The sequence below is a fragment of the Oncorhynchus clarkii genome, chromosome 25 (assembly GCF_045791955.1).
Source record: "Oncorhynchus clarkii lewisi isolate Uvic-CL-2024 chromosome 25, UVic_Ocla_1.0, whole genome shotgun sequence".
NCBI classification, from domain to species: domain Eukaryota; kingdom Metazoa; phylum Chordata; class Actinopteri; order Salmoniformes; family Salmonidae; genus Oncorhynchus; species Oncorhynchus clarkii.
The window spans coordinates 40,230,475-40,292,090 of record NC_092171.1 but is presented as its reverse complement, the minus strand read 5'-3'; the positions used below and the strand labels follow the sequence as shown (position 1 = coordinate 40,292,090).

Genomic DNA, 61,616 nt, shown 5'->3' with positions numbered 1-61,616 from the left:
CTTGAATCCTGGCTATGCTGTGGGGGGGGGGGTGACTTGAATCCTGACTATGCTGTGGGGGGTGACTTGAATCCTGGCTATGCTGTGGGGGGTGACTTGAATCCTGGCTATGCTGTGGGGGGGGGGGGGACTTGAATCCTGGCTATGCTGTGGGGGGGGGGGACTTGAATCCTGGCTATGCTGTGGGGGGGGGGGTGACTTGAATCCTGGCTATGCTGTGGGGGGGGGGGACTTGAATCCTGGCTATGCTGTGGGGGGGGCTTGAATCCTGGCTATGCTGTGGGTGGTGACTTGAATCCTGGCTATGCTGTGGAGGGGGGGACTTGAATCCTGGCTATGCTGTGGGGGCGGGGGGGTGACTTGAATCCTGGCTATGCTGTGGAGGGTGACATGAATCCTGGCTATGCTGTGGGGGGGACTTGAATCATGGCTATGCTGTGGGGATGGGACTTGAATCCTGGCTATGCTGTGGGGGGGGGGGGGGGTGACTTGAATCCTGGCTATGCTGTGGGGGGGGGACTTGAATCCTGGCTATGCTTTGGGGGGGGGTGACTTGAATCCTGGCTATGCTGTGGAGGGGGCACTTGAATCCTGGCTATGCTGTGGGGGGTGACTTGAATATTGGCTATGCTGTGGGGGGGGGGGGGACTTGAATCCTGGCTATGCTGTGGGGGGGGGACTTGAATCCTGGCTATGCTGTGGGGGGGGGGGGGGGTGACTTGAATCCTGGCTATGCTGTGGGGGGGGGGGTGACTTGAATCCTGACTATGCTGTGGGGGGTGACTTGAATCCTGGCTATGCTGTGGGGGGTGACTTGAATCCTGGCTATGCTGTGGGGGGGGGGGGGGACTTGAATCCTGGCTATGCTGTGGGGGGGGGGGACTTGAATCCTGGCTATGCTGTGGGGGGGGGGGGTGACTTGAATCCTGGCTATGCTGTGGGGGGGGGGACTTGAATCCTGGCTATGCTGTGGGGGGGGCTTGAATCCTGGCTATGCTGTGGGTGGTGACTTGAATCCTGGCTATGCTGTGGAGGGGGGGACTTGAATCCTGGCTATGCTGTGGGGGCGGGGGGGTGACTTGAATCCTGGCTATGCTGTGGAGGGTGACATGAATCCTGGCTATGCTGTGGGGGGGACTTGAATCATGGCTATGCTGTGGGGATGGGACTTGAATCCTGGCTATGCTGTGGGGGGGGGGGGTGACTTGAATCCTGGCTATGCTGTGGGGGGGGGGGGGGGTGACTTGAATCCTGGCTATGCTGTGGGGGGGGGGTGACTTGAATCCTGGCTATGCTGTGGGGGGGTCCTTGAATCCTGGCTATGCTGTGGGGGGTGACTTGAATCCTGGCTATGCTGTGGGGGGGGGGGGGGGGGTGACTTGAATCCTGGCTATGCTGTGGGGGGGGACTTGAATCCTGGCTATGCTGTGGGGGGGGACTTGAATCCTGGCTATGCTGTGGGGGGGGGGGGACTTGAATCCTGGCTATGCTGTGGAGGGTGACATGAAGCCTGGCTATGCTGTGGGGGGGGGGGGTGACTTGAATCCTGGCTATGCTGTGGGGGGGGACTTGAATCCTGGCTATGCTGTGGGGGGGGCTTGAATCCTGGCTATGCTGTGGGTGGTGACTTGAATCCTGGCTATGCTGTGGAGGGGGGACTTGAATCCTGGCTATGCTGTGGGGGCGGGGGGGTGACTTGAATCCTGGCTATGCTGTGGGGGGGGGGGGGTGACTTGAATCCTTGCTATGCTGTGGAGGGTGACATGAATCCTGGCTATGCTGTGGGGGGGACTTGAATCCTGGCTATGCTGTGGGGATGGGACTTGAATCCTGGCTATGCTGTGGGGGGGGGGGGTGACTTGAATCCTGGCTATGCTGTGGGGGGGGGGGGGGTGACTTGAATCCTGGCTATGCTGTGGGGGGGTCCTTGAATCCTGGCTATGATGTGGGGTGTGACTTGAATCCTGGCTATGCTGTGTGGGGGGGGGGGGGTGGTGACTTGAATCCTGGCTATGCTGTGGGGGGGGACTTGAATCCTGGCTATGCTGTGGGGGGGACTTGAATCCTGGCTATGCTGTGGGGGGGGGGACTTGAATCCTGGCTATGCTGTGGAGGGTGACATGAATCCTGGCTATGCTGTGGGGGGGGGGTGACTTGAATCCTGGCTATGCTGTGGGGGGGGACTTGAATCCTGGCTATGCTGTGGGGGGGGCTTGAATCCTGGCTATGCTGTGGGTGGTGACTTTAATCCTGGCTATGCTGTGGGGCCGGGGGGGTGACTTGAATCCTGGCTATGCTGTGGGGGGGGGGGGGGGTGACTTGAATCCTTGCTATGCTGTGGAGGGTGACATGAATCCTGGCTATGCTGTGGGGGGGACTTGAATCCTGGCTATGCTGTGGGGATGGGACTTGAATCCTGGCTATGCTGTGGGGGGGGGGGGGGGGTGACTTGAATCCTGGCTATGCTGTGGGGGGGGGGGTGACTTGAATCCTGGCTATGCTGTGGGGGGGTCCTTGAATCCTGGCTATGCTGTGGGGGGTGACTTGAATCCTGGCTATGCTGTGGGGGGGGGGTGACTTGAATCCTGGCTATGCTGTGGGGGGGGGTCTTGAATCCTGGCTATGCTGTGGGGGGGGGCTTGAATACTGGCTATGCTGTGGGGGGGGGGGGCGGACTTGAATCCTGGCTATGCTGTGGGGGGGTCCTTGAATCCTGGCTATGCTGTGGGGGGTGACTTGAATCCTGACTATGCTGTGGGGGGGGGGGTGACTTGAATCCTGGCTATGCTGTGGGGGGGGACTTGAATCCTGGCTATGCTGTGGGGGGGGACTTGAATCCTGGCTATGCTGTGGGGGGAGGGGGGCGGACTTGAATCCTGGCTATGCTGTGGAGGGTGACATGAATCCTGGCTATGCTGTGGGGGGGACTTGAATCCTGGCTATGCTGTGGGGGGGTGACTTGAATCCCGGCTATGCTGTGGGGGGTGAATTGAATCCTGGCTATGCTGTGGAGTGGCGGGGGCTTGAATCCTGGCTATGCTGTGGGGGGGGACTTGAATCCTGGCTATGCTGTGGAGGGGGGGGAGGGACTTGAATCCTGGCTATGCTGTGGGGGGGGGGTGACTTGAATCCTGGCTATGCTTTGGGGGGGGGGTGACTTGAATCCTGGCTATGCTTTGGGGGGGGGGGGGGTGACTTGAATCCTGGCTATGCTGTGGGGGGGGGGGGGGGGACTTGAATCCTGGCTATGCTGTGGGGGGGGTGACTTGAATCCTGGCTATGCTGTGGGGGGGGGGTGACTTGAATCCTGACTATGCTGTGGGGGGTGACTTAAATCCTGGCTATGCTGTGGGGGGTGACTTGAATCCTGGCTATGCTGTGGGGGGGGGACTTGAATCCTGGCTATGCTGTGGGGGGGGACTTGAATCCTGGCTATGCTGTGGGGGGGTGACTTGAATCCTGGCTATGCTGTGGGGGGGGGGACTTGAATCCTGGCTATGCTGTGGGGGGGGCTTGAATCCTGGCTATGCTGTGGGTGGTGACTTGAATCCTGGCTATGCTGTGGAGGGGGGACTTGAATCCTGGCTATGCTGTGGGGGCGGGGGGGTGACTTGAATCCTGGCTATGCTGTGGGGGGGGGGGGTGACTTGAATCCTTGCTATGCTGTGGAGGGTGACATGAATCCTGGCTATGCTGTGGGGGGGACTTGAATCCTGGCTATGCTGTGGGGATGGGACTTGAATCCTGGCTATGCTGTGGAGGGGGGACTTGAATCCTGGCTATGCTGTGGGTTGTGACTTGAATCCTGGCTATGCTGTGGGGGGGGGGGGACTTGAATCCTGGCTATGTTGTGGGGAGGGGGGGGACTTGAATCCTAGCTATGCTGTGGGGGGGAGGGGCTTGAATCCTGGCTATGCTGTGGGGGGGACTTGAATCCTGGCTATGCTGACTTGAATCCTGGCTATGCTGACTTGAATCCTGGCTATGCTGACTTGAATCCTGGCTATGCTGTGGAGAGGGAGGGGACCTGACTCCTGCAAGAAAGCCCTTCAAACATGACACAGTTGAAGCAGTACTGTAAACGAAAGTGGGAAAACATCCCTCCCAGTCGATGTAAGAGACTGATAGAGACTTACAAGAAACGACAACATGAAGTTATTTCAGCCAAACGGGGAAACACCAGCTAACGAAGGGTGTACTATTTTCTGTCTTAAGCTTCATGCTAAAAAAAATGTTCTTTGTAAATATTGTGTCTGATGTACGAGTTGAAAGCAGAAACTGCTCAACTTAAAGCCCACGGCTTTAAAGAAACACAATACATACTGGGAAGTGTTGACCTATTTACCTTCTTAAAAAGCATGAGGGCTAATAACATTGTATGTGTGTATGTATAAACAGTAATGTTTATGTACATTTGTCAGGGTAGGCCTATTGTACAGTATTTGACCAGTTGGTTTTACATTTCTATTCAAATTTACCTTTTAAACTATAAAACGATCAACTTAAACGTTGATTCGACAGACACACACTGCTGCATTGTGTGAGCTCTGATGACCCAGTTCTTACCTGACTTGAAGGCTTAGACACGGCGGTAAAGATATGCGTATGTGAGAGTGTACGCGTGTGTATACAGTTTGTGTTGTTCAGTCCTTAAGCTCTCTTCCCCTGATAACTTTATCTCCTCTGGCTTATCATAAGCCTCTATGTCAATGACATGGCGAGGGAGGGAGGGAGGATATGCACTGAGTATACAAAACATTAGGAACACCTGCTCTTTCCATGACAGACTGATCAGGTTAAAGATATGATCTCTTATTGATGTCACCTTGTTAAATCCACTTCAAATCAGTGTAGATGAAGGGGAGGAGACAGGTTAAATAAGGAGTTTTAAGCCTTGAGACATGAATTGTGTACGTGTGCCATTCAGAGGGTGAATGGGCCAGGCACACCGGTTAGTGTCAAGAACGGCAATGCTGCTGAGTTTTTTTAGTGTGTGTTTTTTTTATACATTTTACCCCTTTTTCTCCCCAATTTCATGGTATCCAATGGTATCTTGTCTCATCGCTACAACTCCCGTACGGGCTCGGGAGAGACGAAGGTCATGCGTCCTCCTATACACAACCTAACCAAGCCGCACTGTTTCTTAATTACACAGCGCCATCCAACCCGGAAGCCAGCCGCACCAATATGTCAGAGGAAACACCGTGCACCTGGCAACCTTGGTTAGCGCGCAATGTGCCCGGCCCACCACAGGAGTTGCTGGTGCGCAATGAGACAAGGATTTCCCTACCGACCAAAATCTCCCTAACCTGGACGACGCTAGGCCAATTGTGCATCGCCCCTCGGACCTCCCGGTCGCGGCCGGTTACGACAGAGCCTGGGCGCGAACCCAGAGTCTCTAGTGGCGCAGCTGGCGCTGCAGTACAGCACCCTTAACCACTGCGCCACCAGGTGCTGAGTTTTTCACGCTCAACAGTTTCCTGTGTATATCAACAATGGTCCACCGCCCAAAGGACATCCAGCCAACTTGACACAACTGTGGGAAGCATAAATACCCATAAAACCTAGCGGTCAAACAGAAAAATGGTTCCAATTGTTTTTCCACCATTCATAGGGGATTTTTAGAAACACCTAAACCAAGGGTTGTGCTTTGTGTAGGCTTACCCTGGCATGACGTTTTGATAGACGTGTACATTTCTTTAGGACAAGTTGGCTTTTATCAATATATTCGCCTGTATTTACCCTGCAGAAAATGTAACGCCAATTAGCTGCTAATGCTAATCATAAAGAACTACAAATACCATGATGATTTGATCATAAAGAACTACAAATACCATGATGATTTGGACGAGACTGCCGAACCGTGGCAAAGGTACGAATATGTGGGTTAACTACTGTATCTAATATTAGCTAAATGTAGTAATGAATAAATTGGCTAAATGTATTTTTAAATGGCCAAATCTGTGAACTGTCTTGTGCAATTGTTAAATTGACACCTGTTAGCAAAGGTGTCAGCTGGAGATGATGTGCAGGAGCTTGCAGGGATTTGTAGTGTTTCATGATGTCTACTTTGATGCTAATTAGCATTTTTGAATCTGAGAGTAAATAGAGCCGAATATATTGATCAGAGAGTCGCCTTGTCCTAAAGAGATTTACACGGTTACCAAAACCTCACGCCAGGGTAAGCCTACACAAAACACAGCCCTTGTTCTAAGTGTTTCTTCCCTATGGGAAAGATGAATGGTGTAAAAACGATTGGAACCATTGCCGTGTCTGACCGCTAGAGTTTATGATTGGAGTCTCTTGGAGTCAACATGGGCCAACATCCCTGTATCTGGTGTGACCACCATTTGCCTCATGCAGCGCGGCACATCTCCTTCGGCATAGAGTTGATCAGGCTGTTTTTATTGTGGCCTGTGGAATGTCCCACTCCTCGTCAATGGCTGTGTGAAGTTGCTAGATAGGGGCAGGAACTCGAACACGCTGTCGAACACATCGATCCAGAGCATCCCAAACATGCTCAAAACATGGTGATGGGGACGGATGAATGGAATGACAATGGGCCTCAGGATCTAGTCACGGTATCTCTTTGCATTCAAATTGCCATCGATAAAAGACAATTGTATTCGTTGTCCGTAGCTTATGCCTGCCCCCATACCATAACACCATTGAGGACTCTGTTCACAATGTTGACATCAGCAAGCTGCTCGCCCATCTTGACAAAGGCGAAATGCTCACTAACAGGGAATGTAAACAATTTTGTGCACAAAATATGATTTTTGTACATATGGAACATTTCTGGTATCTTTCATTTCAGCTCATGAAACATGGGACCAAAAATTCCTGTGTTGAGTTTATAATTTTGCTTCCGTGTACTGTATATACACTACCATACAAAAGTTTGGGTTCACTTAGAAATGTCCTTGTTTTCCATGAGTTGCAAGATGAAAAGGAAATATAGTCAAGACGTTGACAAGGTTATAAATATTGATTTTTTAAATTGAAATAGTAATTGTGTCCTTCAAACTTTACTATTGTCAAAGAATCCTCCATTTGCAGCAATTACAGCCTTGCAGACCCTTGGCCTTCTAGTTGTCAACTTGTTGAGGTAATCTGAAGAGATTTCACCCCATGCTTCCTGAAGCACCTCCCACAAGTTGGATTGGCTTGATGGGCACACCTGTGGAATGTCACAATACGGTCAAGCTGCTCCCACAACAGCTCAATAGGGTTGAGATCTGGTGACTGTGCTGGCCACTCCATTATAGACAGAATACCAGCTGACTGCTTCTTCCCTAAATAGTTATTGCATAGTTTGGAGCTGTGCTTTGGGTCATTGTCATGTTGTAGGAGGAAATTGTCTCCAATTAAGTGCCGTCCACAGGATATGACATGGTGTTGAAAAACAGAATGATAGCCTTCCTTCTTTAAGATACCTTTTACCCTGTACACACAAGTCTTCCACTTTCCCACCACCAAAGCACCCCCAGACCATCACATTGCCTCCACCATGCTTGACAGCTGGCGTCAAGCACTCCTCCAGCATCTTTTCATTTTTTCTGCATCTCCCGAATGTTCTTTTGATCCGAACACCTCAAACTTATATTCGTCTGTCCATAACACTTTTTTCAAATCTTCCTCTGTCCAGTGTCTGTGTTCTTTTGCACATCTTAATCTTTTCTTTTCATTGGCCAGTCTGAGAAATAGCCTTTTCTTTGCAACTCTACCTAGAAGGCCAGCATCCCGGAGTCGCCTCTTCAATGTTAACGTTGAGACTGGACAGAGGAACTCTGCCTAGAAGGCCAGCATCCCGGAGTCGCCTCTTCACTGTTGACGTTGAGACTGGACAGAGGAACTCTGCCTAGAAGGCCAGCATCCCGGAGTCGCCTTTTCACTGTTGACGTTGAGACTGGTGTTTTGCAGGTACTATTTAATGAAGCTGCCAGTTGAGGACTTGTGAGGTATCTGTTTCTCAAACTAGACACTCTAATATACTTGTCGTCTTGCTCAGTTGTGCACCGGGTCCTCCCACTCCTCTTTCTATTCTGGTTAGGGCCAGTTTGCGCTGTTCTGTGAAGGGAATAGTACACAGCGTTGTACGAGATCTTTGGTTTCTTGGCAATTTCTTGCATTCGAATAGCCTTCATTTCTCAGAACAAGAATGGACTGACGAGTTTCAGAAGAAGGTTATTTGTTTCTGGCCATTTTGAGCCTGTAACTGAACCCAGAAATGCTGATGCTCCATATACTCAACTAATCTAAAGAAGGCCAGTTTTATTGCTTCTTTAATCAGAACAACAGTTTTCAGCTGTGCTAACATAATTGCAAAAGGTTTTTTTTTAATTATCAATTAGCCTTTTAAAATTATAAACATGGATTTACTAACACAATGTGCCATTGGAACACAGGAGTGATGGTTGCTGATAATGGTCTGTAAATATTCCATTACAAAATCAGTCATTTCCAGCAACAATAGTCATTTACAACATGTGATCAATTTTACAATAAGGCTGTAGCGTAACAATGTGGAATAAGTCAAGGAGTGAATGAGAGCAAGAGGGAATATAAAAATTAACACTACAGTTAGAAGCATTATACATGTACCGTCTAAAAAGGACTGTGTGTGCGTGTGTGTGTGAAGCTGAATTATGTCTTTTATAAAACCCTGCTCAGTCAGATTTGGAGAAGACCCTCTCTTCACTTCCACTACTTCCTGTTATAAGGTCAGAGTTCACCGGCCAGTTTCCTACCAGGGCTGCACTGTTGACCTTCCCACCACACTGTAGCACAAACACACACACACACACACACATACACATAATAGTACTAACACACACAGAAACATTAAAAAAAAATCTATTTAACATCCATTTCTGAGCCAACCAAGCAGGAAAACTAAATCACTGACACTGCATCCCCCAATCACTAGTAACCCATCATACTGAACATTGAGTGCTGGAGAGTATCAGGGAACATTCTAAATGTGACCGACCGGCTCGATCTTATGTAGCAAAATTTGAAATTGTGTTTTTTTTACATTGAATAAAAGTAGAGACTCAGAGCTAGAACATGGAATGTCATACACTACAGTTGAGGAACAATGGGGAAAGTAATTCTGCTTTGAAAGTTGATAAACTTGTAATTCTACTTTTGAGAAAATGACCCTTGAATGTTTCTGGTACACCTACTGGAGGGCTCTTCTTTGTCTACACCCATTCAGCATCGTTCACACCCTCTTAAGCCTAAGCCCCACCCATCTCTTTAAGGAGTCACATGTGAGGCCATGTGCTAAACAGAGTGAGTACGGTAGTGTAGTAAACAGAGTGAGTATGGTAGTGTATTATTAGACAGAGTGAGTATGGTAGTGTATTATTAGACAGAGTGAGTACGGTAGTGTATTATTAAACAGAGTGAGTACGGTAGTGTATTATTAAACAGAGTGAGTACGGTAGTGTATTATTAAACAGAGTGAGTACGGTAGTGTATTATTAGACAGAGTGAGTACGGTAGTGTATTATTAGACAGAGTGAGTACGATAGTGTATTAAACAGAGTGAGTACGGTAGTGTATTATTAAACAGAGTGAGTACGGTAGTGTATTATTAAACAGAGTGAGTACGGTAGTGTATTAAACAGCCAAATATTTAATGACTAAAGGCTGGTTTATACTACGTCTATAGACATGTCTGTAGAATGTTGTCGCTGTGACATCATAGACATGTCTGTAGAATGTTGTCGCTGTGACATCATAGACATGTCTGTAGAATGTTGTCACTGTGACATCATAGACATGTCTGAGGAATGTTGTCGCTGTGACATCTTAGACATGTCTGAGGAATGTTGTCGCTGTGACATCTTAGACATGTCTGAGGAATGTTGTCGCTGTGACATCATAGACATCAAATCAAATCAAATCAAATTTATTTATATAGCCCTTCGTACATCAGCTGATATCTCAAAGTGCTGTACAGAAACCCAGCCTAAAACCCCAAACAGCAAGCAATGCAGGTGTAGAAGCACATGTCTGTAGACAGTTGTCGCTGTGACATCATAGACATGTCTGTAGACAGTTGTCGCTGTGACATCATAGACATGTCTGTAGACAGTTGTCGCTGTGACATCATAGACATGTCTGTAGACAGTTGTCGCTGTGACATCATAGACATTCTATTGTCGTTCGACAGACCTGTGGGAGTTAAAAAAAGTATAAAACACAAAAACGACTGGTGGTCCGAAATAGCATAACTGGTGTATTTTAAAAGCAATAAACCATTTAAACATGAATTTATTATACAGTGGCTAGTGAAAGTATTCACCCCCCCTTGGCATTTTTCCTATTTTGTTGCCTTACATCCTGGAATTATTATTTTTTTGATCATTTGATTTACACAACATGCCTACAACTTTGAAGATGCAAATATATGTTTTATTGTGAAACAAACAAGAAATAAGAACAAAAACATTAGTTGAGCATGCATAACTATTCACCCCCTCAAAGTCAATACTTTGTAGAGGCATCTTTTGCAGCAATTACAGCTGCAAGTCTCTTGGGGGTATGTCTCTATAATCTTGGCACATCTAGCCACTGGTATTTCTGCCCATTCTTTAAGGCAAAACTGCTCCAGCTCTTTCAAGTTGGATGGTTTCCGCTGGTGTACAGCAATCTTTAAGTCATTCCACAGATTCTCAATTGGATTGAGGTCTGGACTTTGACTAGACATTCCAAGACATTTAAATGTTTCCCCTTAAACCACTCGAGTGTTGCTTTAGCAGTATGCTTAGGGTCATTGTTCTGCTGGAAGGTGAACCTCTGTCCCAGTCTCAAATCTCTGGAAGACTGAAACAGGTTTCCCTCAAGAATTTCCCTGTATTTAGCACCATCCATCATTCCTTCAATTCTGACCAGTTTCCCAGTTCCTGCCGATGAAAAACATCCCCACAGTATGATGCTGCCACCACCATGCCTCACTGTGGGGAGGGTGTTCTCGGTGTGATGAGAGGTGTTGGGTTTGCATCAGACATAGCGTTATCCTTGATGGCCAAAAAGCTCAACTTTAATCCCATCTGACCAGAGTACCTTCTTCCATATGTTTGGGGAGTCTCCCACATGCCTTTTGGCTAACACCAAACGTGTTTGCTTATTTTTTTCTTTAAGCAATGGCTTTTTTTCTGGCCACTCTTCCGTAAAGCCCAGCTCTGTGGATTGTACGACTTAAAGTGGTCCTATGGACAGATACTCCAATCTCCGCCGTGGAGCTTTGCAGCTCCTTCAGGATTATCTTTGGTCTCTTTGTTGCCTCTCTGATTAATGCCCTCCTTGCCTGGTCCATGAGTTTTGGTGGGCGGCTCTCTCTTGGTAGGTTTGTTGTGGTGCCATATTCTTTCCATTTTTGAATAATGGATTTAATAGTGCTCCGTGGGATGTTCAAAGTTTCAGATATTTTTTTATAACCAAACCCTGATCTGTATTTCTCCACAACTTTGTCCCTGACCTGTTTGGAGAGCTCCTTGGTCTTCATGGTGCAACTTGCTTGGTGTTGCCCCTTGCTTAGTGGTGTTGCAGACCATGGGGCCTTTCAGAACAGGAGTATATATACTGAGATCATGTGACAGATCATGCAGCGCGGCACATCTCCTTCGGCATAGAGTTGATCAGGCTGTTTTTATTGTGGCCTGTGGAATGTCCCACTCCTCGTCAATGGCTGTGTGAAGTTGCTAGATAGGGGCAGGAACTCGAACACGCTGTCGAACACATCGATCCAGAGCATCCCAAACATGCTCAAAACATGGTGATGGGGACGGATGAATGGAATGACAATGGGCCTCAGGATCTAGTCACGGTATCTCTTTGCATTCAAATTGCCATCGATAAAAGACAATTGTATTCGTTGTCCGTAGCTTATGCCTGCCCCCATACCATAACACCATTGAGGACTCTGTTCACAATGTTGACATCAGCAAGCTGCTCGCCCATCTTGACAAAGGCGAAATGCTCACTAACAGGGAATGTAAACAATTTTGTGCACAAAATATGATTTTTGTACATATGGAACATTTCTGGTATCTTTCATTTCAGCTCATGAAACATGGGACCAAAAATTCCTGTGTTGAGTTTATAATTTTGCTTCCGTGTACTGTATATACACTACCATACAAAAGTTTGGGTTCACTTAGAAATGTCCTTGTTTTCCATGAGTTGCAAGATGAAAAGGAAATATAGTCAAGACGTTGACAAGGTTATAAATATTGATTTTTTAAATTGAAATAGTAATTGTGTCCTTCAAACTTTACTATTGTCAAAGAATCCTCCATTTGCAGCAATTACAGCCTTGCAGACCTTTGGCCTTCTAGTTGTCAACTTGTTGAGGTAATCTGAAGAGATTTCACCCCATGCTTCCTGAAGCACCTCCCACAAGTTGGATTGGCTTGATGGGCACACCTGTGGAATGTCACAATACGGTCAAGCTGCTCCCACAACAGCTCAATAGGGTTGAGATCTGGTGACTGTGCTGGCCACTCCATTATAGACAGAATACCAGCTGACTGCTTCTTCCCTAAATAGTTATTGCATAGTTTGGAGCTGTGCTTTGGGTCATTGTCATGTTGTAGGAGGAAATTGTCTCCAATTAAGTGCCGTCCACAGGATATGACATGGTGTTGAAAAACAGAATGATAGCCTTCCTTCTTTAAGATACCTTTTACCCTGTACACACAAGTCTTCCACTTTCCCACCACCAAAGCACCCCCAGACCATCACATTGCCTCCACCATGCTTGACAGCTGGCGTCAAGCACTCCTCCAGCATCTTTTCATTTTTTCTGCATCTCCCGAATGTTCTTTTGATCCGAACACCTCAAACTTATATTCGTCTGTCCATAACACTTTTTTCAAATCTTCCTCTGTCCAGTGTCTGTGTTCTTTTGCCCATCTTAATCTTTTCTTTTCATTGGCCAGTCTGAGAAATAGCCTTTTCTTTGCAACTCTACCTAGAAGGCCAGCATCCCGGAGTCGCCTCTTCAATGTTAACGTTGAGACTGGACAGAGGAACTCTGCCTAGAAGGCCAGCATCCCGGAGTCGCCTCTTCACTGTTGACGTTGAGACTGGACAGAGGAACTCTGCCTAGAAGGCCAGCATCCCGGAGTCGCCTTTTCACTGTTGACGTTGAGACTGGTGTTTTGCAGGTACTATTTAATGAAGCTGCCAGTTGAGGACTTGTGAGGTATCTGTTTCTCAAACTAGACACTCTAATATACTTGTCGTCTTGCTCAGTTGTGCACCGGGTCCTCCCACTCCTCTTTCTATTCTGGTTAGGGCCAGTTTGCGCTGTTCTGTGAAGGGAATAGTACACAGCGTTGTACGAGATCTTTGGTTTCTTGGCAATTTCTTGCATTCGAATAGCCTTCATTTCTCAGAACAAGAATGGACTGACGAGTTTCAGAAGAAGGTTATTTGTTTCTGGCCATTTTGAGCCTGTAACTGAACCCAGAAATGCTGATGCTCCATATACTCAACTAATCTAAAGAAGGCCAGTTTTATTGCTTCTTTAATCAGAACAACAGTTTTCAGCTGTGCTAACATAATTGCAAAAGTTTTTTTTTTAATTATCAATTAGCCTTTTAAAATTATAAACATGGATTTACTAACACAATGTGCCATTGGAACACAGGAGTGATGGTTGCTGATAATGGTCTGTAAATATTCCATTACAAAATCAGTCATTTCCAGCAACAATAGTCATTTACAACATGTGATCAATTTTACAATAAGGCTGTAGCGTAACAATGTGGAATAAGTCAAGGAGTGAATGAGAGCAAGAGGGAATATAAAAATTAACACTACAGTTAGACATACATTATACATGTACCGTCTAAAAAGGACTGTGTGTGCGTGTGTGTGTGAAGCTGAATTATGTCTTTTATAAAACCCTGCTCAGTCAGATTTGGAGAAGACCCTCTCTTCACTTCCACTACTTCCTGTTATAAGGTCAGAGTTCACCGGCCAGTTTCCTACCAGGGCTGCACTGTTGACCTTCCCACCACACTGTAGCACAAACACACACACACACACACACATACACATAATAGTACTAACACACACAGAAACATTAAAAAAAAATCTATTTAACATCCATTTCTGAGCCAACCAAGCAGGAAAACTAAATCACTGACACTGCATCCCCCAATCACTAGTAACCCATCATACTGAACATTCCTTCCTGGAACAGCGACAGACGTTTCCTTGAGGTTGCCATAAGGATAGAACCTCTCATTCCTCATTCTATGACAGGAATGTTCCGGATGTGTTCCTGGCAAGTCAACACAGCGGCACCATGTTGAAGCAAAGTAACAACTGCAGAATAGAGGATGTATAAATCAAAATGTAGATGTACAGGCTGAGAACATTACATATTATGAATTTATATTATAACTTTATATGACTTTATGGCAACAAGAGCAGTACGTTATGGGTGACAAGCCCTCGCAACACAGAGTTTTTGGCTTAAATAACCATAACATCTGAAATGGAAAGGGATTTGGAAAACTGCGACTGGCGATTGTATTGCATGCAAATCATCTCCCTGCTGTTTACGGCTAAAGACTTTTAGACTGGGATTCATTTCCCAAAGTGCTTTTTTGGCGATGTAACTATTAATGTTCAACAAGGCGTTGTAATCCAATCAGAGTGCTGGAGAGTATCAGGGAACATTCTAAATGTGACCGACCGGCTCGATCTTATGTAGCAAAATTTGAAATTGTGTTTTTTTTACATTGAATAAAAGTAGAGACTCAGAGCTAGAACATGGAATGTCATACACTACAGTTGAGGAACAATGGGGAAAGTAATTCTGCTTTGAAAGTTGATAAACTTGTAATTCTACTTTTGAGAAAATGACCCTTGAATATTTCTGGTACACCGACTGGAGGGCTCTTCTTTGTCTACACCCATTCAGCATCGTTCACACCCTCTTAAGCCTAAGCCCCACCCATCTCTTTAAGGAGTCACATGTGAGGCCATGTGCTAAACAGAGTGAGTATGGTAGTGTATTATTAGACAGAGTGAGTATGGTAGTGTATTATTAGACAGAGTGAGTACGGTAGTGTATTATTAAACAGAGTGAGTACGGTAGTGTATTATTAAACAGAGTGAGTACGGTAGTGTATTATTAAACAGAGTGAGTACGGTAGTGTATTATTAGACAGAGTGAGTACGGTAGTGTATTATTAGACAGAGTGAGTACGATAGTGTATTAAACAGAGTGAGTACGGTAGTGTATTATTAAACAGAGTGAGTACGGTAGTGTATTATTAAACAGAGTGAGTACGGTAGTGTATTAAACAGCCAAATATTTAATGACTAAAGGCTGGTTTATACTACGTCTATAGACATGTCTGTAGAATGTTGTCGCTGTGACATCATAGACATGTCTGTAGAATGTTGTCGCTGTGACATCATAGACATGTCTGTAGAATGTTGTCACTGTGACATCATAGACATGTCTGAGGAATGTTGTCGCTGTGACATCTTAGACATGTCTGAGGAATGTTGTCGCTGTGACATCTTAGACATGTCTGAGGAATGTTGTCGCTGTGACATCATAGACATCAAATCAAATCAAATTTATTTATATAGCCCTTCGTACATCAGCTGATATCTCAAAGTGCTGTACAGAAACCCAGCCTAAAACCCCAAACAGCAAGCAATGCAGGTGTAGAAGCACATGTCTGTAGACAGTTGTCGCTGTGACATCATAGACATGTCTGTAGACAGTTGTCGCTGTGACATCATAGACATGTCTGTAGACAGTTGTCGCTGTGACATCATAGACATGTCTGTAGACAGTTGTCGCTGTGACATCATAGACATTCTATTGTCGTTCGACAGACCTGTGGGAGTTAAAAAAGTATAAAACACAAAAACGACTGGTGGTCCGAAATAGCATAACTGGTGTATTTTAAAAGCAATAAACCATTTAAACATGAATTTATTATACAGTGGCTAGTGAAAGTATTCACCCCCCCTTGGCATTTTTCCTATTTTGTTGCCTTACATCCTGGAATTATTATTTTTTTGATCATTTGATTTACACAACATGCCTACAACTTTGAAGATGCAAATATATGTTTTATTGTGAAACAAACAAGAAATAAGAACAAAAACATTAGTTGAGCATGCATAACTATTCACCCCCTCAAAGTCAATACTTTGTAGAGGCATCTTTTGCAGCAATTACAGCTGCAAGTCTCTTGGGGGTATGTCTCTATAATCTTGGCACATCTAGCCACTGGTATTTCTGCCCATTCTTTAAGGCAAAACTGCTCCAGCTCCTTCAAGTTGGATGGGTTCCACTGGTGTACAGCAATCTTTAAGTCATTCCACAGATTCTCAATTGGATTGAGGTCTGGACTTTGACTAGACATTCCAAGACATTTAAATGTTTCCCCTTAAACCACTCGAGTGTTGCTTTAGCAGTATGCTTAGGGTCATTGTTCTGCTGGAAGGTGAACCTCTGTCCCAGTCTCAAATCTCTGGAAGACTGAAACAGGTTTCCCTCAAGAATTTCCCTGTATTTAGCACCATCCATCATTCCTTCAATTCTGACCAGTTTCCCAGTTCCTGCCGATGAAAAACATCCCCACAGTATGATGCTGCCACCACCATGCCTCACTGTGGGGAGGGTGTTCTCGGTGTGATGAGAGGTGTTGGGTTTGCATCAGACATAGCGTTATTCTTGATGGCCAAAAAGCTCAACTTTAATCCCATCTGACCAGAGTACCTACTTCCATATGTTTACAGAGTCTCCCACATGCCTTTTGGTGAACACCAAACGTGTTTGCTTATTTTTTTCTTTAAGCAATGGATTTTTTTCTGGCCACTCTTCCGTAAAGCCCAGCTCTGTGGATTGTACGACTTAAAGTGGTCCTATGGACAGATACTCCAATCTCCGCCGTGGAGCTTTGCAGCTCCTTCAGGATTATCTTTGGTCTCTTTGTTGCCTCTCTGATTAATGCCCTCCTTGCCTGGTCCATGAGTTTTGGTGGGCGGCTCTCTCTTGGTAGGTTTGTTGTGGTGCCATATTCTTTCCATTTTTGAATAATGGATTTAATAGTGCTCCGTGGGATGTTCAAAGTTTCAGATATTTTTTTATAACCAAACCCTGATCTGTATTTCTCCACAACTTTGTCCCTGACCTGTTTGGAGAGCTCCTTGGTCTTCATGGTGCAACTTGCTTGGTGTTGCCCCTTGCTTAGTGGTGTTGCAGACCATGGGGCCTTTCAGAACAGGAGTATATATACTGAGATCATGTGACAGATCATGTAACATTTATATTGCACACAGGTGTACTTTATTTAACTAATTATGTGACTTCTGGAGGTAATTGGTTGCACCAGATCTTATTTAGGGGCTTCATAGTGTTGTGGTTCGTTCCTTGTTCCTTGTCAATCATTTGCTTATTGGTGAAATTAGCATTCAGTCAATATCTTTAAGTTAATCTATTAATTTATTAATGCAATCGCAGACAGAAGTTGACAAAGGGAACATAGTATGTTTCATAGTAAGTTCTGCAAAATAGTAAAGGGTCCAAGTTTTATTATGCTTGCAGTCAACCCCTAGTGATGTCACTGCCTACATCATTACCTTCTACTCATGAGACCAAGCCCATACACAGCTATACAAACAATAGTTTCAGTGTTTTCTAAAGGCTCAGCAGTAAATGTCCGCTCCCCAAGTTGATTTATAGTGGTATGTCTGACTAGTCTCTTATCTCTTTCACTCCCCTGCAGGGTTCTGTGTCTATGAATCTCTTTTAGCCTTTAGGAGCTTTCTCACAGACACCCTGTTTTGACTGCAATAACTCACACATCTTTCAGACAGTTTCTTTATACGAGGTAGATACTATAAAAGAAAAGTGGAACAATTTGAATCCTTATAATAAATATATATTGTTAATCTGTAGTCTAGGGCCTTCTAAATGTAGTGAGGGAGGGGTCTTATAACCCCTCCCCTTCTATTACTACAACATACGCATAATCAATTATTATAATACATCAAACATTTGGTGCAGCCCCTATCATGACCCCAAGGCAAACTCCATCAATAGCAAACGGGGTGAATACATACACACCACTTATCCAGTTTTTATTTTTTGCAATTTTTTGAATTTCACTTCATCAATTTTGACTATTTTGTCTATGTCCATTACATGAAATTCAAATAAAAATCAAATTTAAATTACAGGTTGTAATGCAACAAAATAGGAAAATCGCCAAGGGGGATGAATTCTTTTGCAAGGCACTGTGTGTCAATCTAGTAAACTAGGTAACTAAAAGCAACTTTCTAAACAATGTTTTGGTTCGTTTCTAGCTTGTTAACTTAACGTTAGCTAGCTAGCTATCTGGCTAGTCAGTTGATATAATCACCATATTATAGCTGACAATGTCTTCTCTTTAGCAAATTTGTATTCATTATTACAGGAAAATATAAAACTCACAATAAGAGCCTTAGTTGCAAGTTAATAGCGAGCTAATTACAGAAAAAAGCTTACGGTTGTGATTGTGACGAAATAAAACAGTGCATTCTACATGACTATGGGCTTAACGTTAATTTGACTTTGGTGCAGGTCATGCTCACATCGTATATAGACTTGTTTATACTGTATTATTGACTGTATGTTTGTTTTACTCCATGTGTAACTCTGTGTCGTTGTATCTGTTGAACTGCTTTGCTTTATCTTGGCCAGGTCGCAATTGTAAATGAGAACTTGTTCTCAACTTGCCTACCTGGTTAAATAAAGGTGAAATAAAAATAAATAAAAAATGTAATCTTCACATTACCGTCTCTGGTAAACACAACACAACATAAATCAAAGTTTATTTGTCACATGCACAGGATACAGGAGGTATAGTTGGTACAGTGAAATGGTTACTTGCATAATGGAGTCTTTTGTTTAGACATGTAGCTAGCTAGCTAGCTAAACAATGAACCATAATCCCAACTCATTACATTACTACCGTGCATGAATCTGCAGGTAGCTAATCAACCATGTTAAATGTTAGCTAGCTAGCTAAACAATGAACCATACAGTGACCCCCTACCCCGGTCAATCCCTCCACTAACCCGGACGACGCTGCCCTATGTGCGCCGCCCTATGGGACTCCCAATTCACGGCCGGTTGTGATACAGCCCGGGATCGAACTAGGGTCTGTAGTGATACCTCTAGCACTGAGATGCAGTGCCTTTAGACCGTTGCGTCACCCGGGAGTCCCAACAAACTGGCAGCGCTCGAAACCAACTAGTTTCAATGTTAGCTAGCTAGCTAACATTAGGCTATAACTAGCAATGCAAATGGTTTTCTGAGATACTGTACTAATAATATTACTACAGAGATCGTACACTTAACGTTAGCTAGCGAGCAAGCCAGCTGACGTAAGCTAGCTAGCTAACAGCTAACGCTTTTAACTTGCAATGAAAATGACTTTCTTACAAAATTAGAAATGTTTACTATCTTATTAAAATGTAGTTAGCTAGACTCTCTTACACATACATGGACAAACGCTTATCCCTCTCCGCCACGAATGCCATGGTTGCTCTTAGTTTGAAGATGTAATCCGCAGACACGAGTAAACAAAAGCCTTCTGTGTGTTCTCTTTTCGACTCCTTATATATTTGCAATCAAACGCCAGAGTTTTCTCCTACTCCTTAGCTATCATACTGTGCTTCCACCAGGCATTACAATGACGTCAAAACTTGGTCAACTTCTTCCATGACAACTATACTGTTGTTGATTGCCGTTTCAGAAGACTCTATAATGTCTGGTTCAATTAAAATGTTTTTTACCTAAAAAAAGGGGATTTCCTCATTGTCTGGTTAATTTACAGAGTCCGAGAGAGTCAGCATGGCACGATCGTCCTCCAGAAAGAGGAGAGCATTAGCAACACATTGGAAGTTATTTGTGACATCTTTCAAAAAAACTGTGTTAGAAAGGATTTCCTACACATACTGACCAGCTCATGTTAGAGACAGAAGCGTGCTACATGGCAGACCAATCAGAACTCATCTCTTAGCATGTCCAGCCCATCCATTATCTCAGCCAATCATGGCTGGCGGGAAGGTTCCTTGTCTTTCTTCCCTGGCTAAACCAACTAGGCTCCTATTTTTCCCAAATTAACTAGGCTCGTAATTTAAAACATTTTATTTTGTATTTACATATTGGCATAAAAGTTTATTATTAAGACACATGAAAGGTGACATGTTTCAGAAGGCATTTCTATCAGAAAAAATGTATGTTTATGCTCAAATGCCTCTCCTGTGAAGTAGTGACGTGTGACATACACCTAGTGCCCTGAAACGAGTCACAAATATAGATAACATGTTCCCTTCATCAATGTTTATTTTATATTTGGTCCTAAAGTTAAAAGCACTCTCCAAGCACAGAGAGAGAAAACTGAGATTATCTGCCTTTGGCCTAAAGAGCAGGAACCGGAACTTCATCAAAGAAATCAGAAATACAGACACTGCCATCCTACAATAAATATGGTATAGAGGAGATGGATCCACTGGTTGCCCCCTACTGTAGGTTATTAAGAGCTGGTAGTCCCTTCCACCAAACTACCAGGTGTGAAACAGGGAAGGGACTCAGGGGGAATGCTAATTTGGTACAGAGCAGACCTAACTCACTCTTTTAAATTCATCAAAACAGGAACATTTTATAGTTGGCAAGATACTCAAAAGGAAATGATTTCAACAGAGAAAAATGTCCTCCTGTGTGCTACCTACATCCCCCCACTAGAATCCCCATATTTTAATGACGACAACTTCTCCATCCTGGAGGGGGAAATCAATGATTTCCAGGCCCATGGACATGTACTAGTCTATGGCGACCTAAATGCCAGAACCGGACAAGAACCTGACACCCTCAGCACACAGGGGGACAAACACCTGCCTGCAGGTGACAGCATTCCCTCCCCCATATGCCCCCCCTAGGCACAACTACAACAACATAACCAACAAAAACGGGTGTAATTGTAATTGAAGAATCCATAGACTCTAACCACTTCTGGGAAAATTGGAAAACACTAAACAAACAACAACACAAATAATTGGGGCGGCAGGGTAGCCTAGTGGTTAGAGCGTTGGACTAGTAACCGGAAGGTTGCGAGTTCAAACCCCCGAGCTGACAAGGTACAAATCTGTCGTTCTGCCCCTGAACAGGCAGTTAACCCACTGTTCCCAGGCCGTCATTGAAAATAAGAATTTGTTCTTAACTGACTTGCCTGGCTAAATAAAGGTAAAATAAAAAATAAAAATAAATAAAAAAATTATCTATCCAATTTGGAGATGTATGGGTATGGTGGCAGGGTAGCCTAGTGGTTAGAGCGTTGGACTAGTAACCGGAAGGATGCAAGTTCATACCGCAGAGCTGACATCGTTTCAAAATCTGTCATTCTGCCCCTGAACAGGTGGTTAACCCGCTGTTCCTAGGCCGTCATTGAAAATAAGAATTTGTTCTTAACTGACTTGCCTAGTTAAATAAAGGTATACAAAAAAACACTTCTCCAATCTTTTTGGCCTTATACCAAAAAACAGCAAAACAATATACAGGATCAAATACAAATCTTAGAATCAACTATTAAAGACCACCAGAACCCACTGGATTCCAGAACCCACTGGATTCCAGAACACACTGGATTCCAGAACGCACTGGATTCTCCAATTACCTTGAATGAACTACAGGACAAAATAAAAACCCTCCAACCCAAAAAGGCCTGTGGTGTTGATGATATCCTCAATGAAATTATAAAATATACAGACAACAAATTCCAATGGGCTATACTAAAACTCTTTAACATCATCCTTAGCTCTGGCATCTTCCCCAATATTTAGAACCAAGGACTGATCATCCCAATCCACAAAAGTGGAGACAAATTTGACCCCAATAACTATCGTGAGATATGCCTCAACATAAACCTTGGGGAAATCCTCTGCATTATCATTAACAGCAGACTCGTACATTTCCTCAGTGAAAACAGGGTACACTGCACACCCTAATTGACAACCAAACAAACCAAAACAAAGGCAAAGTCTTCTCATGCTTTGTTGATTTCAAAAAAGCCTTTGACTCAATTTGGCATGAGGGTCTGCTATACAAACTGATGGAAAGTGGTGTTGGGGGTAAAACATACGACATTATAAAATCCACGTACACAAACAACAAGTGTGCGGTTAAAATTGGCAAAAAACCCACACATTTCTTCACACAGGGTCGTGGGGTTAGACAGGGATGCAGCTTAAGCCCCACCCTCTTCAACATATATATCAACGAATTGGCGCGGGCACTAGAAAAGTCTGCAGCACCCGGCCTCCCCCTGCTAGAATCCGAAGTCAAATGTCTGCTGTTTGCTGATGATCTGGTGCTTCTGTCACCAACCAATGAGGGCCTACAGCAGCACCTAGATCTTCTGCACAGATTCTATCAGACCTGGGCCCTGACAGTAAATCTCAGTAAGTCCAAAATAATGGTGTTCCAAAAAAGGTCCAGTCACCAGGACCACAAATACAAATTCCATCTAGACACTGTTGCCCTAGAGCACACAAAAAACTATACACACCTTGGCCTAAACATCAGCGCCACAGGTAACTTCCACAAAGCTGTGAACGATCTGAGAGACAAGGCAAGAAGGGCATTTGATGCCATCAAAAGGAACATACATTTCAACAGACCAATTAGGATTTGGCTAAAAATACTTGAAACCTTCCATAACAAAGCCATCACCAACAGAGAGATGAACCTAAGCAAGCTGGTCCTAGGGCTCCGTTCACAAACACACCCTACAGAGTCCCAGGACAGCAGCACAATTAGACTCAACCAAATCACGAGAAAACAAAAAGATAATTACTTGACACATTGGAAAGAATTAACAAAAAAACAGAGCAAACTAGAATGCTATTTGGCCCTACACAGAGAGTACACAGCGGCAGAATACCTGACCACTGTGACTGACCCAAACTTAAGGAAAGCTTTAACTATGTACAGACTCAGTGAGCATAGCATTGTTATTGAGAAAGGCCGCCGTAGGCAGACATGGCTCTCAAGAGAAGACAGACTATGTGCTCACTGCCCACAAAATGAGTTGGAAGCTGAGCTATACTTGTAAAGAACAAACACCATTGTAAATACAACCCATATTTATGTTTATTTATTTTCCCTTTTGTACTTTAACTATTTGCACATCGTTAAAACACTGTATATAGACATATAATATGACATTTGAAATGTCTTTATTCTTTTGGAACTTCTGTGAGTGTAATGTTTACTGTTCATTTATATAGTTTATTTCACTTTTGTTATCTATTTCACTTGCTTTGGTAACATTAAGGTATGTTTCCCATGCTGATAAAGCCCTTAAATTGAATTGAGAGGAAATTCAGATAGACGGATGAGCACTCTTTAGTGTTGCATAGGGAGTGTGTGTGTGTGAGGTGTTCTATACATGAGAGGGCATACTGAGTCAAATGGCTTTGTATGTGTGGAGGGAGGAAGGGAAAACACTGCCAGCAGTGTGTTTGCTTGAGTGGGAGGAGAATGGGGTGGCAGAGTGTGTGAATCACATTAAATTTCTGTCTCTGTCTTTCTCTGTCTCCCCTCTCTTTCTCCCACTCTCTCTTTGTCTTCCCTATTTTCTCTCTCTCTCTCCCCTCTGTCTCTCTCTCTCCCCTCTGTCTCTCTCTCTCTCCCCTCTCTTTCTACCACTCTCTCTTTGTCTTCCCTATTTTCTCTCTCTCTCCTCTGTCTCTCTCCCTCTCCCCTCTGTCTCCCCTCCCTGTCTCTCTCTCCCCTCTGTATCCCATATTCTCTCTCTGTCTCTCTCTCCCCTCTGCTTCCCCTACTCTCTCTGTCTCTGTCTCCCCTCTCTGTCTCTCTCTCCCCTGTCTCCCCTCTCTGTCTCTCTCTCCCCTGTCTCCCCTCTCTGTCTCTCTCTCTCCCCTCTGTATCCCATATTCTCTCTCTGTCTCTCTCTCCCCTCTGTCTCTCTCTCCCCTGTCTCCCCTCTCTGTCTCTCTCTCTCCCCTCTGTCTCTCTCTCCCTTCTGTATCCCCTCTGTCTCTCTCTCCCCTCTGTATCCCCTCTGTCTCTCTCTCTCCCCTCTGTATCCCCTCTGTCTCTCTCTCTCCCCTCTGTCTCTCTCCCCTCTGTCTCTCTCTCCCCTCTGTCTCTCTCTCCCCTCTGTATTCCCTCTGTCTCTCTCTCCCCTCTGTATCCCCTCTGTCTCTCTCTCCCCTCTGTCTCTCTCTCCCCTCTGTATCCCCTCTCGCTCCCCTCTCTCTCTCTCTCCCCCCCCTGTCTGCCCTCTGTCTCTCTCTCCCCCCTCTGTATCCCCTCTCTAAATCACATTATCCAGAATAAGAATAATAAGACAAAGTGAAAACATCCAACCAAAATAAACAGGAAATACAACCATTTCATATATCTATATTATAAATAAAAGAGATATGGCATAATTAGAGGGTTATGAAACAACATTTAACATATTGTTCTGCACTGTGATATTAAAATATAACATCGTTATGTTTAACTCCTTGTGTAGTTAAAAGGCACAGGGTGATACTGTCTTCCAACTACATCATCCAGACACCAGTCCATCCTGTTTAAGATTGTTGGTCCACGAAGCAGAAAGGAGAAGAACAAGGTTTGTGTGTGTTTCCCTTTACAGGGTGGTAAACTGGCCCAGGGTTTGCTTCAGCTTCTCAGCAATCTGACCAATGAGAAGAAAACTACATTAACAATCATGCAACAGGAGACAACAACTACATTAACCAGAGCATGCAATGGCAGATTACAAGTACATTAAACAGCATACAGAGACAACTACACTAACCAGAGCATGCAACAGGAGACGAGAACTACATTAACCATCATGCAACAGGAGACAACACCTACATTAACCAGAGCATGCAATGGCAGATTACAAGTACATTAAACAGCATACAGAGACAACTACACTAACCAGAGCATGCAACAGGAGACGAGAACTACATTAACCATCATGCAACAGGAGACAACACCTACATTAACCAGAGCATGCAATGGCAGATTACAAGTACATTAAACAGCATACATAGACAACTACACTAACCAGAGCATGCAACAGGAGACGAGAACTACATTAACCATCATGCAACAGGAGACAACACCTACATTAACCAGAGCATGCATCTACAGTATTACTCTTTAGACTTGTGTGATATAGAGCACATGGATGTAATACATGTATCACTAGCCACTTTAAACTATGCCACTTTGTTTACATACTCATCTCATTTGTACATACTGTACTCGATACCATCTACTGTATCTTGCCTATGCTGCTCTGTACATCACTCATTCATATATCCTTATGTACATATTCTTTATCCCCTTACACTGTGTACAAGACAGTAGTTTTGGAATTGTTAGTTAGATTACTTGTTATTACTGCATTGTCGGAACTAGAAGCACAAGCATTTCGCTACACTCGCATTAACATCTGCTAACCATGTGTATGTGACAAATAAAATTTGATTTGATTTGGATGCCTTTCAAACCATATTGTCTTATCAAACCATATTGTCTCTATCCAAACATATGATTCTTTCAAAACATCATGAAACACAATAACCCCCTCTCTCTCTTACCGTTTCACAGAACCCTCTCTCTTACTCCCCTTACCGTTTCACAGAACCCTCTCTCGCTCTTACCCCCCCTTACCGTTTCACAGAACCCTCTCTCTTACTCCCCTTACCGTTTCACGGAACCCTCCCTCTCTCTTACCCCCCTTACCGTTTCATAGAACCCTTTCTTACTCTCTCTTACCCCCCCTTACCGTTTCATAGAACCCTTTCTTACTCTCTCTTACCCCCCCTTACCGTTTCATAGAACCCTCTCTCTCTTGCCCCCCCCCCCCTTACCGTTTCATAGAACCCTCCCTCTCTCTTACTCCCCTTACCGATTCATAGAATCCTCTCTCTCTTGCCCCCCCCTTACCGTTTCATAGAACCTTTTCTTACTCTCTCTTGCCCCCCCTTACCGTTTCATAGAACCCTCCCTCTCTCTTGCCCCCCCCTTACCGTTTCATAGAACCCTTTCTTACTCTCTCTTGACCCCCCTTACCGTTTCATAGAACCCTCTCTCTCTCTTGCCCCCCCCCTTACCGTTTCATAGAACCCTCTCTCTCTTGCCACCCCCCTTACCGTTTCATAGAACCCTCTCTCTCTTACCCCCCTTACCATTTCATAGAACCCTCTCTCTCTCTTGCCCCCCCCCTTACCATTTCATAGAACCCTCTCTCTCTTGCCCCCCTCTTACCGTTTCATAGAACCTGATCTGTTCTTCCAGGTAGAGCTGCATGACTCTGTTGTAGTCATAGATACGGTTGCTATGGAAGTGGTTCATCTCAGCTGTATGGAAACACAGATGGCAGGTAAGAGGTTGTGTTACACAGGTGAACGTGTGTGTGTGTGTGTCTGTGTGTGTTACCTTGTAGTGAGTAGCACATGATGCTAATGCGTTTGGCCATGGTCCCTTTATCCTGTGTGGTGATCTTCCCTGCTGCCACCATCTTGTCCCCTTCCCTCACCTTCTCTATAGCCGCCTACACACACACACACACACACACACACACACACACACACACTTGATTTAGCTTGACCAGCACTCCTGGAGAGCGGAGTTTGTACTTTTAGGACTATTCCATTGCTTCTACTGTTACGGGCCAGTTAAATCAAGCACTGCTCAACAAACTACTTCTTCAACTTAGTCGTGATCTGACGTGTATCAGGCTACAATACTTAATAATAATAATAATAGTTGACAGTAGTAGAGTCTGTTGTGTACCTTGTGTACTCCGATAGTATCAGGGAAGCAGCCTAGCAACCCTTTGTATTCGTTGTTGGTTTCCATCAGGAAATGAAGGTCTTTTCTGGGCTGAAAGAAATATACATCACAACCGTTTATTTTCACTCAGGGTCTGTAGTTCGACCTTCAGAGACAATGAGAGAATGAGAGAGAGAGGCAGAGGGAGAGAGAAAGAAGGGGGATGGATAGTAGAGAGAGACAGAGTGGGAGACAGGGAGAGAATGGCATAGAGAGAAAGAGGGGGCGGGATGGAGAGAGAGAGAATGTATTCAAAAGGAAGGAAGGAGGGAGAGAAACGAACAGGAAATGCCTCAGGGACAGGAAGAACATAGGTTATCTATGTGTGTGTGTTACCTGCTCAGCTACGATCTGTGAGATCTCCTCGTATGTTTTCCCTGCAGCTGTGAGAGCATCTGTGAGTGTGGCCTCTCCTGCACCACACACACACACACACACACACGACAGAGACCCAATTGATCATAGTGTACAGTTTAGTGACAGTACTATGACAGTAGCCAGCACCACAGAGCATACATTTGAGGTGGCAGGTAGCCTAGTGGTTAGAGTGTAGAGGTGGCAGGTAGCCTAGTGGTTAGAGGAGGCAGGTAGCCTAGTGGTTAGAGTGTAGAGGTGGCAGGTAGCCTAGTGGTTAGAGTGTAGAGGTGGCAGGTAGCCTAGTGGTTAGAGTGTAGATGTGGCAGGTAGCCTAGTGGTTAGAGTGTAGAGGTGGCAGGTAGCCTAGTGGTTAGAGTGTAGAGGTGCCAGGTAGCCTAGTGGTTAGAGTGTAGAGGTGGCAGGTAGCCTAGTGGTTAGAGTGTAGAGGTGGCAGGGTAGCCTAGTGGTTAGAGCGTTGCACTAGTAACCGAAAGGTTGCAAGTTCAAATCCCCGAGCTGACAAGGTACAAATCTGTCGTTCTGCCCCTGCACAAGGCAGTTAACCTGCTGTTCCTTAGGCCGTCATTGAAAATAAGAATTTGTTCTTAACTGACTTGCCTAGTTAAATAAAGGTAAAAAAATCCTCATGGGAGTCAGTCAATACCTGTATAGCCACTGGTGTTGAAGACAGATGACAGGTTCTGAAAGGCTTTCCCAATCTTCTGGTACTCCTTACGCAGAGCTGAACACATCAAACAGACACCTGGTTTTAATGCAGTACGACTTGGAGGGAGTTGTAGTTTTAATAGAGTACGGCTAGGAGGGAGTTGTAGTTTTAACAGAGTATGGCTTGGAGGGAGTTGTAGTTTTAACAGAGTATGGCTAGGAGGGCGTTGTAGTTTTAACAGAGTATGGCTAGGAGGGCGTTGTAGTTTTAACAGAGTATGGCTAGGAGGGAGTTGTAGTTTTAACAGAGTATGGCTAGGAGGGAGTTGTAGTTTTAACAGAGTAGGGTTAGGAGGGAGTTGTAGTTTTAACAGAGTATGGCTAGCAGGGAGTTGTAGTTTTAACAGAGTATGCTAGGAGGGAGTTGTAGTTTTAACAGAGTATGGCTAGGAGGGAGTTGTAGTTTTAACAGAGTATGGCTAGGAGGGTGTGTGTGTGTGTGTGTGTGTGTTTCACTCCTCACGGCCTGTGCAGCGTTTCCAGTGTATGTTCCCAACGTTCAGCAGGTCTTTAACTCCATCATCCATCTCTTTAGTGAACCTACTGAACAACTCACACTTCTGCTCCCTGCACACACACACACGCCACACGCGCACGCACGCACGTGCACGCACGCACGCACACACACCACACACACACATACGCACACACACGCATACACACACACACACACACAGCCAGATAAGAACCAATGTCAAATAAGCATCTGAAATCTGTGTGTATCTATCTACCATACGTACACTTCTATTATGTCTAACTCAGGAGCTTCAGGGTCGATGGTGGAGAAGACCATTGGTCCAACACACTCATCCTTCTCTGCTCTCCTCTTCCCGGTTTTCCACTCCTGACCAAACACATACACACAGACAGACAGAGAGAGTGAAGGACCGCACGACTGTGTGTGTGCGTGCGTGCGTGCGCGTGTGTGTGTGCGTGTGTGTGTGTGTGCGTGTGTGTACCTTCTCGTCTCTGTATGTGAGGAAGAGTTGGAAGACGTCACTGTTAGAGACGACGGGATGGCGACACATACGACACATCCAGCCCTGCAGCCTTTCCATCCTCATCTTGATAAACTCCTCCTCAAAACGACCTGGCAAGATGGAGGAATGGATAGAATAATGCTAATAATAATAATATTGCATTTGACGACCACTCTTCTGCAGACGACCTGGTTGAACTAATTGGTCCTTGGTCACGCTCCTACCCACTCCACCTGTTATCACTTAATAACAAACTTGTGTGCCATCTGTAAATACGAATACAAATGTTAAATTAGGAGCCTAGTTGGTTCAGCCACAGAAAAAGACAGCAAGCTTTCACGCTAGCCATGATTGGCTGAGATAATGAGTGGGCTGGACATGCAGAGAGATGAGTTTCCGATTGGTCTGCCATTCAGCATGCTTCTGTCTATTTGAGCCGGTCAGTATGTCTAGGTAATCCTGTCTAACGCATCTTAAAATTAAAAAAAATAAATAGATCTTGTGGTATAACTGCGTAAGTGTTGCTCTCTACTTTCAGGAGGACAGAGTTTTGAAATCAGTGGAATTAGAGTATGATGGCTAAGGAGACCTGTCTCTGGATTACATCTTCCATCTAAGGGAAACCATGGCAACCGTGAGAGAGGGAGAAGCGTCCATCCATGTATAAGGGTAAGATAGTCCAGCTAGCTACATTTTCAGATATTACATGTTACAAAATTTTGTCAGAAAGTTGTATTAATTTCATGTTAAAGTGTACTGTTAGCTAGCTAGCTAACGTTAGCTGACTAGCTCACTAGCTAATATTACATGTATGATCTGAGGGGTAATATTATTCGTATCTCAAAGCCATTTGGTTTGCTAGTTATTAGCCTAATGTTAGCTGGCTAACGTTGAACTTGGTTGATTAGTTACCTGCAGATTCATGCAGGGTAGTAACGTCATGAGTTGGGATTATGGTTCATTGTTTAGCTAGCTAGCTACATGTTTAAACAAAATACTTCACTATGCAAATATCCATTTCAATAGGGTGAGTAAAATGGTCAGCTCAGAGTGAGCTGGTTTCTCATGTGTCTGGAAGTAGCTAGCAAGCTAGCTAATATTAGCCAGTTAGCTTGCGTGTTTGACTGTTGATGTTAGGTCAGCTAGCTAACGTTACCTGTACGATCTGTGTAGTAGTATTATTCGTATCTTAGAGCCATTTGCATTGCTAGTTATAGCCTCATGCTAGCTAGTTAACAATGAACCTGGTGTGTTAGCTATCTGCAGATTGATGCAGGTTAGTAACGGCATGAGTTGGGATTATATTAAATTGCTAAACAGCGTGGCCGTTTTCCTTTCTGTTTTAAGATGAGTTGGCTCCTTACTCCAGAACCTGATAAACGTACCTGGATTCACTTCATGTTAAAGTGTACTGTTAGCTAGCTAGCTGACGCTAGCTGACTAGCTCGCTAGCTAATATTACACGTATGATCTGTGTAGTAACATTATTCGAATCTCAAAGCCATTTGGTTTGCTAGTTATTAGCCTAATGTTAGCTAGCTAGTTAACATGGAACCTGTTCTTCAGCTTTTGGACTATTAAATTGTGATTTCCTGTATTATACTTATACTAATACTTATACTAAAAATGATATTATATTATACTGATCCATTTACTTTATTGTTCAATATTATTATATTTGTTATTGTTGTTGTATTGTCCAGAAGGAACCTGCCAGTAAGCAGGTTGGACGACGTTATACCATGCATAACCCATCTCTACGGAATAATAAAACCAGAAACCTTTTCTGTTATATTACGGGGGAGTGTTTAAATGTAAGTGCTGTTATATTACGGGGGAGTGTTTAAATGTAAGGGCTGTTATATTACGGGGAGTGTTTAAATGTAAGTGCTGTTATATTACGGGGAGTGTTTAAATGTAAGTGCTCTGTTATATTATGGGGAGTGTTTAAATGTAAGGGCTGTTATATTACGGGGGAGTGTTTAAATGTAAGTGCTGTCATATTACGGGGAGTGTTTAAATGTAAGTGCTCTGTTATATTACGGGGGAGTGTTTAAATGTAAGTGCTGTTATATTACGGGGGAGTGTTTAAATGTAAGTGCTGTTATATTATGGGGAGTGTTTACATGTTATATTACGGGGAGTGTTTAAATGTAAGTGCTCTGTTATATTACGGGGGAGTGTTTAAATGTAAGTGCTGTTATATTACGGGGGAGTGTTTAAATGTAAGTGCTCTGTTATATTACGGGGGAGTGTTTAAATGTAAGTGCTGTTATATTATGGGGAGTGTTTAAATGTAAGTGCTGTTATATTACGGGGGAGTGTTTAAATGTAAGTGCTGTTATATTACGGGGGAGTGTTTAAATGTAAGTGCTCTGTTATATTACGGGGGAGTGTTTAAATGTAAGTGCTGTTATATTACGGGGGAGTGTTTAAATGTAAGTGCTGTTATATTACGGGGGAGTGTTTAAATGTAAGTGCTGTTATATTACAGGGAGTGTTTAAATGTTATATTACGGGGAGTTTTTAAATGTAAGTGCTCTGTTATATTACGGGGGAGTGTTTAAATGTAAGTGCTGTTATATTACGGGGAGTGTTTAAATGTAAGTGCTGTTATATTACGGGGGAGTGTTTAAATGTAAGTGCTGTTATATTACAGGGAGTGTTTAAATGTTATATTACGGGGAGTTTTTAAATGTAAGTGCTCTTGCTAAACATGTATTATGCTTCCACATTTTCTAGTCTTAGTTATTACACCCCTTTGATGATATTCATGTCCTCAGTTTGTTATGCCATGTTCTGTTCTGTTTTAGTTTATGTTTGTCAGTGTCCTCCTTATTACGTGTTACTGTTAAACCCATTTCCTTCCTGTTAATTAAATGGTACTGTTAAACCCATTTCCTTCCTGTTAATTACCTGTTACTGTTAAACCCATTTCCTTCCTGTTAATTACATGGCACTGTTAAACCCATTTCCTTTCTGTTAATTACGTTACTGTTAAACCCATTTCCTTCCTGTTAATTACGTTACTGTTAAACCCATTTCCTTCCTGTTAATTACGTGTTACTGTTAAACCCATTTCCTTCCTGTTAATTACGTTACTGTTAAACCCATTTACTTCCTGTTAATTACATGGTACTGTTAAACCCATTTCCTTCCTGTTAATTCTGTTACTGTTAAACCCATTTCCTTCCTGTTAATTACGTTACTGTTAAACCCATTTACTTCCTGTTAATTACATGGTACTGTTAAACCCATTTCCTTCCTGTTAATTACGTGTTACTGTTAAACTCATTTCCTTCCTGTTAATTACATGGTACTGTTAAACCCATTTCCTTCCTGTTAATTACGTGTTACTGTTAAACCCATTTCCTTCCTGTTAATTACGTTACTGTTTAACCCATTTCCTTCCTGTTAATTACATGGTACAGTTAAACCCATTTCCTTCCTGTTAATTACGTGTTACTGTTAAACCCATTTCCTTCCTGTTAATTACGTTACTGTTAAACCCATTTCCTTCCTGTTAATTACGTTACTGTTAAACCCATTTAATTCCTGTTAATTACGTTACTGTTAAACCCATTTCCTTCCTGTTAATTACGTTACTGTTAAACCCATTTCCTTCCTGTTAATTACGTTACTGTTAAACCCATTTCCTTCCTGTTAATTACATGGTATGGTAAACCCATTTACTTCCTGTTAATTACATAGTACTGTTAAACCCATTTCCTTCCTGTTAATTACATGGTACTGTTAAACCCATTTCCTTCTTGTTAATTACATTACTGTTAAACCCATTTCCTTCCTGTTAATTACATGGTACTGTTAAACCCATTTCCTTCCTGTTAATTACGTTACTGTTAAACCCATTTCCTTCCTGTTAATTACATGGAACTGTTAAACCCATTTCCTTCCTGTTAATTACGTGTTACTGTTAAACCCATTTCCTTCCTGTTAATTACATGGTACTGTTAAACCCATTTACCTCCTGTTAATTACGTTACTGTTAAACCCATTTCCTTCCTGTTAATTACATGGTACTGTTAAACCCATTTCCTTCCTGTTAATTACATGGTACTGTTAAACCCATTTCCTTCCTGTTAATTACATGGTACTGTTAAACCCATTTCCTTCCTGTTAATTACATGGTACTGTTAAACCCATTTCCTTCCTGTTAATTACGTTACTTTTAAACCCATTTCCTTCCTGTTAATTACATGGTACTGTTAAACCCATTTCCTTCCTGTTAATTACGTTACTGTTAAACCCATTTCCTTCCTGTTAATTACGTGTTACTGTTAAACCCATTTCCTTCCTGTTAATTACGTGTTACTGTTAAACCCATTTCCTTCCTGTTAATTACGTTACTGTTAAACCCATTTACTTCCTGTTATTTACGTGTTACTGTTAAACCCATTTCCTTCCTGTTAATTACGTTACTGTTAAACCCATTTCCTTCCTGTTAATTACGTGTTACTGTTAAACCCATTTCCTTCCTGTTAATTACATGGTACTGTTAAACCCATTTCCTCCCTGTTAATTACGGTACTGTTAAACCCATTTCGTTCCTGTTAATTACGTTACTGTTAAACCCATTTCCTTCCTGTTAATTACGTGTTACTGTTAAACCCATTTCCTTCCTGTTAATTACGTGTTACTGTTAAACCCATTTCCTTCCTGTTAATTACATGGTACTGTTAAACCCATTTCCTTCCTGTTAATTACATTACTGTTAAACCCATTTCCTTCCTGTTAATTACATGGTACTGTTAAACCCATTTCCTTCCTGTTAAATACATTACTGTTAAACCCATTTCCTTCCTGTTAATTACATGTTACTGTTAAACCCATTTCCTTCCTGTTAATTACTTGTTACTGTTAAACCCATTTCCTTCCAGTTAATTACGTTACTGTTAAACCCATTTCCTTCCTGTTAATTACGTTACTGTTAAACCCATTTCCTTCCTGTTAATTACGTTACTGTTAAACCCATTTCCTTCCTGTTAATTACGTTACTGTTAAACCCATTTCCTTCCTGTTAATTATGTGTTACTGTTAAACCCATTTCCTTCCTGTTAATTACGTTACTGTTAAACCCATTTACTTCCTGTTATTTACATGTTACTGTTAAACCCACTTCCTTCCTGTTAATTACGTTACTGTTAAACCCATTTCCTTCCTGTTAATTAAGTGTTACTGTTAAACCCATTTCCTTCCAGTTAATTACATGGTACTGTTAAACCCATTTCCTTCCTGTTAATTACGGTACTGTTAAACCCATTTCGTTCCTGTTAATTACGTCACTGTTAAACCCATTTCCTTCCTGTTAATTACGTGTTACTGTTAAACCCATTTCCTTCCTGTTAATTACATGGTACTGTTAAACCCATTTCCTTCCTGTTAATTACATTACTGTTAAACCCATTTCCTTCCTGTTAATTACATGGTACTGTTAAACCCATTTCCTTCCTGTTAATTACATTACTGTTAAACCCATTTCCTTCCTGTTAATTACATGTTACTGTTAAACCCATTTCCTTCCTGTTAATTACATGTTACTGTTAAACCCATTTCCTTCCAGTTAATTACGTTACTGTTAAACCCATTTCCTTCCTGTTAATTACGTTACTGTTAAACCAATTTCCTTCCTGTTAATTACATGGTACTGTTAAACCCATTTCCTTCCTGTTAATTACGTGTTACTGTTAAACCCATTTCCTTCCTGTTAATTACATTACTGTTAAACCAATTTCCTTCCTGTTAATTACATGGTACTGTTAAACCCATTTCCTATCTGTTAATTACATTACTGTTAAACCCATTTCCTTCCTGTTAATTACATGTTACTGTTAAACCCATTTCCTTCCTGTTAATTACATGTTACTGTTAAACCCATTTCCTTCCAGTTAATTACGTTACTGTTAAACCCATTTCCTTCCTGTTAATTACGTTACTGTTAAACCCATTTCCTTCCTGTTAATTACATGGTACTGTTAAACCCATTTCCTTCCTGTTAATTACGTGTTACTGTTAAACCCATTTCCTTTCTGTTAATTACGTGTTACTGTTAAACCCATTTCCTTCCTGTTAATTACATTACTGTTAAACCAATTTCCTTCCTGTTAATTACGTGTTACTGTTAAACCCATTTCCTTCCTGTTAATTACGTATTACTGTTAAACCCATTTCCTTCCTGTTAATTACGTGTTACTGTTAAACCCATTTCCTTCCTGTTAATTACGTGTTACTGTTAAACCCATTTCCTTCCTGTTAATTACGTGTTACTGTTAAACCCATTTCCTTCCTGTTAATTACGTATTACTGTTAAACCCATTTCCTTCCTGTTAATTACGTGTTACTGTTAAACCCATTTCCTTCCTGTTAATTACATGGTACTGTTAAACCCATTTCCTTCCTGTTAATTACGTGTTACTGTTAAACCCATTTCCTTCCTGTTAATTACGTTACTGTTAAACCCATTTCCTTCCTGTTAATTACGTGTTACTGTTAAACCCATTTCCTTCCTGTTAATTACATGGTACTGTTAAACCCATTTCCTTCCTGTTAATTACGTGTTACTGTTAAACCCATTTCCTTCCTGTTAATTACGTTACTGTTAAACCCATTTCCTTCCTGTTAATTACGTGTTACTGTTAAACCCATTTCCTTCCTGTTAATTACATGGTACTGTTAAACCCATTTCCTTTCTGTTAATTACGTGTTACTGTTAAACCCATTTCCTTCCTGTTAATTACGTTACTGTTAAACCCATTTCCTTCCTGTTAATTACGGTACTGTTAAACCCATTTCCTTCCTGTTAATTACGGTACTGTTAAACCCATTTCCTTCCTGTTAATTACGTGTTACTGTTAAACCCATTTCCTTCCTGTTAATTACGTGTTACTGTTAAACCCATTTCCTTCCTGTTAATTACGTATTACTGTTAAACCCATTTCCTTCCTGTTAATTACGTGTTACTGTTAAACCCATTTCCTTCCTGTTAATTACGTGTTACTGTTAAACCCATTTCCTTCCTGTTAATTACGTTACTGTTAAACCCATTTCCTTCCTGTTAATTACGTGTTACTGTTAAACCCATTTCCTTCCTGTTAATTACATGGTACTGTTAAACCCATTTCCTTCCTGTTAATTACGTGTTACTGTTAAACCCATTTCCTTCCTGTTAATTACGTTACTGTTAAACCCATTTCCTTCCTGTTAATTACGTTACTGTTAAACCCATTTCCTTCCTGTTAATTACGTGTTACTGTTAAACCCATTTCCTTCCTGTTAATTACATTATTGTTAAACCTATTTTACCTCCTGTTAATTACGTGTTATTGTTAAACCCATTTCCTTCCTGTTAATTACATGGTACTGTTAAACCCATTTCCTTCCTGTTAATTACGTTACTGTTAAACTCATTTCCTTCCTGTTAATTACGTGTTACTGTTAAACCCATTTCCTTCCTGTTAATTACGTGGTATTGTTAAACCCATTTCCTTCCTGTTAATTACGTGGTACTGTTAAACCCATTTCCTTCCTGTTAATTACGGTACTGTTAAACCCATTTCCTTCCTGTTAATTACGTTACTGTTAAACCCATTTCCTTCCTGTTAATTACGTGTTACTGTTAAACCCATTCCCTTCCTGTTAATTACATGGTACTGTTAAACCCATTTCCTTCCTGTTAATTACATGGTACTGTTAAACCCATTTCCTTCCTGTTAATTACGTTACTGTTAAACCCATTTCCTTCCTTCCTTCCTGTTAATTACGTTACTGTTAAACCCATTTCCTTCCTGTTAATTACATGGTACTGTTAAACCCATTTCTTTCCTGTTAATTACGTGTTACTGTTAAACCCATTTCCTTCCTGTTAATTACGTGTTACTGTTAAACCCATTTCCTTCCTGTTAATTACGTTACTGTTAAACCCATTTCCTTCCTGTTAATTACGTTACTGTTAAACCCATTTCCTTCCTGTTAATTACGTTACTGTTAAACCCATTTCCTTCCTGTTAATTACGTGTTACTGTTAAACCCATTTCCTTCCTGTTAATTACGTGTTACTGTTAAACCCATTTCCTTCCTGTTAATTACGTGTTACTGTTAAACCCATTTCCTTCCTGTTAATTACGTGTTACTGTTAAACCCATTTCCTTCCTGTTAATTACGTTACTGTTAAACCCATTTCCTTCCTGTTAATTACGTGTTACTGTTAAACCCATTTCCTTCCTGTTAATTACATGGTACTGTTAAACCCATTTCCTTCCTGTTAATTACGTGTTACTGTTAAACCCATTTCCTTCCTGTTAATTACGTTACTGTTAAACCCATTTCCTTCCTGTTAATTACGTTACTGTTAAACCCATTTCCTTCCTGTTAATTACGTGTTACTGTTAAACACATTTCCTTCCTGTTAATTACATTACTGTTAAACCCATTTTACCTCCTGTTAATTACGTGTTACTGTTAAACCCATTTCCTTCCTGTTAATTACATGGTACTGTTAAACCCATTTCCTTCCTGTTAATTACGTTACTGTTAAACCCATTTCCTTCCTGTTAATTACGTGTTACTGTTAAACCCATTTCCTTCCTGTTAATTACGTTACTGTTAAACCCATTTCCTTCCTGTTAATTACGTGGTACTGTTAAACCCATTTCCTTCCTGTTAATTACGGTACTGTTAAACCCATTTCCTTCCTGTTAATTACGTTACTGTTAAACCCATTTCCTTCCTGTTAATTACGTGTTACTGTTAAACCCATTTCCTTCCTGTTAATTACATGGTACTGTTAAACCCATTTCCTTCCTGTTAATTACATGGTACTGTTAAACCCATTTCCTTCCTGTTAATTACGTTACTGTTAAACCCATTTCCTTCCTGTTAATTACATGGTACTGTTAAACCCATTTCTTTCCTGTTAATTACGTGTTACTGTTAAACCCATTTCCTTCCTGTTAATTACGTGTTACTGTTAAACCCATTTCCTTCCTGTTAATTACGTTACTGTTAAACCCATTTCCTTCCTGTTAATTACATGGTACTGTTAAACCCATTTCCTTCCTGTTAATTACGTTACTGTTAAACCCATTTCCTTCCTGTTAATTACGTGTTACTGTTAAACCCATTTCCTTCCTGTTAATTACGTGTTACTGTTAAACCCATTTCCTTCCTGTTAATTACATGGTACTGTTAAACCCATTTCCTTCCTGTTAATTACATGGTATTGTTAAACCCATTTCCTTCCTGTTAATTACCCTATTTCTCCCTGATATGTGTTTTGTCCCTACTAAATCACTACAACCCTATCTCCTGGCTGTATAAGCCAACAACATCCACCATCATATTCTCCTCCCCCTCGGTCTTTGCGTTGTGTGTAAAAAAAAATAAAACAGATAATTGGATTTCTCTCATCACCTAATTCATCCACATTTTAATAGACATACCATAGTGACATTCTGAACCAGTAAATTACAAAACCTATTTTATACTAAACTTTAACATTTATACCTGTAATAATAATAAGAAATGCCATTTAGAAGACACTTTTATCCAACGTGACTTGCATACATTTTGTGTGTATGGGCTGTCAGGGGAATCGATAAAACACCTCATTAGATGGCCATTGTCAACAGGCTCCAATACAGAACTATTTATGACCTCACTAGATGGCCATTGTCAACAGGCTCCAATACAGAACAATTTATGACCTCATTAGATGGCCATTGTCAACAGTCTCCAATACAGAACTATTTATGACCTCATTAGATGGCCATTGTCAACAGGCTCCAATACAGAAATATTTATGACCTCACTAGATGGCCATTGTCAACAGGCTCCAATACAGAACTATTTATGACCTCACTAGATGGCCATTGTCAACAGGCTCCAATACAGAACTATTTATGACCTCACTAGATGGCCATTGTCAACAGGCTCCAATATAGAACTATTTATGACCTCACTAGATGGCCATTGTCAACAGGCTCCAATACAGAACTATTTATGACCTCACTAGATGGCCATTGTCAACAGGCTCCAATACAGAACTATTTATGCTTGAAGGACGCCTTACACACAGCTCAATACATATTTTCTAAAGCCACGCTTTTTCAGACCACAAGACCTATTCAGGAAAAACTGAGGCGACGGTTGCCATGGAAGCCACTGACCTGTGACTTGTTTGTCAGGCAGCGAGGGGATGGGGATGGCGGAACCAAACTTCTCCAACAGGCGCTCATACAGCCAATCAAAATGCTTATACCTGTGATTGACAGGTCTGTTGGTCGTCTGTAGAAAACACAAAAAGAAGAGTCAGAGAAGTGTGTGTGTGTGTGTGTGTGTGTTATTAAACAACTAAATTGACCAACGTCAGTTCAATTACTTGAATTCCATTTAGTTTGTATTTTTTGTGAGCTCTGCGTGCCGTAGAGAAATCAGATCAAGAACAAACTGTGGGCCGCTGGAAGTTGTAGTTTTCAACAGAAAATATTAAACTTAGTTCAGGGCAGAAAACGTGGTAATTAACTACAATGACTATAATCCATTGCGCCTGCCCTGCTCTTCCGGCCCCAGAAAGACACATGAGAGAGGAATGTACACAGCACAACGACAATAGGGATATTGACAGTTCGTTAGGGAGCTGTACCCGATTAATATTTGTAGTACTTGGTAATTAGTCGTCTTGAAAGCATGCCCTATCTACTTTGAAGAACAACTAAAATAGTTTTATCGTCAGACAGCTCTGCAGCATATTAGGTAGCTACTGGCTAGCTAGTTACTATTACATATTAGGTAGCTACTGGCTAGCTAGTTACTGTTACATATTATGTAGCTACTGGCTAGCTAGTTACTATTACATATTAGGTAGCTACTGGCTAGCTAGTTACTGTTACATATTAGGTAGCTACTGGCTAGCTAGTTACTATTACATATTAGGTAGCTACTGGCTAGCTAGTTACTATTACATATTAGGTAGCTACTAGCTAGCTAGTTACTATTACATATTAGGTAGCTACTAGCTATCCAGTTACTGTTACATATTAGGTAGCTACTAGCTAGCTAGTTACTATTACATATTAGGTAGCTACTAGCTATCCAGTTACTGTTACATATTAGGTAGCTACTAGCTAGCTAGTTACTATCACATATTAGGTAGCTACTAGCTATCCAGTTACTGTTACATATTAGGTAGCTACTAGCTAGCTAGTTACTATTACATATTAGGTAGCTACTAGCTATCCAGTTACTGTTACATATTAGGTAGCTACTAGCTAGCTAGTTACTATTACATATTAGGTAGCTACTAGATAGCTAGTTACTGTTACATATTAGGTAGCTACTAGCTATCCAGTTACTGTTACATATTAGGTAGCTACTAGCTAGCTAGTTACTATTACATATTAGGTAGCTACTAGCTATCCAGTTACTGTTACATATTAGGTAGCTACTAGCTAGCTAGTTACTATTACATATTAGGTAGCTACTAGATAGCCAGCTAGCTAGTTACTAGCCTAGCTAAATAGGATGACTTGTTAATGAGGTTAGATGGTTGGCTGCTACTGCCTGAGCAGAGATGACAGTCCTCAAATAAAAACAACTTAATAAGACACTTGAATGTTCTAAAAATTTGGCTTTGGAATTTCTACAAAAATTAAATTTCTATTAAAAAGCTTAAGCATAATTATTTTTTATTTTTATACAAATCAAAACGGAACCAAACTGAAACGACCTCAAAAAGCACTAATCGCTCAGCACTAGTGTGTGTGTGTGTGTGTGTGTGTGATACTCACGTTGGGTGTGACCTGATATTCTATGTAACTCTTCAGCCCATACATCTTAGAGCCCTTTTTAGGATCAGCCACGACACAGTCAAGAGGAGACTGGGGATACAGCCACACTGGCCCCACATCTCCCATCTACACACACACACACACACACACACACACACACACACACACACACACACACACACACACACACACACACACACACACACACACACACACACACACACACACACACACACACACACACACACACACACAAACAATTACTACATTGCTATTACCATCTAGAGTAGCAGATGGAGTTTCCCCCCCATAAATGTAATGCCTTGTAAATGTACTGTTACATAAATGTAGAGTAATGTAATGTTATATAAATAATGTCATGTAAATGTAATGTGAATGTAATATAATGTAAATGTAATGCCTTGTAAAAGTAATGTAAAGTAATGCAGATGGATGTAAAAGTAATTTATTGTAAAGTCATGTCAATGTAATGTTACTGTAATGTAATGTACTGTAATGTAAATTTAATGTAATGTACTGTAAAGCAATGTTAATGTAATGTAATGCAATGTACTGTAAATAAATGTTAACGTGATGTACTGTAAAGTAATGTTAATGTAATGTACTGTAATATAATGTTGATGTAATATACTGTAATGTTGATGTAATGTACTGTAATGTAATGTTAATGTAATGTACTGTAAAGTAATGTTAACGCAATGTACTGCAAAGTAATGTCAATGAAATGTACTGTAATGTACTGTAAAGTAATGTTCATGCAATGTACTATAATGTCATGTTAATGTTAATGTAATGTACTATTAAGTCATGTTAATGTAATTCACTGTAACGTAATGTTAATGTAGTGTACTGTAAAGTTAATGTAATGTACTGTGAATAAATGTTAATGTGATGTACTGTTAAGTAATGTCCTGTAAAGTAATGTTAACACAATGTCCTGTAAAGTAATGTTACCATAATGCACTGTAAAGTAATGCAATGTAAAGTAATGTTCATGTACTGTAATGTACTGTAAAGTAATGTTCATGCAATGTACTGTAAAGTAATGTTAATGTACTGTACATTAATGTTAATGTACTGCAAAGTAATGGTATGTACTGTAAAGTAATGTTCATGTAATGTACTGTAAAGTACTGTAAAGTAATGTTATGTACTGTAAAGTAATGTTTATGTAATGTTAATGCAATGTACTGTAAAGTAATGTTCATGCAATGTACTGTAAAGTAATGTTAATGTACTGTGCATTAATGTTAATGTACTGTAAAGTAATGTTATGTACTGTAAAGTAATGTTCATGTAATGTTAATGTAATGTACTGTAAAGTAATGTCATGTAAATGTGTAGAACAGATGGATGACTCACATAGATGGCCAGTCTGTCTTTTCCTTTGGGTGGTAGTTTAGCCAGGAGGTACACCTCTGGGTTGGGGATCTTAGAGAACGCAAACCTAGTGGAAGAATACGGACCTAGAGTACCAGTCAAAAGTTTGGACACACCTACTCTTTCAAGGGTTTTTCTTTATTTTTACTATTTTCTACATTGTAGAATAATAGTGAAGACATTAAAACTATGAAGTAACACATATGGAGTCATGTAGTAACCAAAAAAAGTGTTAAACAAATCAAAATATATTTAATATTTGAGATTCTTCAAAAGTAGCCACCCTTTGCCTTGATGACAGCTTTGCACACTCTTTTTTGAAAAGTTACCAGAATTTTGCAACCCTAGTGAAATGCAACATTTAAAAATAAATAAGTGTGAGTGTTTGTGTGTCTTACTTGTTGAGGGATATCTTCATGTGTGTGTGTGTGTTGCGGCCTGTCGCCTCTCCTTCCTCCTCGCCTGTAGTTTCTCCATAACCCCCTGTTGATCTGGCATCATCCCACTCTTCATCCCACTCACCATCATCGTCATCATCACCTTCACACGCACAAACAAGGACATTATAAAAAAACAACAACTAATAAATGCAACATTACAAATACAAATACAACAACATTTACAAACATCTTGTGTGTCTGTGTGTGTCACCTGCATTCTGTTGAGTCTGCGCGTATCCCTGGGTGTCCCATCCCCCGGCTGTCTTGTTGGTGTAAGCTCCTCCCCCAGACCAAGGGTTGTCACCGTTAGCAACCTGCAAACAACAACAGCAGCAGTGAACTCTGGGAAATGTTTCACAGAGCTGCTTAAAAAAAAAGAAGACTGCTTCAGCCTGTTCTGTTTTAAAGGCTAAGTGGCTTGATGTTTTGAAGTGGCGTGGCTCTAACCAAGGCAGTCGTAATGGCTAAAGTGTGTGTGTGGTGCATGCTGTCCTGCTTTATACAGTTTTAATGGCTCAAGCGTGGACAGAGCAGGTACCTGGATGTTTGTGTGTGTTTTAATGGCCCAAGCGTGGACAGAACTGGCCTTGGGCCTACAAAAGAGAAGCTCCAACGCCATGCTAACGACCATTTCCCCTTCCTGCCTGACTATAAACATCTCTCTCTCTCAATTTAAGGGGCTTTATTGGCATGGGAAACATACCATGGAGCAAAAAAGTATTTAGTCAGCCACCAATTGTGCAAGTTCTCCCACTTAAAAATATGAGAGAGGCCTGTAATTTTCATCATAGGTACACTTCAACTATGACAGACAAAATTAGAAAAAAAATCCAGAAAATCACATTGTAGGATTTTTAATGAATTTATTTGCAAATTATGGTGGAAAATACGTATTTGGTCACCTACAAACAAGCAAGATTTCTGGCTCTCCCAGACCTGTAACTTCTTCTTTAAGAGGCTCCTCTGTCCTCCACTTGTTACCTGTATTAATGGCACCTGTTTGAACTTGTTATCAGTATAAAAGACACCTGTCCACAACCTCAAACAAGTCACACTCCAAACTCCACTATGGCCAAGACCAAAGAGCTGTCAAAGGACACCAGAAACAAAATTGTAGACCTGCACCAGGCTGGGAAGACTGAATCTGCAATAGATAAGCAGCTTGGTTTGAAGAAATCAACTATGGGAGCAATTATTAGGAAATGGAAGACATACAAGACCACTGATAATCTCCCTTGATCTGGGGCTCCACGCAAGATCTCACCCCGTGGGGTCAAAATGATCACAAGAACGGTGAGCAAAAATCCCAGAACCACACAGGGGGACCTAGTGAATGGCCTGCAGAGAGCTGGGACCAAAGTAACAAAGCCTACCATCAGTAACACACTACGCCGCCAGGGACTCAAATCCTGCAGTGCCAGACGTGTCCCCCTGCTTAAGCCAGTACATGTCCAGGCCCGTCTGAAGTTTGTTAGGGAGCATTTGGATGATCCAGAAGAAGATTGGGAGAATGTCATATGGTCAGATGAAACCAAAATATAACTTTTTGGTAAAAACTCAACTCGTCGTGTTTGCAGGACAAAGAATGCTCGTCGTGTTTGCATCCAAAGAACACCATACCTACTGTGAAGCATGGGGGTGGAAACATCATGCTTTGGGGCTGTTTTTCTGCAAAGGGACCAGGACCTCTGATCCGTGTAAAGGAAAGAATGAATGGGGCCATGTATCGTGAGATTTTGAGTGAAAACCTCCTTCCATCAGCAAGGGCATTGAAGATGAAACGTGGCTGGGTCTTTCAGCATGACAATGATCCCAAGCACACCGCCCGGGCAACGAAGGAGTGGCTTTGTAAGAAGCATTTCAAGGTCCTGGAGTGGCCTAGCCAGTCTCCAGATCTCAACCCCATAGAAAATCTTTGGAGGGAGTTGAAAGTCCTGGAGTGCCCAGCAACAGCCCCAAAACATCACTGCTCTAGAGGAGATCTGCATGGAGGAATGGGCCAAAATACCAGCAACAGTGTGTGAAAACAAAGGGTATATAACAAAGTATTGAGTTAAACTTTTGTTATTGACCAAATACTTATTTTCCACTATAATTTGCAAATAAATTCATTAAAAATCCTACAATGTGATTTTCTGGAATTTTTTTTCTCATTTTGTCTGTCATAGTTGAAGTGTACTTATGATGAAAATTACAGGCCTCTCTCATATTTTTAAGTGGGAGAACTTGCACAACTGGTGGCTGACTAAATACTTTTTTTGCCCCACTGTATGTTAACATTGCCAAAGCAAGTGAAATAGATCATAAACTAAAGTGAAATAAACAATAACAAATGAACAGTAAACATTACACTAAAGACATTACAAATGAACAGTAAACATTACACTAAAGACATTACAAATGAACAGTAAACATTACACTAAAGACATTACAAATGAACAGTAAACATTACACTAAAGACATTACAAATGAACAGTAAACATTACACTAAAGACATTACAAATGAACAGTAAACATTACACTAAAGACATTACAAATGAACAGTAAACATTACACTAAAGACATTACAAATGAACAGTAAACATTACTCACAAAAGTTCCAAAAGAATAAAGACATTTCAAATGTGGTATTATGTATATTTACAGTGTTGTAACAATGTGCAAAAGTACAAAATTTACAATTTACAATGGTGTGTGTTCTTCACTGGTTGCCCTTTTCTTGTGGCAACAGGTCACACATCTTGCTGCTGTGATGGCACACTGTGGAATTTCACCCAGTAGATATGGGATTTTATTGAAATCGTATTTGTTTTCGAATTCTGTGTGGATCTGTGTAATCTGAGGGAAATATGTGTCTCTAATATGGTCATACATTTGGGAGGAAGTGCAGCTCAGTTTCCACATCATTTTGTTGACAGTGTGCACATAGCCTGTCTTCTCAAGAACCAGGTCTGCCTATGGCAGCCTTTCTCAATAGCAAGGCAATGTTAGTCACTGAGTCTGTACATAATCAAAGCTTTCTTTAATTTAGAGACCGAGACCGAGTCCCTCTCTTTCTCTCTCAAGCCCCATAACTTATAGTAATGAAGTGGTGTGTACCTGAGTGTTTGTGCTGTTGCTGGACTCGGGGCTGTAGGCATTCGGATAGGTAGCTGTCTCTGGTGTTGTGGATGACACCGCACCAACCTGAGAGATGAGGGGGGATTGTAATAATCATCCACATTTTGACTTTATCTTTACCCCCTAAGGACAAAGACAGTAGTCATGGCTATCTTTCCCATGTCTGCAGGATGCAAACATCACTGTTTGTACTACAGGGATCACAGTAAACATACTTTGCAAAGACACAGTGTTGCTTTAGGGTCACACTGTTAGCGACATTTAGTCAAGTATATTTTGGCGTGGTACTTGGGATGTTCAAAACATTTTCCAGAGTTCAACTTCGATCTTTGCAGTGCTACGGCTCCCCAGCGATGTCACCTTGGTCAAAAAAACAAAGGCGTTGTGATGGGGTCTCACAAAGACTACTCAACACCTCCCCTGTATGACTGAGGAATGCCGCGCGCATGCACACACACACACACACACACACGCACAAGCTGGAACGATAAACTGCCTTCCTTTTACCGAAGCATTTTGTGTTACCGAAGCAAGTTGTTAATTTTCCGTGATTTTGATACACAACGTTCTAGTTGACTGATAAACAGTTTCTATCTCCAGGCTATCAGACTGTTAAATAGTCACCGCTAGCCGCCCAGAACCCTGCCCTGAACTTAGTTACTGTTACTAGGCCGCTACCACCCGGTACTCTACTCTGCACCTTAGAGACTGCTGCCCTATGTACATACATACATACACACATGGGACACTGAGAAACTGAATGCATTCAACTGAAATGTGTCTTCCGCATTTAACCCAACCCCTCTGAATCAGAGAGGTGTGTCTTCCACATTTAACCCAACCCCTCTGAATCAGAGAGGTGTGTCTTCCACATTTAACCCAACCCCTCTGAATCAGAGAGGTGTGTCTTCCCCATTTAGCCCAACCCCTCTGAATCAGAGAGGTGTGTCTTCCACATTTAGCCCAACCCCTCTGAATCAGAGAGGTGTGTCTTCCACATTTAACCCAACCCCTCTGAATCAGAGAGGTGTGTCTTCCACATTTAGCCCAACCCCTCTGAATCAGAGAGGTGTGTCTTCCACATTTATCCCAACCCCTCTGAATCAGAGAGGTGTGTCTTCCACATTTAACCCAACCCCTCTGAATCAGAGAGGTGCGGGGGGGGGGGGGGGGGGGGGGGGGCTGCCTTAATCGACATTCACGTCATCGGCGCCTGGGGAACAGTGGGTTAACTGTCTTGCTCAGGGGCAGAACGACACATTTTTCAGCTCGGGGATTCGATCTAGCAACGCTCCTACCCGCCAGGCTACCTGGTCACTTTAATAAGATTTACATACTGTATTACCCACTTCATATGTATAATACTGTATTGTAGTCCAGTCCCATCCTATATACCGACAGCTGTACACCCCTTTTCTAGTCACATACTGGCCATATACTGGCCCGGACTCTGACATTGCTTGTTCCAATATTTCTTAATTATTTTCTTTTAATGTTTTGGATCCGCGTGTATTGTTTTGTATTGTTAGGTATTACTGTACTGTTGGAGCTAGGAACACAAGCATTTGGCTAGTTATTAATGTACTGTTGGAGCTAAAAACACAAGCATTTAGCTAGGTATTACTGTACTGTTGGAGCTAAAAACACAAGCATTTGGCTAGTTATTACTGTACTGTTGGAGCTAGGAACATAAGCATTTAGCTAGGTATTACTGTACTGTTGGAGCTAAAAACACAAGCATTTGGCTAGTTATTAATGTACTGTTGGAGCTAAAAACACAAGCATTTGGCTAGTTATTAATGTACTGTTGGAGCTAAAAACACAAGCATTTGGCTAGTTATTACTGTACTGTTGGAGCTAAAAACACAAGCATTTGGCTAGTTATTAATGTACTGTTGGAGCTAAAAACACAAGCATTTGGCTAGTTATTACTGTACTGTTGGAGCTAAAAACACAAGCATTTAGCTAGGTATTACTGTACTGTTGGAGCTAAAAACACAAGCATTTAGCTAGGTATTACTGTACTGTTGGAGCTAAAAACACAAGCATTTGGCTAGTTATTAATGTACTGTTGGAGCTAAAAACACAAGCATTTGGCTAGTTATTAATGTACTGTTGGAGCTAAAAACACAAGCATTTGGCTAGTTATTAATGTACTGTTGGAGCTAAAAACACACGCATTTGGCTAGTTATTAATGTACTGTTGGAGCTAAAAACACAAGCATTTGGCTAGTTATTAATGTACTGTTGGAGCTAAAAACACAAGCATTTGGCTAGTTATTAATGTACTGTTGGAGCTAGGAACATAAGCATTTAGCTAGGTATTACTGTACTGTTGGAGCTAGGAACATAAGCATTTAGCTAGGTATTACTGTACTGTTGGAGCTAGGAACATAAGCATTTAGCTAGGTATTACTGTACTGTTGGAGCTAGGAACATAAGCATTTAGCTAGGTATTACTGTACTGTTGGAGCTAGGAACATAAGCATTTAGCTAGGTATTACTGTACTGTTGGAGCTAGGAACATAAGCATTTAGCTAGGTATTACTGTACTGTTGGAGCTAGGAACATAAGCATTTGGCTAGTTATTAATGAACTGTTGGAGCTAAAAACACAAGCATTTGGCTAGTTATTAATGTACTATTGGAGCTAGGAACATATTCCAGACCTGCCAACCCTGTCAAACTTTTTAGACTACAAGACGCATGCAGCAAATTGGAGAAAACTCGCAAATCTTGTGTAAAGGCATTTTAGAAGCATTGCCTCTAAAGCAGACACCAGACACTCATTTACTCTTCATCACACAGTCTTCTAAACTCCCGACTCCATTTAAAGCCAAGATGTTTATATTTATTTTTAATTATACTTTTGTAATGCTTTTTGTGACGTGGATCATAATTACAGTTACAGTCTATCAGGTTGCGTGATCCTCGTCATGTTACGTGGAAAATAACAACTAACGGGACGCAGAAATTAAATGTATATCGCACTCGCACATATGCGAGCAGTCATTTTTCATATTTGTATTTCATTTCTTTCACTAGCAAATGAAAGTGAACTGCTGTCACTTTAGAGCCCACTGAATGTTCATCTTCCGTTCGCTAACGTTAGCTTGAAACAATCAGTGTTTACCTTTCCACAACACACGGAGTCGAAAAGGGATTCGTCCATTTATGTACAGCTGACAGTCGGCAAACTCAGCATCACAACAAACAGGAGGAGGGGCAGACACGGGGCAGCTACGTCCAATAATGATTTATTCATCTCCATGTCCGTTGACACAAACTCCGTACATGTCTATTGGAGACCAATTACTTTATTAAATATTGATTACAAATTGATTGCTCTGGTTTATGCCAAAAGTTTAAAGAAAGGAATATAGATACCATTATCAATGAGACTCAAACGGGATTTATGAAGGGCCGTCACATAAACTCTTAACATTCGTTTAGTCTTGGACCTTATAGATTATTCAGATGCAATTGACTCCGATGTGGTTGTCTTTTTTTTTGGGGGGGGGGGGGACTTCTGTAAAACCTTTGAACCTTGACACAATTGAACATGAATTTCTCTTTAGGTCACGTAAACCGTTTGGATTCGGTGAAAATATTTATCAACGTCATTCGCATGTTCTACAAAGATATAAATAGTTCTGCGTTACTAAACCTTAATACTTCCAAAATATTTAGTATCAACAGAAGTGTACGACAGGGATGCCCAATTTCGCCATTTTTATTCATTCTATCTCTAGATATTCTGAATAATGTACATTTGTATGGCTTAACTATTTTTAACAAATAAATAAAAATGTCCCAACTGGCTGATGATACTACTCTTTTTTAATAAGAGACCATGCCCTTAATGCTATTACTGCATGTTCTATTGCATCAGGTTTAAAACGGAATGTTTCTAAATGTGAAACCAACTTACACCGAGAGGAAAACATTTCTGGAACATGCTTTTTCCTGACATTGTCTGGAAAAGTGCATGGTTAAGGTTTTACAAATATTGTATACCAAACAAAGTTAAGGAAGTGCACTTTAACATTTGACATAAAATAGAATTACATGGATATATATTATTGAAAATGTTTGGCTATTGATGATATCTGCGTTTTCCCGTGAAAAAGAAGGTGAGAATCTGTCTCACTTGTTCTTTGAATGTAAATTTGTGTCAGAATTTTGGGAGAACAAAATACTTATTTACCATTATGAACACTACCCATGTTTAACATGAAGGATATAATATGTTACCATTATGAACACTACCCATGTTTAACATGAAGGATATAATATGTTACCATTATGAACACTACCCATGTTTAACATGAAGGATATAATATGTTACCATTATGAACACTACCCATGTTTTACATGAAGGATATAATATGTTACCATTATGAACACTACCCATGTTTAACATGAAGGATATAATATGTTACCATTATGAACACTACCCATGTTTTACATGAAGGATATAATATGTTACCATTATGAACACTACCCATGTTTAACATGAAGGATATAATATGTTACCATTATGAACACTACCCATGTTTAACATGAAGGATATAATATGTTACCATTATGAACACTACCCATGTTTAACATGAAGGATATAATATGTTACCATTATGAACACTACCCATGTTTAACATGAAGGATATAATATGTTACTATTGCAATGATAACAAGACCATTGAAATGATTGTGATTTTTAAAAAAAATATTGTTGCCAAATACTTTATACACAAACAAAAAATTCCAAAATGTTATACCAAAATTACACATATTTTTTTTATTAAATTTAACTATCTTATTAAAACATTAACCCTTGTGAAAAACAACAAGAATAACATTTTCCTGAATCATTATAATACGATATTTTTTCAGTGTGATTACAACTGCACTATAATTTTTATATTTTTTTTATTATTTAATTGATATTTTTTTGCATGTTTTAGTATTTTCTTGTTAATACCTGTGTTTTGTTTTGTATGGGTGTAACAATGTCAATTGTTCATCTGTATTATGAATTTGAAAAAAAATCATAAGTTGCAGCTCGAGAATCGGGATGTTAGATTTACTCAGTGGAATTATTTTTTATTAAAATGCCCTATTCATTTCTGCGTACTTTTAACTCGGCTCTCGTACCTGCGTACATGGACAGAGCTCTGCGTAGATGGGACGCAAAATGTGTGCATGTTGGTAGGTCTGATAATAATTTAGCTAGGTATTAATGCACTATTAGAGCTAGGAACATAAGCATTTAGCTAGGTATTATTACACTGTTGGAGCTGGGAACATAAGCATTTAGCTAGGTATAATGCACTGTTGGAGCTAGGAACATAAGCATTTAGCTAGGTATTTGCCTGTCCCTGTTTCGCTGTCTGTAGCTATGTTAGCGAGCCACTCTCACCCCCCTCGCCCCACTGTGCACAGAGGAGGGAGTGATGCATTCTGAGAAGCACAAGCATATGACCGTTGCTAAATATGCAAAATACTGTTTTGAAAGCAACTACTGTTGTTCTGGATACAGAGAGAAGAGTCACAGCTTTCTGTGAGTATATTGTTTATTTTTCACCTCTAAATATTGAGTTCATGGCACCACTTTACAACCAGAGTAGGCTTTAGTATGGTTTTAAAATGGTGACCAAATAGGCCTACCAGTAAACATGTATCCATTAGCTAAAGCAAAGCTATACATGCCCTGGCACCACAGACAGCCTACAGTTGAAATTAGAAGTTTACATACACTCTGGAAAATTCTGGAAAATTCCAGAAAATTATGTCATGGCTTTAGAAGCATCTGATAGGCGAATTTACATAATTTGAGTCAATTGGAGGTGTACCTGTGGATGTATTTCAAGACCTACCTTCAAACTCAGTGCCTCTCTCCTTGACATCATGGGAAAATCAAAAGAAATCAGCCAAGACCTCAGAAAAAAAATTGTAGGCCCCCACAAGTCTGGTTCATCCTTGGAAGCAATTTCCAAATGCCTGAAGGTACCACGCTCATCTGTACAAACAATAGTACGCAAGTATAAACACCATGGGACCACGCAGCCGTCATACCGCTCAGGAAGAAGATGCGTTCTGTCTCCTAGAGATTAATGTACTTTGGTGCGAAAAGTGCAAATCAATCCCAGAACAACAGCAAAGGACCTTGTGAAGATGCTGGAGGAAACAGGTACAAAAGTATCTATATCCATAGTAAAACGAGTCCTATGTTTGTACCTAACCTGAAAGACCTCTCAGCAAGGAAGAAGCCACTGCTCCAAAACCGCCATAAAAAAGCCAGACTACGGTTTGCAACTGCACACGGGGACAAACATCGGACTTTTTGGAGAAATGTCCTCTGGTCTGATGAAACAAAAATAGAACTGTTTGGCCATAATGACCATCGTTATGTTAGGAGGAAAAAGGGGGATACTTGCAAGCTGAAGAACACCATCCCAACCGCGAAGCACGGGATTCGGCAGCATCATGTTGTGGCGGTGCTTTCCTGCTGGAGGGACGGTTCACTTCACAAAATAGATTGCTTCATGAGGAAGGAACATGATGTGGATATATTGAAGCAACATCTCAAGACATCAGTCAGGAAGTTAAAGCTTGGTCGCAAATGCGTCTTCCAAATGGACAATGACCCCAAGCATACTTCCAAAGTTGTGGCAAAATGGCTTAAGGACAACAAAATCAAGGTATTGGAGTGGCCATCACAAAGCCCTGACCTCAATCCTATAGAAAATACGTGGGCAGAACTGAAAAATCGCGTGCGAGCAAGGAGGCCTACAAACCTGTCTCAGTTACACCAGCTCTGTCAGGAGGAATGGGCCAAAATTCATCCCGCTCATTGTGGGAAGCTTTTAGAAGGCTACCCGAAACGTTTGACCCCAATTAAACAATTTAAAGGCAATGCTACCAAATACTAATTGAATGCATGTAAACTTCTGACCTGGGTAAATTCAGTCCAGTCAATTCAGAAAGTAAAGCAGATTCCAAATCCAAACGTTCCTAATTAAAAAGCATTGAAGAGAATTGGAATTTCAGTGTATTTCCTTAATTGACTGGAATGTATATGGAGTTTAACCCAAACCTGGGACCTTAATGCAGGGAAACTTACATTCGTTTTACTACATTTCCACCAGTATGTTAAAATGTGCAACCACAGGGAGAAAAAAAATCTCTAGACCACCTTTACTCCACACGGAGACGCGTACAAAGCTCTCCCTCGCCCTCCCTTTGGCAAATCTGACCATAATTCTATCTATCCTCCTTCCTGTTTACAAGCAAAAAAATTAAAGCAGGAAGCACCAGTGACTCGGTCAATAAAAAAAGTGGTCAGATGAAGCAGATGCTAAGCTACAGGACTGTTTTGCTATCACAGACTGGAACATGTTCCGGGATTCTTCCGATGGCATTGAGGAGTTCAACACATCAGTCACTGGCTTCATCAATAAGTGCATCGATGACATCGTCCCCACAGTGACTGTACGTACATACCCCAACCAGAAGCCATGGATTACAGGCAACATCAGCACTGAGCTAAAAGGTAGAGCTGCCGCTTTCAAGGAGCGGGACTCTAACCTGGAAGCTTATAAGAAATCCCGCTATGCCCTCCGGTGAACCATCAAACAGGCAAAGCGTCAATGCCGGACTAAGATTGAATCCTACTACACCGGCTCCGACGCTCGTCGGATGTGGCAGGGCTTGCAAGCTATTACAGACTACAAAAGGAAGCACAGACGAGAGCTGCCCAATGACCCGAGCCTATCAGACGAGCTAAATTACTTCTGTGCTCGCTTCGAGGCAAGTAACACTGAAACATACATGAGAGCATCAGCTGTCCCGGATGACTGTGTGATCACGCTCTCCGCAGCCAATGTGAGTAAGACCTTTAAACAGGTCAACATTCACAAGTTTGCAGGACCAGACGGATAACCAGGACGTGTACTGCGAGCATGCGCTAACCAACTGGCAAGTGTCTTCACTTACATTTTCAACCTCTCCCTGTCTGAGTCTGTAATACCAACATGTTTCAAGCAGACCACCACAGTCCCTGTGCCCAAGAACACGAAGGTAACCTGCCGAAATGACTACCGACCCGTAGCACTCACACCAGGCTGTGTCAGAGGAAGGCCCTAAAAATTGTCAAAGACTCCAGCCACTCTAGGCATAGACTGTTCTCTCTGCCACCGCACATAAAGTGGTACAGGAGTACCAAGTCTAGGCCCAAGAGGCTCATAAACAGCTTCTACCCCCAAGCCATAAGACTCCTGAACATCTAATCAAATGACTACCCAGACTATTTGCAATGCCCCCCCACCCCCCCTCTATTACACTGCTACTACTCTCTGTTATTATCTATGCATAGTCACTTTAATAACTCTACCTACATGTACATATTACCTCGACTAACCGGTGCCCCTGCACACTAACCCCTATATATAGCCTCGCTATTGTTATTTTACTGCTGCTCTTTAATTATTTGTTACTTCTTATTTCTTATTCTTGTATTGCTTTTTTTTTTAAACTGCATTGTTGGTTAAGCGCTTATAAGTAAGCATTTCACTGTAAGGTCTACCTACACATGTTGTATTCAGCACATGTGACAAATAACACTTGATTTGATTTACTTTACAGATACGTAGTGAATTATTCACACTGTTATGGTGTGTAATCCGTAATGAACAGACACACACTCACCTGTAAGTAGTCTTCTGGCACCAGCCCACTTTCTCCTCTGGAGTTCTGAGCCTCTATCCATCCTCCACCAACATTCTACAAAGAGAGAGGAGGGGCAGAGAGAGGGAGAGGAAGAGAGAAGAGGGAAGGAGAGGAAGAGAGAAGAGGGAGAGAGCGGGAGAGGAAGAGAGAGAAGGGGGAGAGAGAGGAAGAGAGATAAGGGGGAGGGAGAGGAAGAGAGAGAAGGGGAGAGAGAGGAAGAGCGATAAGGGGGAGAAAGAGGGAGAGGGAGAGAGAGAAGGGGGAGAGATAGGGAGAGGAAGAGAGGAGAGGGAAAGAAAGAGAGGGAGAGGAAGAGAGAGAAGGGGAAGAGAGGGAGAGGAAAAGAGAGAGAGAAGGGGGAGAGAGGGAGAGAGGAAGAGAGAAAGGGGAGAGAGGGAGAGGAAGAGTGAGAGAGCGAGAGAAGAGGAACAGAGAGAAGAGGTATGAGAGTTATTCATCAGAGCCTGGACAGAAAAGCGTGAAATGTAACTCTGTAGTATTTCAGGTGACTTTGGCCAGCCAGTCAGATCCTGTGTGTACCTGATTGAGGACGGTGACAGTCTCTCCTTCTCTGACTGTCAACTCGTTATTTCCTGGTTCAGCACTGAAGTCATATATCACCTGGGCCTGAAACAGAGCACACACAGTGATGACCTCGGGACCACTCTGAATGGTACTGTAGGACGTAGTCATAGGACACAGTGATGACCTCAGGACCACTCTGAATGGTACTGTGTACACACACACACACACACTGCCTCCCTCTCTAAAACACTGGCGCTACAACCTACAAAAAGCAGTTCACAGTAGAGACTGGAAGATAAACATGTAAATACACACATACATACATACATACTGTACATACATACATACATACTGTACATACATACATACATACTGTACATACATACATACATGTAACAGATGTGAAACGGCTAGCTTAGTTAGCGTGGGCGCTAAATAGCGTTTCAATCAGTGACGTCACTTGCTCTGAGACCTTGAAGTAGTAGTTCCCCTTGCTCTGCAAGAGCCGCGGCTTTTGTGGAGCGATGGGTAACGACGCTTCGTAGGTGTCAGTTGTTGATGTGTGCAGAAGGTCCCTGGTTCGCGCCCGGGTATGGGCGAGGGGACGGTTTAAATTTATACTGTTACATTGATGCTGTTGACCCGGATTACTGGTTGCTGCAGAAAAAGGAGGAAGGTCAAAAGGGGGTGAGTGTAACAGATGTGAAACGGCTAGCTTAGTTAGCGTGGGCGCTAAATAGCGTTTCAATCAGTGACGTCACTTGCTCTGAGACCTTGAAGTAGTAGTTCCCCTTGCTCTGCAAGGGCCGCGGCTTTTGTGGAGCGATGGGTAACGATGCTTCGTGGGTGACTGTTGTTGATGTGTGCAGAAGGTCCCTGGTTCGCGCCCGGGTATGGGCGAGGGGACGGTCTAAATTTATACTGTTACATACATACATACTGTACATACATACATACATACATACTGTACATACATACATACATACTGTACATACATATACATACATACATACATACATACTGTACATACATACATACATACTGTACATACATACATACTGTACATACATACATACATACATACATACATACATACATACATACATACATACGTGTTGTTTAATCTGTCTCTGCACATGGCATCAATCCATATCTTGTATGCCATTGGTTCAGTTTATAAACATGTTCTCTTTTAGTCATACAAGTTATGACTCTGAAATCTAAACTACACTTCAATGAAACCCCCCCAATAGCGCATATTCTGTATGACAAAAAAAATAAGCTAAATTAGCGTTGTCTACCATTCGATAAAGCGCACCATGACATGCTGAAGAAACTCTCCTACCTGCATTGCCATCGTTGCAGGATTTACAGTCGTTTTCCACGCAAAAACGTCCCCGTGAAAACACCCCGCATCAAAACAATCCCAATGTAAACAAAGCAGACGAGGCTACTCCAGCTCAAAACGATCCACTCTGGCGTATCTTCTTACAACTATGTTGTTACAACGTACGTGCTATTCTGCACAGACGATTTCTCAATTTTCTAGGACGACAATTGCCCAATTTTCACCTGACAGAATAGTTTGCTAGTAATTTTGTATCCCCGCGGTAAAGAGCGACAGGGTGAGGAAAGGGGCCACTTCCTCCAAGCAGAAATGTAGAACAAGTAACAGGGGTGTGGATACGTGCCGCGTTCAAGTACTCGTCGGAGTCTACGAAACTCGGAAATGTCCGACTTGCTAACCTGTTGTACATATACACGTGCCGCGCGTTCAACCTATTAACAAGTCGGACATTTCCTAATTTTGTATTTTCGAATAGCACATGAACGTGGCAACAGTCGGACAGACAATTGTGTTTATTTTCCTTTAGCTGCTCGGTCATAGGTTTGACTGAGTAAATACACCGAGTAAAGACAACCATTCACAGATCAGGAACTCTCAACTTCTTAGTAAGAGATGGAAACTATGTCAACAAGCAAAAGGGGAAATATTAGCCTAAATTAATTGATGCAAATGTCAACTGCAAATTATTTGTGACCTTGTTAAGAGAGGTAATTCATATTGACTGAGTGATAATCATGGGTTCTGGTGAGACCTTTCAAATGCAATAAACTAATGATATGAACTATGAACTAAAGACCATGTGTGGATATTCTCCATCCGGTCACAGTCTGAGCTAACAGGTAGGCTAGGCTAGCAGGTAGGTAGACATGGCCAACATGCGAGTAGGTTAGGCCAACAGGTAGGCTGTTAGCTAGGCTAACAAGCAGGTAGACTTGGCCAACATGCAGGTAGGCTAGGCCAACAAGCAGGTTGACTAGGCTAACAAGCAGGTAGACAAGGCTAACAAGCAGGTAGACAAGGCTAACAAGCAGGCAGGCTAGGCTAACAAGCAGGTAGACTAGGCTAACAAGCAGGCAGGCTAGGCTAACAAGCAGGTAGGCTAACAAGCAGGCTAGGCTAATAAGCAGGTAGACTTGGACAACATGCAGGTAGAAAAGGCCAACAGGTAGGCTAACGAGCAGGTAGGCTAGGCCAACAGGTATGCTAACAAGCACGTAGGCTAGGCCAACAGGTATGCAAGGCTCACAGGTAGGCTAGGCCAACAGGTATGCTAACAAGCAGGTAGGCCAGGCTAACAGGTAGGCTAGGCCAACAGGTAGGCCAGGCTAACAGGTAGGCTAGGCCAACAGATATGCTAACAAGCAGGTAGGCTAGGCTAACAGGTAGGAGGGTCCTAGTAGGTCTATTAGCCTACTTGTTATAAGCATGTATGAATCTTCATGTCTATTTAATAGGCTGTGTTATGTCGTTTTTTTTCTATGCGTCAATCTGTCAAATGCTGTTTTACAGAAGAACCGCAAATTAAAGTGTGTTTCCGAGATGGCTGTTCCAATCAGTCCGGGTCTGTATTTGATACTGAAGCTTGTGTCATGGGCGGCGCTACAATGCCACGGGGCTGTGAACGGCACCGCCTCTGAACAAAGCGACTCTGTTGTTAACAGCTGAACCTGTCGGTCTGTGCAGGATTGAATGGGCGAAGTGCGCCCTCTAGTGGTGGATAATTAAAATATATTATTATCTTTTTCTCTCTCTCCATCTCCTCTCCCCTCTCATTCTCACCTCTACTACGCCACGTCTGTACTACTTGAACCAGCTAATGCTAACATGCACTCAACCACACCAGAGAAAGATAATTAACTCCCTCCTTTGTTCTCTCTCCTCCCCCTCTGTTCTCCTCTCCCTTTCCCCTCCTCTCCTCTCCTCTCCCTTTCCCCTCCTCTCCTCTCCTCTCCTCTCCTCTTCCCTCCTCCTCTCCTCTCCTCTACCTTTCCCTCCTTTCCTCTAGAAAAACAAACTGAAATAAATCGCAGAAACAGGGGATTAACCTGAACTTGTCTGGTTTGTAGCCAAACTGTTTGTTTGTACTCCAGGTTGTGATATGATGGGTTCTGTTGTCTGCACAAAACCATTTAAATTAAAATTACTTAAAAATATATTAATATATACATTTTTGTTATCATTCCCCAGATCTGTGCCTTGACACAATCCTGTCTCGGAACACTACGGCAAATTATTTCGACCTCATGGCTTGGTTTTTGCTCTGACATGAACTGTGAATATGTGGACATCTATAAGTACCTAGGTGTCTGGCTAGACTCTAAACTCTCCTTCCAGACCCATATCAAACATCTCCAAGAGTTTTTCCTAGCCACCGTGCTTCTACACCTGCATTGCTTGCTGTTTGGGGTTTTAGGCTGGGTTTCTGTACAGCACTTTGAGATATCAGCTGATGTAAGAAGGACTATATAAATACATTTGATTTGATTTGATCAGAGTCACATGTGATTCCTTATTATTTTACATGTTGTAACGGTTCTCTTTAGGTGAAGTAGAGGCGGACCAAAACGCAGCGTGGTTATATTGATTCATGTTTAATAAAAAAAAGATAAACACGAACACTACAAAACAATAAACGTGGAAAACCAAAAACAGCCCTATCTGGTGCAAAACACAGAGACAGGAACAATCACCCACCAACACACAGTGAAACCCAGGCTACCGAAATATGGTTCCCAATCAGAGACAATGACTAACACCTGCCTCTGATTGAGAACCATATCAGGCCAGACATAGAAATAGACAAACAAGACATCCAACATAGAATGCCCACTCAGATCACACCCTGACCAACCAAAACATAGAAACATACAAAGCAAACTATGGTCAGGGTGTGACACATGTCAAAGAGGCATGTTTGAATCGACTATCTGAACGTTACAACATGTTGCTGCCTTCAAAGCACTATTATTTACTATCATTATTTAAATTCTATTCTGTTTGTTGTGACAATATCTCTGTACCCAGATCACCTCCCGCTCTAGCTTTGAGGCACCAGAGTTCTCCATACCCTGAGTCAGACTTCCCCATACACGATGGGCACTGGGCCAGAGTTCCTCATACCTGACGGGCCCTGGGCCAGAGTTCCCCATACCTTACGGGCCATGGGCCAGAGTTCACCATACGCGACTGGCCAGGGGTCAGAGTTCCCCATACACGATGGGCACTGGGCCAGAGTTCCTCACACACGATGGGCACTGGGCCAGAGTTCCCCATACACGATGGGCACTGGGCCAGAGTTCCCCATACACAATGGGCACTGGGCCAGAGTTCCTCACACCTGACGGGCCCTGGGCCAGAGTTCCCTATACCTGACGGGCCATGGGCCAGAGTTCCCTATACCTGACAGGCCATGGGCCAGAGTTCCTCATACCTGACGGGCCCTGGGCCAGAGTTCCCCATACCTGACGGGCAATGGTCCAGAGTTCCTCATACCTGACGGGCCCTGGGCCAGAGTTCCTCATACCTGACGGGCCCTGGCCCTGAGTTCCTCATACCTGACGGGCCCTGGGCCAGAGTTCACCATACCTGACGGGCCCTGGGCCAGAGTTCCCTATACCTGACGGGCCCTGGGCCTGAGTTCCTCATACCTGACGGGCCCTGGGCCAGAGTTCCCTATACCTGGCGGGCCCTGGGCCGTGACCATGCGTATGCACAGCCGTGACCATGCGTATGCACAGCCGTGACCATGCGTATGCACAGCCGTGACCATGCGTATGCACAGCCGTGACCATGCGTATGCACAGTGGCAAGTGGTGGAATAAGGGAACTACTTGCTTAGAACAGAGAAAATGTATGCAGAGGTGGAAAAAGTACACAATTGTCAAACTGTAGTAAAAGTAAAGATACCTTTATAGAAAAGGACTCGAGTAAAAGTGAGTCACCCAGCAGTAAGAGTAAAAGTAAAAGTCTAAAAGTATTTGGTTCTAAATATACTTAAGTATCAAAAGTAAATGTAATTGCTAAAATATACTCCAGTATCAAAAGTGAAAGTATGAATCATTTAAAATTCCTTATATTAAGGAAACCAGATGACAACCCTTTTTAAATGTGTATTTCTGGATAGCAAGGGTCACACTCCAACACTCAGATATAATTTAAAAACGAAGCATTTGTGTTTGAGTCCTCCAGATCAGAGGCAGTAGGGATGACCAGGGATGTTCTCTGTTTAGTGAGTCTGCCAGATCAGAGGCAGTAGGGATGACCAGGGATGTTCTCTGTTTAGTGAGTCCTCCAGATCAGAGGCAGTAGGGAGGACCAGGGATGTTCTCTGTTTAGTGAGTCCGCCAGATCAGAGGCAGTAGGGATGACCAGGGATGTTCTCTTGATAAGGGTGTGAATTGGACCATTTTCCTGTCCTGCTAAGCATTCAAAATGTAACGAGTACTTTTGGGTGTCAATGTATCGGAGTAGCAATTAAAACTAAAAGTTGTCAAAAATATAAATAGTACAGTACAGTTACCAAAAAAACTAATTAAGTAGTACTTTAGAGTATTTTTACTTAACCCTTGTGTTGTCCTAAGGGTCAAAAATGCCCCCCTAATTGAGATGCTACTGATTGAATTCAGACAAAACTACAACTTGTGCATGTGCAGCATCTCCCCTCCACGACCCCTCCACGACCCCACACACGACCCCACACACGACCCCTCCACGACCCCACACACACGACCCCTCCACGACTCAAGTTCACAGACAAAATAAAAACAATTTCAGACAAAATAAACATTTCTTGAAAGCATTGTTTACTAATGGGGAATGCAGTCAGAGGCTATAAAGGTGCTGCAGATGACAGTCCACCCCCCCGCCCCCAGTTCTCTCTTTACTGAATCCCATGACTGCATGTTTCAGTGCCCAACAGGTCGTAGATCTGATTTTATCAGATGTCCAGGAGGAACAAGAGAACAATGATTTAGAAGAGGGGGAGGAATCTGAAGAAGATGATGGTGAAGAATACAACCCAGAGCATGATACATGATCTTCAGATGAAGACGAAATCCCCCAAGCTGAAAGCGAGACAGAAAACACAGGTATAGATACCCAGGGGATAATGGGGAAGGGGATAATGGGGAAGATGGGCGACACCTGGAGGGGGGTGGAGACAAGCACACGGACAGGTGAAACAGATCAGGGTGTTACAAATTAGAGTTGATTGATTTATGTTCTTCACATGTTTGTTTTGTATCTTACCTTATTGTTGTTGTTTTTACACCTTGTTGATGGGGGA

The 61,616-nt window shown here is 42.0% G+C and overlaps 1 protein-coding gene across 1 annotated transcript; it reads right to left on the bottom strand.

The window, feature by feature from the left end:
• Positions 1-24,454: 24,454 nt before the first annotated feature.
• LOC139383936 (sorting nexin 9a) lies at positions 24,455-56,637 on the bottom strand. The gene is made up of 18 exons (XM_071128556.1): positions 56,330-56,637; positions 55,000-55,086; positions 54,439-54,513; positions 45,713-45,799; positions 42,825-42,927; positions 42,572-42,713; positions 42,156-42,240; positions 40,773-40,898; positions 39,153-39,270; positions 28,951-29,081; positions 28,732-28,835; positions 28,455-28,558; positions 27,930-28,007; positions 27,245-27,321; positions 26,870-26,959; positions 26,513-26,627; positions 26,342-26,433; positions 24,455-24,752 (listed from the first exon to the last, which is right to left on the bottom strand). Exons 1-18 carry the CDS (start codon positions 56,339-56,341, stop codon positions 24,705-24,707), a joined length of 1,674 nt encoding a protein of 557 aa, XP_070984657.1. The 5' UTR covers positions 56,342-56,637; the 3' UTR covers positions 24,455-24,704.
• Between the last annotated feature and the right edge of the window lie 4,979 nt (positions 56,638-61,616).

Excerpts from the sequence above, each read along its gene's own strand:
- LOC139383936 (XM_071128556.1), bottom strand. Across the intron at positions 29,082-39,152 it reads GCCTGACAAACAAGTCACAG|GTCGTTTTGAGGAGGAGTTT; the intron begins GTCAGTGGCTTC and ends CCATCTTGCCAG. Across the intron at positions 26,434-26,512 it reads CATGTGCTACTCACTACAAG|CTGAGATGAACCACTTCCAT; the intron begins GTAACACACACA and ends GTTTCCATACAG.